Here is a 71,230-nt window from a genome sequence, read left to right on the forward strand (position 1 = left end):
CCCAGGTCTGGAAATGAGCAGGTCAGGCAGGGGGGCGCCTTTCAGCTTCTCCCTTCCATGTCCCGCCTCCTCCTTTCCTCGTGCCCTTCCTACGTGACACTGCCCCGCCAACCTCAGCTTTGACCCTTGCTTTTCTTCTGCACACCAATCACGTTGCTGGCTGTAGGTGTATTGAGTGAGAAGGGGCTGTCCTCGGTGTCCCCGTTACAGCCCCTTTGTCTCTTTGCTGCTAGACACGGGCTCTGTTTCGGACTGTGTTTGACATGCTTGAGAACTGTCCTTCGTGACAGGTGTTGGCCGTCCGGCGGCATCGGCGCACGAGTCGCAGTGTTGGTTCTTGCACAGGGGTGCCCCTAACCCTACTAACGGGACTGTGTAAGGAGTAAGGCGCGTGTGTCTTGGAAAAGGGTAGGGTCACAAAGTTGTCCTTTTCTTGGTGGGGTGGATTGGTCCGTCGGGAAGGGCCTAAGAGAGGGAGGAAGGCTTTCTTGAGAAGGGGAGACCTCCTCACCGGTTCATTTCCAGACATTTTTCCCTTTGCCATTTCTTTCCCCTTCTTCAAAGGGAGTAAGATTTGGCGGAAGTAAGGCTGACCCCCCCGTAAACGGGCTTTGGGTCTCTCTCCTTTTTGCCCTCTCTGCATGGGCCCAAAGTGAGCTCCCTCTAACTAGGGTTTGCGTCTTCACTTGCCCAGCCTTCCTCCCCCGCGAGGAAGCTAAAACAAAAGGCAGGACTAGGCAGCACTTTAAAGCTAGCTCTAGAAACAAGCCCCTTTTAGTGAACTGGGGGTTGGTCCTGTCGCCCTCCCGTCACCCTGACCTGCACGCACTCTCAACCGCGTCCACGCCGAGCGAAGCCTGCACCCAGCTGGCCACCACTTCTGCCGCTGCCAGGACTCCTGCTCACTGCCGCAGGTAGGCGCGGAAGTCGGGCTGCGGGGATCATTTCAAAGAGGGGCCTCGTGCACTGACTCTGAACGGATGTTGCCGTGCAGCGTAGGGAGTCGGCGCCTCAGTTTCCTTCTCCTCTTTTCTCTCCCTAGCAGCTGAAAGGAGGAAACGGACAAGAAGAAAGCAGCGCTGAAGAAAGAGCGGGAAAAGAGAGCGGAAGCAGAAGCCACGGGAAAAGGACGCCCACGTGACACGCATGGCTCTCCCTGTATCGGGGACGCTGGCCTTCCACTTCAACTTCCTTCCCCTTTGAGGCGGCAGGTCCAGGGACCTCCCTGTAAACAGGGATGAAGGTCCACCCCTTAGAGCAAAACTGCTTCATGAGGAAGCTAGAGCTGAGTGACCCCCCTTTAAGAAGGGGAGCGGTCGCTCTGTAGGTTTCGGCTCTTTAGGAGCTAGCCTTTCAAATAGATCTGGGACGTGACCTGTGCCTGTAACTGGGGTGCAGGTGTCCCTTTTTCGCCTCGCCTCGTCTTGTCCCGCCTGGACTTGCTTGGCAAAAAGACCACCCTCTCCTGAGGGCATGGAGGTCTGGGCTTTTTTCCTCCGCTGCCACCTAAAAGCTTCACGACCACCCTGTAAGGAGGGTTTGGGTCACTTTGCCATGCTGCGTTAGCCACAGGTCGCTTTGACGTGCCAGGCCAAACAGCTGCCCTGTAAGCAGAGGGCAAGGTCTTTCCCCTCTTCAACTAGGGAGGCCTTTCCATGGCTGTGGCTGAAGGACCCCCCCCTTTAAGAAGGGCGGCGGTCTCCTAGGCTTGAAGCTGCCAGGTGCCACTGACCTCTCCCTTTAAGCAGGGGTTCAGGTCTCCCCTTTTTAGCCTGTCTATGGAGGCTGGCACATGCCGGACACAGAGACCGCCCCCTCTACAGAGGGCAGTGGCGGTCTCTCCCATTGCACACTTTTCTCCTCTGACCCGTCATTGTTGTCCGGCTTAAGGGCCACCCTGTACGGAGGGTTTGGTTCTCCTTTGCCACGCTTCTTTCTCCCAGGGGAACTTTGCACGGCCAGGCAAACTTAGCAAGGGAAAATGGCTTCTCCCTCTCCCTCTTCAACTAGTGGGACCTTTTGGGGCTAAGGGACTCCCCCTTTAAGAAGGGTTGAGAGCCTCTCCTTTCCTTAGCCCTAGTAAACTGCCCCCAGCAGGATTTCTACTTGGCTTTTTTGGAATTTCTCGTCCCGTGATGTTAGGGACCTCTCTGAATGAAGCCGGGGTCTCCCGGAACACGGTGTGGCGAAGGGGCGGCTGTAAGGGGCTGGTGGAGGCCGTGATCAATTCGACCCTTTTTCCAAAAAAGCCAAGAAAGACCCACCGGCAGCGATCCCAATGTTCCCAGGTCTGGAAATGAGCAGGTCAGGCAGGGGGGCGCCTTTCAGCTTCTCCCTTCCATGTCCCGCCTCCTCCTTTCCTCGTGCCCTTCCTACGTGACACTGCCCCGCCAACCTCAGCTTTGACCCTTGCTTTTCTTCTGCACACCAATCACGTTGCTGGCTGTAGGTGTATTGAGTGAGAAGGGGCTGTCCTCGGTGTCCCCGTTACAGCCCCTTTGTCTCTTTGCTGCTAGACACGGGCTCTGTTTCGGACTGTGTTTGACATGCTTGAGAACTGTCCTTCGTGACAGGTGCTGGCCGTCCGGCGGCATCGGCGCACGAGTCGCAGTGTTGGTTCTTGCACAGGGGTGCCCCTAACCCTACTAACGGGACTGTGTAAGGAGTAAGGCGCGTGTGTCTTGGAAAAGGGTAGGGTCACAAAGTTGTCCTTTTCTTGGTGGGGTGGATTGGTCCGTCGGGAAGGGCCTAAGAGAGGGAGGAAGGCTTTCTTGAGAAGGGGAGACCTCCTCACCGGTTCATTTCCAGACATTTTTCCCTTTGCCATTTCTTTCCCCTTCTTCAAAGGGAGTAAGATTTGGCGGAAGTAAGGCTGACCCCCCCGTAAACGGGCTTTGGGTCTCTCTCCTTTTTGCCCTCTCTGCATGGGCCCAAAGTGAGCTCCCTCTAACTAGGGTTTGCGTCTTCACTTGCCCAGCCTTCCTCCCCCGCGAGGAAGCTAAAACAAAAGGCAGGACTAGGCAGCACTTTAAAGCTAGCTCTAGAAACAAGCCCCTTTTAGGGAATTGGGGGTTGGTCCTGTCGCCCTCCCGTCACCCTGACCTGCACGCACTCTCAACCGCGTCCACGCCGAGCGAAGCCTGCACCCAGCTGGCCACCACTTCTGCCGCTGCCAGGACTCCTGCTCACTGCCGCAGGTAGGCGCGGAAGTCGGGCTGCGGGGATCATTTCAAAGAGGGGCCTCGTGCACTGACTCTGAACGGATGTTGCCGTGCAGCGTAGGGAGTCGGCGCCTCACTTTCCTTCTCCTCTTTTCTCTCCCTAGCAGCTGAAAGGAGGAAACGGACAAGAAGACAGCAGCGCTGAAGAAAGAGCGGGAAAAGAGAGCGGAAGCAGAAGCCACGGGAAAAGGACGCCCACGTGACACGCATGGCTCTCCCTGTATCGGGGACGCTGGCCTTCCACTTCAACTTCCTTCCCCTTTGAGGCGGCAGGTCCAGGGACCTCCCTGTAAACAGGGATGAAGGTCCACCCCTTAGAGCAAAACTGCTTCATGAGGAAGCTAGAGCTGACTGACCCCCCTTTAAGAAGGGGAGCGGTCCCTCTGTAGGTTTCGGCTCTTTAGGAGCTAGCCTTTCAAATAGATCTGGGACGTGACCTGTGCCTGTAACTGGGGTGCAGGTGTCCCTTTTTCGCCTCGCCTCGTCTTGTCCCGCCTGGACTTGCTTGGCAAAAAGACCACCCTCTCCTGAGGGCATGGAGGTCTGGGCTTTTTTCCTCCGCTGCCACCTAAAAGCTTCACGACCACCCTGTAAGGAGGGTTTGGGTCACTTTGCCACGCTGCGTTAGCCACAGGTCGCTTTGACGTGCCAGGCCAAACAGCTGCCCTGTAAGCAGAGGGCAAGGTCTTTCCCCTCTTCAACTAGGGAGGCCTTTCCATGGCTGTGGCTGAAGGACCCCCCCCTTTAAGAAGGGCGGCGGTCTCCTAGGCTTGAAGCTGCCAGGTGCCACTGACCTCTCCCTTTAAGCAGGGGTTCAGGTCTCCCCTTTTTAGCCTGTCTATGGAGGCTGGCACATGCCGGACACAGAGACCGCCCCCTCTACAGAGGGCAGTGGCGGTCTCTCCCATTGCACACTTTTCTCCTCTGACCCGTCATTGTTGTCCGGCTTAAGGGCCACCCTGTACGGAGGGTTTGGTTCTCCTTTGCCACGCTTCTTTCTCCCAGGGGAGCTTTGCATGGCCAGGCAAACTTAGCAAGGGAAAATGGCTTCTCCCTCTCCCTCTTCAACTAGTGGGACCTTTTGGGGCTAAGGGACTCCCCCTTTAAGAAGGGTTGAGAGCCTCTCCTTTCCTTAGCCCTAGTAAACTGCCCCCAGCAGGATTTCTCCTTGGCTTTTTTGGAATTTCTCGTCCCGTGATGTTAGGGACTTCTCTGAATGAAGCCGGGGTCTCCCGGAACACGGTGTGGCGAAGGGGCGGCTGGAAGGGGCTGGTGGAGGCCGTGATCAATTCGACCCTTTTTCCAAAAAAGCCAAGAAAGACCCACCGGCAGCGATCCCAATGTTCCCAGGTCTGGAAATGAGCAGGTCAGGCAGGGGGGCGCCTTTCAGCTTCTCCCTTCCATGTCCCGCCTCCTCCTTTCCTCGTGCCCTTCCTACGTGACACTGCCCCGCCAACCTCAGCTTTGACCCTTGCTTTTCTTCTGCACACCAATCACGTTGCTGGCTGTAGGTGTATTGAGTGAGAAGGGGCTGTCCTCGGTGTCCCCGTTACAGCCCCTTTGTCTCTTTGCTGCTAGACACGGGCTCTGTTTCGGACTGTGTTTGACATGCTTGAGAACTGTCCTTCGTGACAGGTGTTGGCCGTCCGGCGGCATCGGCGCACGAGTCGCAGTGTTGGTTCTTGCACAGGGGTGCCCCTAACCCTACTAACGGGACTGTGTAAGGAGTAAGGCGCGTGTGTCTTGGAAAAGGGTAGGGTCACAAAGTTGTCCTTTTCTTGGTGGGGTGGATTGGTCCGTCGGGAAGGGCCTAAGAGAGGGAGGAAGGCTTTCTTGAGAAGGGGAGACCTCCTCACCGGTTCATTTCCAGACATTTTTCCCTTTGCCATTTCTTTCCCCTTCTTCAAAGGGAGTAAGATTTGGCGGAAGTAAGGCTGACCCCCCCGTAAACGGGCTTTGGGTCTCTCTCCTTTTTGCCCTCTCTGCATGGGCCCAAAGTGAGCTCCCTCTAACTAGGGTTTGCGTCTTCACTTGCCCAGCCTTCCTCCCCCGCGAGGAAGCTAAAACAAAAGGCAGGACTAGGCAGCACTTTAAAGCTAGCTCTAGAAACAAGCCCCTTTTAGTGAACTGGGGGTTGGTCCTGTCGCCCTCCCGTCACCCTGACCTGCACGCACTCTCAACCGCGTCCACGCCGAGCGACGCCTGCACCCAGCTGGCCACCACTTCTGCCGCTGCCAGGACTCCTGCTCACTGCCGCAGGTAGGCGCGGAAGTCGGGCTGCGGGGATCATTTCAAAGAGGGGCCTCGTGCACTGACTCTGAACGGATGTTGCCGTGCAGCGTAGGGAGTCGGCGCCTCACTTTCCTTCTCCTCTTTTCTCTCCCTAGCAGCTGAAAGGAGGAAACGGACAAGAAGACAGCAGCGCTGAAGAAAGAGCGGGAAAAGAGAGCGGAAGCAGAAGCCACGGGAAAAGGACGCCCACGTGACACGCATGGCTCTCCCTGTATCGGGGACGCTGGCCTTCCACTTCAACTTCCTTCCCCTTTGAGGCGGCAGGTCCAGGGACCTCCCTGTAAACAGGGATGAAGGTCCACCCCTTAGAGCAAAACTGCTTCATGAGGAAGCTAGAGCTGAGTGACCCCCCTTTAAGAAGGGGAGCGGTCGCTCTGTAGGTTTCGGCTCTTTAGGAGCTAGCCTTTCAAATAGATCTGGGACGTGACCTGTGCCTGTAACTGGGGTGCAGGTGTCCCTTTTTCGCCTCGCCTCGTCTTGTCCCGCCTGGACTTGCTTGGCAAAAAGACCACCCTCTCCTGAGGGCATGGAGGTCTGGGCTTTTTTCCTCCGCTGCCACCTAAAAGCTTCACGACCACCCTGTAAGGAGGGTTTGGGTCACTTTGCCATGCTGCGTTAGCCACAGGTCGCTTTGACGTGCCAGGCCAAACAGCTGCCCTGTAAGCAGAGGGCAAGGTCTTTCCCCTCTTCAACTAGGGAGGCCTTTCCATGGCTGTGGCTGAAGGACCCCCCCCTTTAAGAAGGGCGGCGGTCTCCTAGGCTTGAAGCTGCCAGGTGCCACTGACCTCTCCCTTTAAGCAGGGGTTCAGGTCTCCCCTTTTTAGCCTGTCTATGGAGGCTGGCACATGCCGGACACAGAGACCGCCCCCTCTACAGAGGGCAGTGGCGGTCTCTCCCATTGCACACTTTTCTCCTCTGACCCGTCATTGTTGTCCGGCTTAAGGGCCACCCTGTACGGAGGGTTTGGTTCTCCTTTGCCACGCTTCTTTCTCCCAGGGGAACTTTGCACGGCCAGGCAAACTTAGCAAGGGAAAATGGCTTCTCCCTCTCCCTCTTCAACTAGTGGGACCTTTTGGGGCTAAGGGACTCCCCCTTTAAGAAGGGTTGAGAGCCTCTCCTTTCCTTAGCCCTAGTAAACTGCCCCCAGCAGGATTTCTACTTGGCTTTTTTGGAATTTCTCGTCCCGTGATGTTAGGGACCTCTCTGAATGAAGCCGGGGTCTCCCGGAACACGGTGTGGCGAAGGGGCGGCTGTAAGGGGCTGGTGGAGGCCGTGATCAATTCGACCCTTTTTCCAAAAAAGCCAAGAAAGACCCACCGGCAGCGATCCCAATGTTCCCAGGTCTGGAAATGAGCAGGTCAGGCAGGGGGGCGCCTTTCAGCTTCTCCCTTCCATGTCCCGCCTCCTCCTTTCCTCGTGCCCTTCCTACGTGACACTGCCCCGCCAACCTCAGCTTTGACCCTTGCTTTTCTTCTGCACACCAATCACGTTGCTGGCTGTAGGTGTATTGAGTGAGAAGGGGCTGTCCTCGGTGTCCCCGTTACAGCCCCTTTGTCTCTTTGCTGCTAGACACGGGCTCTGTTTCGGACTGTGTTTGACATGCTTGAGAACTGTCCTTCGTGACAGGTGTTGGCCGTCCGGCGGCATCGGCGCACGAGTCGCAGTGTTGGTTCTTGCACAGGGGTGCCCCTAACCCTACTAACGGGACTGTGTAAGGAGTAAGGCGCGTGTGTCTTGGAAAAGGGTAGGGTCACAAAGTTGTCCTTTTCTTGGTGGGGTGGATTGGTCCGTCGGGAAGGGCCTAAGAGAGGGAGGAAGGCTTTCTTGAGAAGGGGAGACCTCCTCACCGGTTCATTTCCAGACATTTTTCCCTTTGCCATTTCTTTCCCCTTCTTCAAAGGGAGTAAGATTTGGCGGAAGTAAGGCTGACCCCCCCGTAAACGGGCTTTGGGTCTCTCTCCTTTTTGCCCTCTCTGCATGGGCCCAAAGTGAGCTCCCTCTAACTAGGGTTTGCGTCTTCACTTGCCCAGCCTTCCTCCCCCGCGAGGAAGCTAAAACAAAAGGCAGGACTAGGCAGCACTTTAAAGCTAGCTCTAGAAACAAGCCCCTTTTAGTGAACTGGGGGTTGGTCCTGTCACCCTCCCGTCACCCTGACCTGCACGCACTCTCAACCACGTCCACGCCGAGCGACGCCTGCACCCAGCTGGCCACCACTTCTGCCGCTGCCAGGACTCCTGCTCACTGCCGCAGGTAGGCGCGGAAGTCGGGCTGCGGGGATCATTTCAAAGAGGGGCCTCGTGCACTGACTCTGAACGGATGTTGCCGTGCAGCGTAGGGAGTCGGCGCCTCACTTTCCTTCTCCTCTTTTCTCTCCCTAGCAGCTGAAAGGAGGAAACGGACAAGAAGACAGCAGCGCTGAAGAAAGAGCGGGAAAAGAGAGCGGAAGCAGAAGCCACGGGAAAAGGACGCCCACGTGACACGCATGGCTCTCCCTGTATCGGGGACGCTGGCCTTCCACTTCAACTTCCTTCCCCTTTGAGGCGGCAGGTCCAGGGACCTCCCTGTAAACAGGGATGAAGGTCCACCCCTTAGAGCAAAACTGCTTCATGAGGAAGCTAGAGCTGAGTGACCCCCCTTTAAGAAGGGGAGCGGTCGCTCTGTAGGTTTCGGCTCTTTAGGAGCTAGCCTTTCAAATAGATCTGGGACGTGACCTGTGCCTGTAACTGGGGTGCAGGTGTCCCTTTTTCGCCTCGCCTCGTCTTGTCCCGCCTGGACTTGCTTGGCAAAAAGACCACCCTCTCCTGAGGGCATGGAGGTCTGGGCTTTTTTCCTCCGCTGCCACCTAAAAGCTTCACGACCACCCTGTAAGGAGGGTTTGGGTCACTTTGCCATGCTGCGTTAGCCACAGGTCGCTTTGACGTGCCAGGCCAAACAGCTGCCCTGTAAGCAGAGGGCAAGGTCTTTCCCCTCTTCAACTAGGGAGGCCTTTCCATGGCTGTGGCTGAAGGACCCCCCCCTTTAAGAAGGGCGGCGGTCTCCTAGGCTTGAAGCTGCCAGGTGCCACTGACCTCTCCCTTTAAGCAGGGGTTCAGGTCTCCCCTTTTTAGCCTGTCTATGGAGGCTGGCACATGCCGGACACAGAGACCGCCCCCTCTACAGAGGGCAGTGGCGGTCTCTCCCATTGCACACTTTTCTCCTCTGACCCGTCATTGTTGTCCGGCTTAAGGGCCACCCTGTACGGAGGGTTTGGTTCTCCTTTGCCACGCTTCTTTCTCCCAGGGGAACTTTGCACGGCCAGGCAAACTTAGCAAGGGAAAATGGCTTCTCCCTCTCCCTCTTCAACTAGTGGGACCTTTTGGGGCTAAGGGACTCCCCCTTTAAGAAGGGTTGAGAGCCTCTCCTTTCCTTAGCCCTAGTAAACTGCCCCCAGCAGGATTTCTACTTGGCTTTTTTGGAATTTCTCGTCCCGTGATGTTAGGGACCTCTCTGAATGAAGCCGGGGTCTCCCGGAACACGGTGTGGCGAAGGGGCGGCTGTAAGGGGCTGGTGGAGGCCGTGATCAATTCGACCCTTTTTCCAAAAAAGCCAAGAAAGACCCACCGGCAGCGATCCCAATGTTCCCAGGTCTGGAAATGAGCAGGTCAGGCAGGGGGGCGCCTTTCAGCTTCTCCCTTCCATGTCCCGCCTCCTCCTTTCCTCGTGCCCTTCCTACGTGACACTGCCCCGCCAACCTCAGCTTTGACCCTTGCTTTTCTTCTGCACACCAATCACGTTGCTGGCTGTAGGTGTATTGAGTGAGAAGGGGCTGTCCTCGGTGTCCCCGTTACAGCCCCTTTGTCTCTTTGCTGCTAGACACGGGCTCTGTTTCGGACTGTGTTTGACATGCTTGAGAACTGTCCTTCGTGACAGGTGCTGGCCGTCCGGCGGCATCGGCGCACGAGTCGCAGTGTTGGTTCTTGCACAGGGGTGCCCCTAACCCTACTAACGGGACTGTGTAAGGAGTAAGGCGCGTGTGTCTTGGAAAAGGGTAGGGTCACAAAGTTGTCCTTTTCTTGGTGGGGTGGATTGGTCCGTCGGGAAGGGCCTAAGAGAGGGAGGAAGGCTTTCTTGAGAAGGGGAGACCTCCTCACCGGTTCATTTCCAGACATTTTTCCCTTTGCCATTTCTTTCCCCTTCTTCAAAGGGAGTAAGATTTGGCGGAAGTAAGGCTGACCCCCCCGTAAACGGGCTTTGGGTCTCTCTCCTTTTTGCCCTCTCTGCATGGGCCCAAAGTGAGCTCCCTCTAACTAGGGTTTGCGTCTTCACTTGCCCAGCCTTCCTCCCCCGCGAGGAAGCTAAAACAAAAGGCAGGACTAGGCAGCACTTTAAAGCTAGCTCTAGAAACAAGCCCCTTTTAGTGAATTGGGGGTTGGTCCTGTCGCCCTCCCGTCACCCTGACCTGCACGCACTCTCAACCGCGTCCACGCCGAGCGAAGCCTGCACCCAGCTGGCCACCACTTCTGCCGCTGCCAGGACTCCTGCTCACTGCCGCAGGTAGGCGCGGAAGTCGGGCTGCGGGGATCATTTCAAAGAGGGGCCTCGTGCACTGACTCTGAACGGATGTTGCCGTGCAGCGTAGGGAGTCGGCGCCTCACTTTCCTTCTCCTCTTTTCTCTCCCTAGCAGCTGAAAGGAGGAAACGGACAAGAAGACAGCAGCGCTGAAGAAAGAGCGGGAAAAGAGAGCGGAAGCAGAAGCCACGGGAAAAGGACGCCCACGTGACACGCATGGCTCTCCCTGTATCGGGGACGCTGGCCTTCCACTTCAACTTCCTTCCCCTTTGAGGCGGCAGGTCCAGGGACCTCCCTGTAAACAGGGATGAAGGTCCACCCCTTAGAGCAAAACTGCTTCATGAGGAAGCTAGAGCTGACTGACCCCCCTTTAAGAAGGGGAGCGGTCCCTCTGTAGGTTTCGGCTCTTTAGGAGCTAGCCTTTCAAATAGATCTGGGACGTGACCTGTGCCTGTAACTGGGGTGCAGGTGTCCCTTTTTCGCCTCGCCTCGTCTTGTCCCGCCTGGACTTGCTTGGCAAAAAGACCACCCTCTCCTGAGGGCATGGAGGTCTGGGCTTTTTTCCTCCGCTGCCACCTAAAAGCTTCACGACCACCCTGTAAGGAGGGTTTGGGTCACTTTGCCACGCTGCGTTAGCCACAGGTCGCTTTGACGTGCCAGGCCAAACAGCTGCCCTGTAAGCAGAGGGCAAGGTCTTTCCCCTCTTCAACTAGGGAGGCCTTTCCATGGCTGTGGCTGAAGGACCCCCCCCTTTAAGAAGGGCGGCGGTCTCCTAGGCTTGAAGCTGCCAGGTGCCACTGACCTCTCCCTTTAAGCAGGGGTTCAGGTCTCCCCTTTTTAGCCTGTCTATGGAGGCTGGCACATGCCGGACACAGAGACCGCCCCCTCTACAGAGGGCAGTGGCGGTCTCTCCCATTGCACACTTTTCTCCTCTGACCCGTCATTGTTGTCCGGCTTAAGGGCCACCCTGTACGGAGGGTTTGGTTCTCCTTTGCCACGCTTCTTTCTCCCAGGGGAGCTTTGCATGGCCAGGCAAACTTAGCAAGGGAAAATGGCTTCTCCCTCTCCCTCTTCAACTAGTGGGACCTTTTGGGGCTAAGGGACTCCCCCTTTAAGAAGGGTTGAGAGCCTCTCCTTTCCTTAGCCCTAGTAAACTGCCCCCAGCAGGATTTCTCCTTGGCTTTTTTGGAATTTCTCGTCCCGTGATGTTAGGGACTTCTCTGAATGAAGCCGGGGTCTCCCGGAACACGGTGTGGCGAAGGGGCGGCTGGAAGGGGCTGGTGGAGGCCGTGATCAATTCGACCCTTTTTCCAAAAAAGCCAAGAAAGACCCACCGGCAGCGATCCCAATGTTCCCAGGTCTGGAAATGAGCAGGTCAGGCAGGGGGGCGCCTTTCAGCTTCTCCCTTCCATGTCCCGCCTCCTCCTTTCCTCGTGCCCTTCCTACGTGACACTGCCCCGCCAACCTCAGCTTTGACCCTTGCTTTTCTTCTGCACACCAATCACGTTGCTGGCTGTAGGTGTATTGAGTGAGAAGGGGCTGTCCTCGGTGTCCCCGTTACAGCCCCTTTGTCTCTTTGCTGCTAGACACGGGCTCTGTTTCGGACTGTGTTTGACATGCTTGAGAACTGTCCTTCGTGACAGGTGTTGGCCGTCCGGCGGCATCGGCGCACGAGTCGCAGTGTTGGTTCTTGCACAGGGGTGCCCCTAACCCTACTAACGGGACTGTGTAAGGAGTAAGGCGCGTGTGTCTTGGAAAAGGGTAGGGTCACAAAGTTGTCCTTTTCTTGGTGGGGTGGATTGGTCCGTCGGGAAGGGCCTAAGAGAGGGAGGAAGGCTTTCTTGAGAAGGGGAGACCTCCTCACCGGTTCATTTCCAGACATTTTTCCCTTTGCCATTTCTTTCCCCTTCTTCAAAGGGAGTAAGATTTGGCGGAAGTAAGGCTGACCCCCCCGTAAACGGGCTTTGGGTCTCTCTCCTTTTTGCCCTCTCTGCATGGGCCCAAAGTGAGCTCCCTCTAACTAGGGTTTGCGTCTTCACTTGCCCAGCCTTCCTCCCCCGCGAGGAAGCTAAAACAAAAGGCAGGACTAGGCAGCACTTTAAAGCTAGCTCTAGAAACAAGCCCCTTTTAGTGAACTGGGGGTTGGTCCTGTCGCCCTCCCGTCACCCTGACCTGCACGCACTCTCAACCGCGTCCACGCCGAGCGAAGCCTGCACCCAGCTGGCCACCACTTCTGCCGCTGCCAGGACTCCTGCTCACTGCCGCAGGTAGGCGCGGAAGTCGGGCTGCGGGGATCATTTCAAAGAGGGGCCTCGTGCACTGACTCTGAACGGATGTTGCCGTGCAGCGTAGGGAGTCGGCGCCTCACTTTCCTTCTCCTCTTTTCTCTCCCTAGCAGCTGAAAGGAGGAAACGGACAAGAAGACAGCAGCGCTGAAGAAAGAGCGGGAAAAGAGAGCGGAAGCAGAAGCCACGGGAAAAGGACGCCCACGTGACACGCATGGCTCTCCCTGTATCGGGGACGCTGGCCTTCCACTTCAACTTCCTTCCCCTTTGAGGCGGCAGGTCCAGGGACCTCCCTGTAAACAGGGATGAAGGTCCACCCCTTAGAGCAAAACTGCTTCATGAGGAAGCTAGAGCTGAGTGACCCCCCTTTAAGAAGGGGAGCGGTCGCTCTGTAGGTTTCGGCTCTTTAGGAGCTAGCCTTTCAAATAGATCTGGGACGTGACCTGTGCCTGTAACTGGGGTGCAGGTGTCCCTTTTTCGCCTCGCCTCGTCTTGTCCCGCCTGGACTTGCTTGGCAAAAAGACCACCCTCTCCTGAGGGCATGGAGGTCTGGGCTTTTTTCCTCCGCTGCCACCTAAAAGCTTCACGACCACCCTGTAAGGAGGGTTTGGGTCACTTTGCCACGCTGCGTTAGCCACAGGTCGCTTTGACGTGCCAGGCCAAACAGCTGCCCTGTAAGCAGAGGGCAAGGTCTTTCCCCTCTTCAACTAGGGAGGCCTTTCCATGGCTGTGGCTGAAGGACCCCCCCCTTTAAGAAGGGCGGCGGTCTCCTAGGCTTGAAGCTGCCAGGTGCCACTGACCTCTCCCTTTAAGCAGGGGTTCAGGTCTCCCCTTTTTAGCCTGTCTATGGAGGCTGGCACATGCCGGACACAGAGACCGCCCCCTCTACAGAGGGCAGTGGCGGTCTCTCCCATTGCACACTTTTCTCCTCTGACCCGTCATTGTTGTCCGGCTTAAGGGCCACCCTGTACGGAGGGTTTGGTTCTCCTTTGCCACGCTTCTTTCTCCCAGGGGAACTTTGCACGGCCAGGCAAACTTAGCAAGGGAAAATGGCTTCTCCCTCTCCCTCTTCAACTAGTGGGACCTTTTGGGGCTAAGGGACTCCCCCTTTAAGAAGGGTTGAGAGCCTCTCCTTTCCTTAGCCCTAGTAAACTGCCCCCAGCAGGATTTCTACTTGGCTTTTTTGGAATTTCTCGTCCCGTGATGTTAGGGACCTCTCTGAATGAAGCCGGGGTCTCCCGGAACACGGTGTGGCGAAGGGGCGGCTGTAAGGGGCTGGTGGAGGCCGTGATCAATTCGACCCTTTTTCCAAAAAAGCCAAGAAAGACCCACCGGCAGCGATCCCAATGTTCCCAGGTCTGGAAATGAGCAGGTCAGGCAGGGGGGCGCCTTTCAGCTTCTCCCTTCCATGTCCCGCCTCCTCCTTTCCTCGTGCCCTTCCTACGTGACACTGCCCCGCCAACCTCAGCTTTGACCCTTGCTTTTCTTCTGCACACCAATCACGTTGCTGGCTGTAGGTGTATTGAGTGAGAAGGGGCTGTCCTCGGTGTCCCCGTTACAGCCCCTTTGTCTCTTTGCTGCTAGACACGGGCTCTGTTTCGGACTGTGTTTGACATGCTTGAGAACTGTCCTTCGTGACAGGTGTTGGCCGTCCGGCGGCATCGGCGCACGAGTCGCAGTGTTGGTTCTTGCACAGGGGTGCCCCTAACCCTACTAACGGGACTGTGTAAGGAGTAAGGCGCGTGTGTCTTGGAAAAGGGTAGGGTCACAAAGTTGTCCTTTTCTTGGTGGGGTGGATTGGTCCGTCGGGAAGGGCCTAAGAGAGGGAGGAAGGCTTTCTTGAGAAGGGGAGACCTCCTCACCGGTTCATTTCCAGACATTTTCCCCTTTGCCATTTCTTTCCCCTTCTTCAAAGGGAGTAAGATTTGGCAGAAGTAAGGGTGACCCCCCCCCTCCGGTAAACCGGGGTTACACACATGAGGAAGCTAGTTATAGAATGTGAAAATTGGAATTCCTTAAATAGCAATTTTATTTACCACTATCTGTGTCAGTCATGTCCTATATCATCATTTGTCAGTTAAAATCCCTAATTATTTCAGATACTTGTGTGTCCCTGGAAAGCAGAGCCAACTCTGGGACTTGAGTTCTTCTGTGTCTGATATTTTCTCTCATTGTGTATCTGTCAATTTATTGTACTCCATTAAGTTCTGTCTTTCATAGTTGAAGGAAACTCCTCATTCTCTTGTTAAATTTTTCTAATTGGCTATGGTTATACTGTTGTGAATGTGTTTATTGAGTATCATGGAAAATTAAATGTCCTGTAATATTGTGGTTAGTGAAGGAAAATAAGCGGATAACTCAAAAGGCTCTGAAGATATCTGTATAATATACAGTGGATACCGAATCAGTAAAACGGAGTGTAAAACTCCTCAGGAAATCTGTGTCATGTGGTTTCAACATACACATTGTGTATTCCTTTATGCTGTATAATTTCATAATTGTAATGTATCTCACTTTCTGTTCCTTCCTACTTGTCACACTGTTTTCAAGTGTTTAGGGCAATTACCATATCTGACTTTATGCAGCTTGTTCTCTGATCCTTTTTGGTCTATGTGGATGTCACCTAGAATATAGAAATGGAAACATAATGTGTTATGTTTTGTAAACTTTTTTTTCATAAGAGTTGGAATTCATGAATGCCAATACTTTTTCCTGAACTCCAGTATCAGACAGTTTTATGTTTCTAGGAAAAGGTGCGAAATAATATGTATGGCAATTCAAATGCTTCAGATAAATGATCATTTCTGTTTACTAACTAAAAAAGGATAGGAAAAACAACAGGAGAAATACATTCCATTAATCTGAATTTCCAGATTGTTTCTTTTATTTTTGTATGATTGGAACATGTTCAGCCCCAGTTAAAATTATGGAGGATTGCTCAAGGGATTCATGTTTTAACAAGAGATGATCCCAAATCAAACTCCATTATCCATGCAATTACAAAGTTCAGAAAAAAACAACAAAAAAGATTAGGAGTGTGAAATGACTGCCATAGGAGTAGACATTAACAAGACTGAGATTTTTTCAGCTTTGAAAAGAGGCAACTAAGGGGTGATATGTTAGAAGTCTATAAAATCATGACAGCTGTGGAGAAAATAAATAAGGAATAGTTATTCACTTGTTTATATAACCCAAGTACTAGAGGTCACCAACTGAAATTAATTAAATGAAATTAATAGGTAGCATTAAAACAAACAAAAGGAATCATTTCTTCACACAACACACAGTCAAGCTGTGGAACTCCTTGACATAGGATGTTGCCAGAGGACGTTGTAAATGCCAAGACTTTTAACAGGGTTCAAAAAAGAACTATATAAATTTATGGAGGACAGGTCCGTTAATGGCTATTAGCCAGGAAAGGCAGGAGTGGTGTCCCTATTTTCTGTTTGTCAGAATGAGTAACAGTGAATGGATCACTTGACGATTCCCTGTTCTGTTCATTGCCTTTTGGGCAACTGGTATTGGCTACTGTTGGAAGACAGGATACTCAGCTAGATGGATGTTTGGTCTGACCCAGAATGGCTGTTCTTATGTTCTTATCCAGATCTAACAATTAAAGATAGTCCTAGCTATATAGTAGGGTGACTGTGACCTAGATTCGAACACACTGGTATCTGTTAAGCTTGAATTTGAACATTGTAATTCAATTTAATTTCTTATATTATTAAAATAAGTTCATTGCCTTAATACTGAAAACAAGACCTAGCACTTCTATAGAGTTTTTTACTCCTCACTCACAAGTTACTTTGTGAAGGTTAGGGGTGTAAAATCCTTCACAAGGAGTGAAGTGTATGTGTACATATATTTGTAAGATATATGTTACTAGAGCACTATATTGCCTTTTATCACAGCTGTAGAGCTGTGCCAGCTAACGTTTTAAAAATATGTTAAAACAACATACAGGAAGCCTATATATAAAACTTGGATCAAATATCTTTACAACAGATGTTTCCTTCGCAAAAACATTTTCCTGTCCCTCATTACAAATAAAAGCCACTTAAGGTTGTACCTCCTTCGTCTAGCACCCTCGGGACTTAACCAGTCCCAGATAAGGGGTTTTGCCAGCCCAAGAGAGAACATTTTAACCCCCACTGACACCAGTCCCCCACCCCGTCAGCTCTAGCCTGGCTGCTGGTGGCCTGACCAGCTCTCCCCTGCCACTGGCCTGCTGCCCTGCCAGCTCCACTGGGATTCCTGGTCCCATCAAGCAACGCTGTTGCTTCGTGCCATAGATACCTTCCCTCCCAGTCATGATTGTGTTACCACAAACAGTTTGGGAGTGATGCCGTGGGACACATGACTGGGACGGAAGGTATCTGTGAGATTCTCTATTATGAGGTAACCCTTATTTTGAAAAATCAGAGGTCTCCTGCTCTAAGGTTATTTTTTATGGTGAAGGAAAGGAAAAAGAAACAAGCTAAATACAGAAGAATAGATTACATAGAAAATGGGCAGGAAACAGCAACCTGACCTCTTATCTGAATTGAAAGGAGTAAGGAAGTGATTACTTGACTGATGTAGAACATCCTTTTCCCAGTGTGTGTTAAATCATTCTTGGAAGTGTAGGTGACTGGTGCCTGCAAGGGGTAGGGCTACCTAGAGAAACAGGGAGGGGCATGAGGAAGCACCGTATTTAGCAAACAAAATTTTGGCAGGGTATGAGGAGGCATTGCACTTCTGGGGTGCTACCATTAGTTACCTATGCTTTGTATAAATGACTTACTCCTGAGTCTCATCAAGGTACCAGCAAAATCCAAATATTTGGCCTTTAGAATTCACCAATTTACACTTTTACTTGCACCCTCAGGGGTGGGGAATCTTTTTTGGGGATCAGAGGCTGCTGACCCACACAAAAATCAGTCCGGGGCAACACACAAGGGAGAAGCAAAAAAAAATAATCCATCACTAACATGGCTCTCAACTGAGAAGCAAAAAGACACTCTCCACACCAGATCCTAGTGGGGGTCAGGCTAGTAGACTTTGTATGCTCCGGTCCTGTACACAAGTGACAAGGGTTGTGGAGTGCCAGTGTGTGCACCCTAATCCTGGGGAGAGCCCTGAGCCTTGGGGGCTGGATCTGGGCTAGCCAGGGGCCGCATCCAGCCCCATGCCTTAGGTTCCCATCCCTGATCCAAGATATTAAAAATAGTTTTTATCTACACGTTTTCAGTCCAAACACTGGCCCTAAGTTTCAACACCTTTTGCATCAGTGGACCATAATCACTGATGGCCTTAGTGAATTCAGTATATTGAAATAAATGACACTGTTCCTGTTTGTCAATGGTGAGCCCCAAATTAATTATTAATGTAATTACTAAAAAAATCCCAGATTCTAAAAGCCTTCAAACTCTCTGCAGTATTACCATACAGAGTTGGATGTGGGTGGGTGGATGGGTAGGTGATTTCACATTTTATGCTGCTTTTAAGTAGTATTAATTCAGGATAAAAGGGGAGTTTTACTTTTAACTACAGAAACCATATTATCTTCACTTTCAGTGTAATGCAAATTGTATGTCTCTCTTCATTTTCAAAGTAAAAGGAACCAGCTTCCATGAAAGAGTTAAGCATGTGTCATGTTTTAAAAAAAAAGGATATGGGGGAGGGAGGAAAGTTAACAATGTGATAGTGAGATTGCTATAAACTACTTAAGCTAGATCCAGCTTTGGACACACTCCACCTCATAATTTGGAACCACAAGCGTAACCCATGCAAGGGAATTCCACCCCATATGTTACTGGCCTCAAAGACTCAAACTAAAAGGCAGTTTGCACACTACTCAACAGAGCTGTAGCAGGACTTAAAAATCCAAGATTACTAAAGCAATATCCAGTTTTGCTTGAACATAATCAGCAGATATGTTGTTACTGGGAAGTTTAAAAGCAATGAAGAGGAAGCAGCTTTTCTGCACTATGTTCTGTGTTCTGAGCTTGATAGGTGAGTATTAAACATATAAAGGCTCAATTTATGGCTACTATATTCATTAAGCACAAAATAGAGTGGGGGGAGGGGGAGAAATGTGCAGGGCAATACCTCTCTGTATTACTGATCCTACTACCAGTCCTTAGATAGAAGGTAGAGAAAACAGTGTACTGTAAATGTAATGTATGTTCAATAAAATTGGAGCAGACCACAGATTAGATAGAGAGCATTCTATAGAGGACATTTTATGTAGAATAATGACACATCTCCTGATTCTCCAAAAAAAGCCAAAAATGAGTGTTCAGAACAGGAATTATTACTGCTTTAAATGGAGTTGAAAACAAAAATATGAAAGCATTCAATTAGAACCTAGGTTATAAGAAAGATGTAAATGTGTGGAATTCCACTAATGAATTCATATAACTTGTTGCTCTGTACTAGCCGGAAAGGACAGAGGTTTCTAATTTTCAATGATTATTTTATAGGAATTAAACACTTATTTAGTTTAAAAACAAGTGTAACTACAAAACCTGTTCTAAAAATCTGTCACTTCCCAAAAAAACTTTGCTTCCTCGGATGAACTTCTTGTTACCATGGGGAATCCTTCACCCACCCTTAAGTCATCCACAAGCAACAATCAGCACAGGGGGGAAGAGGAGAAGAGAGTAATTTTAAGGATTTTTGGTGCATAGGCCTCTGTTTTGCATAGGGTGCTTTTGTTGGATTTTAGTTTAAGCAATATTTAACACTTTGACATATTTTTGTATATTTGTTCTAATCTACTAAGAATCTTAATACTAATTAAGATTGGCATAATAAATTATTGGGGAACTTTTTTGTCTGAATATTCTATAAGCAGTACTAGAATAACATCCAAAATCCTGAAGTATCCAACCTACTTTGTTTTCACTTTTGTCAATGAAATGTGTGAGAATAGATTCTCTTAAATAGTCAGTTAAATTGTGCTCTTCTGTCTCTTATTTCATTGCTAATATTTCAGAAAGGAACAAATTCACTCCCTTATCAAGCTGGCACACAATATTGCTCACTTGTGCCATTTCATCTCACCTTCTAGTATGCTTTTACAGAAAGCCCAGTACAAAGAAGTCTTTAAAGTGTGTTTCAGCATTGTGTTACTGTCTGAGATGTGTGGTGAGCAAGGATTTGGTACAAGAGCTTTTGTCTGCAATTAGAAATCTGAATCATTTGTGCCATGAAAAAAGGCAAAGGCAAAATTAACAAGTGCTAGGGTTTGAGGGGGTTGTTTTTTGTTTGTTTTTTAAATTTTGTACTTATAATGGACTTTGAGAGAAAATACACATACTGTAAAATGTGTTGCCATTTATTAGCTAAGCCAATACTCTGCTCTGGTATGGGATTTTTAAATGCTTTGTGAATAGTTAATTTGCTCCCCATATGTCTGGCTGATAGATCTTGCCTACATATTGATGGTCATATCTGGGGTCAGGAAGGAATTTTTCCCCAAATCAGGAAGATGAGATTCCAGGGGGCAGTTTCCTTCCTCTGCCACACAGCACGGGTCACTTTTACTGATTTGAACTAGAGTAAATGGTGCACTCTCTGTAACCTGATGTCTTTAAATCAAGATTTGAGGACTTTGGCGACTCAGGCAGTAATTTCTGGCCCATTACTACAGGAATGTGTGTTGTGAGGTTCTATGGCCTGGAATGTGCCAGACATTAAACTAGAACATTATGAGAGTCCTTTTCTCCTTTAGATCTATAAGTCTATGAACACCCCTGTGTGAGGTAAATAAGTTTTAATTCCATTCCATAGGGTAAAATAAAGCAGAGGGGTTCTGAATACCTGCGTTTCTCATTGACTTCTGTTGGAGCTATGAGTGCCTAACACCTGTGAAAATAATTCCCTAAATGACATGTCTCAAGATTCCACAGTGAATCGGGTACACAGGTAACAGGAGTTCTATATCCTTGTTACTTACTTATTCCCTGGACAATGCTGCCTTTTTGGTGGCTTCTAGGACATGAACTTTCAGAACCAAAATATCATGCCTTTTTTCAGGTATCTACATCTTAGATGACTATATAAATTCAGGGGTACAATATCAAAAACTAGTTACTACAAAGAGTGGTCCTGGCCATCAATTTTTGAGCATCCAAGCACAAGCTCTATTGTATATTTGTAAACGTTGTTTTTCATTCTTCCTTTAAGACCTTCTATTTACTTGCTACCAGAATACTGTACTTGCTTTGGGCAGGGGGCTGGACTCGATGACCTCCTGAGGTCTCTTCCAGCCCTAGGATTCTATAAGCTGAAGCCTTTAACAACATTTCCATTTAGGAAAACTTATAGCAGGGACTGTGCAAAATTTGATCATTTGCAAGGATTCATACAAACACACTTTTTTGGTCAAGAGGCGATAAGGGTCTGGGAACCTCTGACAGGTTGTGATGCAGCCTGGGAGCTACTAGAATCTCTGTGCCCCTACCAGTTTAGCTCCAAGTTCAGTTATCACCCAGCATGACAGCAGGTGGCACTGCACACCCAGCTGAGTTACCCGAGTGCCTTACTTAAGCCACTAACTAGTTATTACTGGCTTACTATCTCTTGGTGCGTTGCAGCAAGATCTTTACCAAGGAGAGAGAATTAAGATTTGGTGCCATAGTATCTGTGAAATTAGCAATTGAGAATGAAACAATTCACATATTCTTTAGAATAAAAAAAAAATACTAACTTCAACTGAGCACCCTTTTGTGCCTATTCACATAATGCAGAACTCACGTTGTTCCTGTGGGTCAGGTGTGTTGATAAAAGAGAGACTGAAAGACATACCTATGGTGGGTGCTGTAGTGATATCAAGGTACAGGTTGAATGTCTCTAATCCAGAACTCTCTGGTCTGGCATGATTTCAGTTAGCGGGATGTCCACTTATCAAGGGTGTGGCCAAGTTTCCCATGGTCCCAAAAAGTTTGTTCACAGTCACCAGTCCTGACTCTGTTCTGTTATTTAGCTCTAATTTACCCCTAAATATCTTCTAAGGGCCCAGTAAGCAGTGGAAGCGTTGGTAATGCTGCTAGACAATATTGACGTCCTGTGGTACAGAAAATTGTCAGGTTTGGCTCCAGTGAGGTCCCAAGGATGCTGGACTAGAGAAGTTCAACCTGTACTTACTCCAGTAGATTTTCTGTCACATTGCTTCCTAGTCTGCTATAGTGTTGGAATAGAATTTTCCCCAACTTGTTTAAACATCTTCATTAAAGAAGGAACAATTTGCTACTTCATATATGGCTACGTCTTGACTATATCCCTCTTTCGACAGAGGGATGCAAATAAAGCACTTCGAAAGTGCAAATGAAGCTGGGATTTAAATATCCCGTGCTTCATTTGCATAATCATGTAATGGTGCTCTTTCGAAAAAGCGCTATTTTGAAATTGAAACCACAGTCTAGATGCAGTTCTTTCGAAAACGGGGTGCTCTTTAGAAAGATTTTTTGAGGTTTACAGGATCTTTCGAAAAAGCGCTCCATTTTTGAAAGAATCGTGTCTAGACTGTCGTTTCAATTTCAAAATAGCGCTTTTTCGAAAGAGTGCCATTACGTGATTATGCAAATGAAGCACGGGATATTTAAATCCCGGCTTCATTTGCACTTTCGAAGTGCTTCATTTACATCCCTCTGTCGAAAGAGGGATGTAGTCTAGACACACCCCTAGTTAAAAGTAGGACCCAGCATATTGCTGAAGACCTGCAACTTGTTACTGACCTCTGAGTTGTAGGTGTCAGCACTTCTCAGGGTCACAACCCAACTCAGATGCACAACTTTAACAAAGCAAACATCTCCTGAGCAATTTCCTTGCTGATCTCTCCCCTTGGCTTTTAATCTTATTTTCCCAGCAGCATTTCTCCACTCAAGAGCTAGACAATAGAAGAATGACTCTCAAAAGCTATGTGCATGTTGGCTGAAATAGCAAGCTAAGAATTCCCTCTTCCCCACTGACATATATTAAGTGGAAACAAAACCACTCCATGCTGTTTAAAGGAAAATTTGTTGACACATATTTTCAGACTCCAAAGTAAGATTAGAAAAGGTTCAAGGTAAAAGCAAATTCAGAATTATGAAACACATTACTTGAAGGCTAATTAGGAGTGATTCAGCACTTGTCTAATCTAAATATTAAGCTATAATTCAGATTTATTCATATAATAATTTGTAGTTTTTCCAAGAACTACTTTTCATGTATTTTAGATATGGTACTTAGGGTCTATTCCTGGCTCTGCCATTAACCTGTTTTGTTACATTGAGCAAGTTATTTCAACCTGATGCTTCAAATTCCCCATTTGTAAAATGGGGATAATGATACCTTTTTGCAAAGCATGTGAAGTTTATGTATAAAAAGCATGAAATAAGAGCTAAAAATACTACGGTGAGCTGACAGTCTGCAGCTAGGCTATATTTCATAGCTAAGCTAGTGGGATGCATTCCCAGCACCATGCCAACCTATGAAGTTTTAAAACCTTTGAACCACACTGTCTGAGCACTTTTGAAAATTAATTTTGAAGTAATTCACCCATGGTCTACGAGCAGGCACACAGTGGAGGCAGGATTAGAACCTTTTCTTCCTGAGTTCCCACAACGCTATCTATCCTTGCATGTGAGAAGCTGCCTTAAAATCAGAAGCCAAAATGTCCCATCCTCAAAGGAAGACATGTACGAGAATGCTGTGCATCCCTGGAACTGCTATATTTCAGCGGGTACTGCATGTAATTTGCATTTCATCTGATCCAAATGAAAGTTGCTAAGTGGAAAATAATTGTCTGCAAAATCTACTTGGTCTTTCTGGTTCATTTTTAAGATGAGTGCTTTTTTTAAAGGCTGGGAAAGGGGGGGTTTTACTTCAGTTTGTACATTCCAATTACACCATATAACAGGTAGAACAGGAGATCCCAATACAGTGCTGAGTCACTGGAGATGGGCAAACCTGTTTGTTTAAAATAAAGACTTTTCGCCTTTGACTTGAATCAAATGCTAATCAAAACTATTACATTTAGGAAAGTTTCTGTATGTTCAGATTCAGCTAGTGAGAAAAATAGAAAGGAGCATAAACTTTGTCAAATTAAGTGTAAAAATATAATAAGAAAAGACAAAAAGGAGTTTGAAGAACAGCTAGACAAAAACTCAAAAAGTAATAGCAAAATGTTTTTTAAGTACATCAGAAGCAGAAAGTCTGCTAAACAACCAGTGGGACCCTTGGATGATCGAGATGCTAAAGAAGCACTCAAAGATGATAAATCATTCCAGAGAAGCTAAATAAATTCTTTGCTTCAGTTTTCATAGCTGAGGATATTGGGGATATTCTCAAACCTGAGCCATTCTTTTTAGATGACAAATATGAGGCATTGTCCCAGATTGAGGTGTCATTAGAGAAGGTTTTGGAACAAATTCATAAACTTAACAGTAACAAGTCACCGAGACCAGAATGCATTCACCCAAGAGTTCTAAAAGAACTCAAATGTGAAATTGTGGAAATATTAACTGTGGTTTGTAACTTATCCTTTAAATAAGCTTCTGTACCTAATGACTGGAAGATAGTTAATGTGACGCCAGTATTTAAAAAGGGCTCTAGAGTGATCCTGGCAATTACAGATGGGTAAGTCTAACGTCAGTACTGGGCAAATTAGTTGTAACTATAGTAAAGAATAAAATTGTCAGACATATAGATGAACATAATTTGTTGGGGGAAAATCAACATGGTTTCTGTAAAGGGAAATCATGCCTTACTAATCTACTAGGGTATGTCTACACTTCCCCCTAGTTCTAACTAGGGAGGCAAATGAAGCATACGGAAGTTGCAAATCAAGCACGGATTTTAAATATCCCATGCTTGATTAGCATAATCGCAGCCAGTCGCCATTTTAAAATGCTGGTCGCCCGATTTAACTTGCCACATGTAAACGTGGTAGTTCGATTGGAAACCCTTCCAATGCAATGAGGAGTAACAGTTAATTCGAGGGAAGGGTTTTAAATTGGACTACTGCGTCTACACGTGGCAAGTTAAAGGGTGACCGGCATTTTAAAATGGTGACTGGCCGCAATTATGCTAATCAAGCATGGGATATTTAAATCCCGCACTTGATATGCAACTTTGGTATGCTTCATTTGCCTCCCTTGTTCAAACTAGGGGGCAAGTGTAGACATACCCTTAGAGTTCTTTGAGGGAGTCGACAAACATGTGAATAGAAGGGGTCCAATGGATATAGTATACTTAGATTTCCAGAAAGCCTTTAACAAGGTCCCTCACCAAAAGCTCCTATGTAAATGAAGTTGTCATGGAATAAGAGGGAAGATCATTTCATGGATTGAGAACTGGTTAAAAGACAGGAAACAAAGGGTGGGAATAATGGTAAATTTTCAGAATGGAGAGGGGTAACTAGTGGTGTTCCCCATGGGTCAATCCTAGGACCAATCCTATTCAACTTATTCATAAATGATCTGGAGAAAAGGGTAAACAGTGAGGTGGCAAAGTTTGCAGACAATACTGAACTGTTCAAGATAGTTAAGACCAAAGCAGACTGAGAAGAGCTTCAAAAAGATCTCACTAAACTAAGTGACTGGGCAACAAAATGGCAAATGAAATTTAATATTGATAAATGTAAAGTAATGCACATTGGAAAAAATAATCCCGACTGTACATACAATATGATAGGGACTAATTTAGCTACAACTACTCATGAGAGAGATCTTGGAATCACTGGGGATAGTTCTCTTAAAACATGTATTTAGTGTGCACAAGCAATCAAAAAAAGCAAATAGAATGTTAGGAATCATTAAAAAGGGATAGAGAATAAGACAGAAAATATCTTATTGCCTCTATATAAAACCATAAAACGCCCACATCTTGAATACTATGTACAGATGTGGTCACCTCATCTCAAAAAAAGATACATTGGCATTGGAAAAGGTCAGAAAAGGGCAAAAAAATGATAGGGGTTTGGAACAAGTACCATATGAAGAGAGTGTAAAAAGACTTGGACTTTTTATCTTAGAAAAGAGGAGACAAAGGGGGAATATGATAGAGGTCTATAAAATCATGACTAGTGTGAAAAAAGTGAATAAGGAAAAGTTATTTACTTATTCTCATAATATAAGAACTAGGGGACACCAAATGAAATTAATAGGCAACAGGTTCAAAAACAAAAAAAAGGAAGTTTCTTCACTCGGTACACTGTCAACCTGTGGAACTCCTTGCCAGAGGATGTGGTAAAGACTAGAACTTTAACAGGGTTCAAAAAAGAGCTAGATATATTAATGGAGGTTGTGTCCATCAATGGCTGTTAGCCAGGATGGGTAGGAATGGTGTCCCTAGCCTCTGTCTGGAGGTGGGTGACAGGGGAGGGATCACGTAAGGATTATCTGTTGTGATCTCTCCCTCTGGGGCATCTGGTATTGGCCACTGTCAGCAGACAGGATGCTGAGCTAGATGGAGCTTTGGTCTCACCCAGTATGGCCATTCTTACGTTGTTAATGTGATTTACACATAGTAAAATATTACATGGTGTATATACATTAAAAAAAGGATTAAAAGTGCAGTGAATTGTGCTATTAGAACGTCTATTAAAATGTGTACCTAGTGTACTAGTGCAAGACCCTGTCTGTTTTTGTACCTGATGTAAGCTATATACATTTGTACCTATGAGTGTAGGGCTGCAACCACCTTTTCCTGCATATGATCATCCTCAAGTAGCTCTATTCATCTACCAAGAGCCTTCAAAATAAAGGAGATGATGAGCAGAAAATTGGTGAGGCCAAGGTGGAATGGTAATTCAGGTTCAACTTCTTCTAGAACACTGATTGTCAAGTACGCAAGCCACATGGATCATAGATGCTACCTGAGAAATCAGGTTCCTAAGCTGGCTCTTTAAGTCAGGCTATGCAACAAGGCAAAATCCCTCCTTACTGGCTCTAAGTGTTGATTGGGTGCCTTCTGCTCAAGGCTGACTGCAGTGATGTCATGGTTGGCATTGTCAGCCCTCCTCCTTTCCACATTCTCTTTGGCCTTTTTCCTTTGTGTCATTCGTGACTGCAGATCCCACACCCATATCCTGTCTGGGGCTGTATGGAAAGGGGGGAAAAAGGAGGAGGGAATTTATCAGATATTTCCAGAGCAAATGGAGTTCCAACCACTTGAATTTCTGCCACATGACAGGAGAGGAGTAGAACTAGAGCTTTATGAGTAATGTAGCTCGGCATCCCCAAAGCTGCTGCTTATTAAAGTTGAATAGCTTAATGAAAGGCAAACATTGACATGTGGCTCGTGCAGTTGTAGTTCAGTTCTGCCCTCTTTCTCCACAGCTTCTCCATTCCGATCAACACACTCTGTCTCTAGCTAGTCCACATCAGTTGATTGAGGCATGCAGGGCTCGGGCTAAGGGGCTGCTGAACTGAGGTGAAGACATTTGGGCTTTGGCTGCAGTCCAAGGCCCAGGTTCCAGAGCTCAGCCTGCAGTGTGAAGCCAAATGTCTATATCACAATTAAATAGCCCCTTAGCTCAAGCCCCATGAGCCTAAGCCAGCTGGCATGGGCTAGCCACAGGTGTCTAATTGCAATGTAGATGTACACTTAAAGGACCAGGAGCTCCTAAATGCTCATTTTAGTTCTGCCCTTGTGGCGTTAGTTATGTGTCATTAGAGTCCTTCCTCAGTTTGTCTGTCTGTAAAATTGGGCTAATACATACCCTGCATGGTTTTTGCAAGGATTAATTAGTTGAAGTCAAAGGTATTAAAGCAGAGATGGATGCCAAGTGATTTCAAAAAAATGAGGTGTCCTGTGGCACCTTAGAAAATAACAGGTTTATTAGAGGATAAGCTTTGGTGGGGAAAAACCCACTTCACCAGCATAGGCATGCGCACAGGGTGTGCCTGGGCACACCCTAATGCGGGGTGAACTGGCAGACGGGCTGGCTGGAGGAGGAGGGTTGTAATGGGGCAAGCCCATCCCCCCTGCCTCTGCAAGAAGACACCGGCGGCCACGGCATCAGAAACTGCGCAGCCCGGCATGCCTCGGTGCTGCTGCGCGTGCTCCAGCGGCCCGTGGGCACTTCAAAAGCCGGGGCCGCACACCATGGAGCCGGTGGAGGATGCGGGAGAGCTTCAGGTAAGTATGCCCCCTCCGGCTGGCCACCCCCTCCTGTGTGCAACCACACAACTCCCCCACCCCACCTGTATACCCCCCACTGCCGGCCACCGTCCCCGGTGCGGCTCTAGAGACGGCAGAGTGGAGCCGCTCACAGGGGGAGGGTGCAGCCGGGCTCCCTGCGTCGCCAGGGCCACTCACCCACCTGTGCCCCAAAGGCCCATCGTGTGCCCCAAGCCCGAGAGCTGCCCCCTCAGTGCCGGGACCCCACAGCCCGGGGTTTCGCCACTGACTGGGCCGCGCCGTGCCGGAAGTACTGCCTGGCTGGGTAGGGCTACAGCAGCTGCTCCTTGCACGCTGGGCTCAGCCCGAGCTGGGCTGCTGGTGGCCAGGCTCAGGAGCTGCCCACATGGTGGGGGCCCGCTGCTCAAAGCCCACCCTAGGAAAAAATACCAGCTGGGAGGGAGGCGGGGCTGGCCAGGAGGAGGAAGGGATGGGGCTGGCTGGGGAGATTGGGAGGGGGGCAGCACCAGTAATCCGGGGAGATAAGGGGGTAGCGCGGCTGGCTGGAGGAGATGGGGGGCGGAGCGGGAGCAGGGGCAGCGTGGCTGGCCAGAGGAGATAGGTAGGAGAAGAACTGGCCAGCAGGAAGCAGGGATGGCCGGGAGGGTGCTGCGGGCAGCAGAGCTGGTTGGGAAGGATCGGGGGAAGTTGGCCGGGGGTGGGAGGGGAGACTGATCCGGGCACATGCTGATCCCCGGGCGCTGTCAGTCCCGTGCACGGTCCCGGCAAAGCGCAAGTGAGTCCGGCTGCGGCTCCACAACATGCTCAGGAGATGGGACAGGGCTCCTCCTCCCCACAGCATCAGACTCAACCAGGAATCACCAATTCGGCCCCATGCAGCTTGCTCTGGGGAGCTACATTTCCTGGGCAGGTGGGATGTTGAGCCTGGAGGATAAATGTGGCTTCCGGTGCCTCCATGTGCGGGTCCCTCCCAGAGCATTGAGGCTTCAGGCTCTATGGTTACTATAGTCTCATGTGTCTCTTGGAGACCTTTCGCCTTGGAGACCTTAGCCCTGGGCCAGCAGCTGGAGTGACTCCACAGACTCCAGCCCCGCAAACTGGAAGGCAGAAGGTTGGGGAGGGGAAGGGGGAAAATAGGGGGAAGGGATGGAAGAGGAAGGGGCTCGTGCTGAGGGGAGGGGGGCAAGGCAGGAGAAGAAAGGGGCAGGCACCAACGGACAGGGTGCAGGAGAGACAAGTGCCAGGGGACCAAGTGGAGACAATGAGGAAAAGGGCAGGAGGGAGGAGGTGTCAGTGGGAGGGGGGACAGGGTGATGCTGGGAGAGGAGAGGGTAAGGGCACTGGGGGGCTAGAGGAGGGAGGAGGAGGTGTTGGGAGAAGGCTTGAAAGAAGGGGTGAGTATGAGGAAGGCGGGGATGGAGCAAGTCATGTGTGAGGGCACAGGGGCTTGAGAGGAATGGGGGCAGAGGGTGGTGAAGGGGTGGGCAAAGGGGCAGGGGCAGTGAGTGAAGGGGGAGGCACCAAGAAGGTGCAGGGGTAAGGGAAGGTGCAGGTGCCAGGGGATTCTGGGGGTGAAGCAGACAGGCAGACACCTGCAGGGGAGGGACCAGCACCAGAGGAGAGAGGCAGGGCAGGTGTGTTAGGAGAGGGGATGAGGAGGGATAGCTCACATGATCAGAGTGGGGCTACTGGAGGAGTGGGCACAGTGGGGAGAGAAGGGCTGGTAGAGGGGGGCAAGTATCAGGAAGGCTAAGGGCAGTGAGAAGGGCAGGAGTCAGGACAGCAGAAGAAGGTGATGGGGACTAATTTGGCTACAACAAATCAGGAAAGAGATCTTGGAGTTATCGTGGATAGTTCTCTGAAAACTTCCACACACTGTGCAGCGGCGGTCAAAAAGGCAAATAGGATGCTAGGAATCATTAAGAAAGAGATAGAAAATAAGACACAGAATATCTTACTGCCCCTGTATAAAACTATGGTACACCCACATCTTGAGTATTGTATACAGATGTGGTCTCCCTCACCTCAAAAAATATATTTTGGCCTTGGAAAGGGTTCAGAGAAGGGCAACTAAAATGATTAGGGGTTTGGAACAGGTCTCATATGAGGAGAAGCTAAAGCAATTGTGACTTTTCAGTTTAGAAAAGAGGAGACTGAGGGGGGGATATGATAGAGGCATATAAAATCACGAGTGGTGTGGAGAGGGTGAATAAAGAACAGATATGGGAACTAATGAATAAATGAACTAGAGAACACCAAATGAAATTAAAGGGTAGCAGGCTTAAAACTAATAAGCGAAAGTTCTTCTTCACGCAGCACATAGTCAACCTGTGGAACTCCTTGCCAGAGGAGGCTGTGAAGTCTAGGACTATAACAGAGTTTAAAGAGAATTTCATGGAGGTTAGGTCCATAAAAGGCTATTAGCCAAGGGATAGAAATGGTGTCCCTGGCCTCTGTCTGTCAGGCTGGAGATGGATGGCACAAGACAAATCGCTTGATCATTGTCTTTGGTCCACCCCCTCTGGGGCACCTGGCGCTGGCCACTGTCAGCAGACAGGCTACTGGGCTAGATGGACCTCTGGTCTGACCCAGTACGGCCATTTTTATGTTCTTACATTGGGGGCAGCAGGCACCAGGGGAGCTGATGAAGCAAGGGGAGGAGACATGGCAGCAGAGGGAAAAGGTAGAGGTTTATAAGGTATTTATTAGTAACTTGGGTGCCACAGTGGCACATCCAAACAAGCCACATGAACTCAGTACTGGTGCACAACACAAAAATCATTCTGCTCAATGGAGGAAACTGAGAGGGAACTCTTCCCCCAGCCTCTCCGCTCCGAGTTACTGTCACTGTTGGGTTAATGCAATTACAGGACAGTTGCATGAGGGAGGTTTGGTGAGGGCCAAACTAATCCCTATTGGTAGAAGGATGGTGGGAAAAGTCCTTGGGGGGGGGGGGTCACATGACACCTTTTTTTTCTGGTCATGTGTCCATATTGCCCCGAGAGTGTTACCTCCAGAGGTGTGGCTAATGGGAGTCAGGGGGTGTGGCTAACAGGGGTCAGGGACATGGTTAACAGGGGTCAGGGGTGTGGCTAATGGGGGTCAAAGTACATTTTTTAAAAATTCTTTGGGTGCGCACCCTAATGACATGTGCTTCGCATGCCTATGTTCACCAGATGAATGGTGATTTGAAGATGAGGTGTGCTATACAAAGACTAATTAGTACCGTCATCACAAACAGGCAGCTATTTCCACAGGTTGCACATTAGTCATTGTGAAGATTCAGATGAGAGGAAGAAAACCCTGTATTTAACTGACTTATACACTACATAACAACATACAAACTGCTGAGACTTTGCCTAGTGTTGATCTGAGGCTGTTCCTTTGCTACAGGAGTGGGGAACCTAAGGCCCAGCATTCATCCCACCTCTGAGGCTCCTGGCTTCCCCCCCTCTCCTCCCCTCCCAGCTCTGGGGAGCCTACACTAGTGCTCCAGTCCCCCCTCCAATTCTTTTGCGAGGCTGGAGCACACAAAATCCACTAGCCCAGGCTCCCCTAGGCTCTGGGGGTGTATAGAGAATGTGGGGAGTGTCTTTCTCCTCAGTTGAGGGCCATATCAGTGAAGACTTTTTTGTTTTTGTTTTATTTCTCATGTGTGTGCAGCCTCTGACTGATTTTTCTATGGGTCAGTGGCCCTAGACCCCAAAAGATTCTCCCGTCCCCCTTCGCTTCACCATACGGAGCTGGGTGTTGAGTAGGGCTGGGGAACAATGGTGCAGAACTCCAGTGGGAGTGATGAGAGTCAATTCATTTGTGTTGAGTTTATGTTGTTGCTTGATTATTTGATTTGATCTGGGTTAAGTGACAGGTAGGTTTATTGATTATTTTTATAAAATGGTCAAGGATGTCCAACGCACTGGATGAATATTCTTTTGTCGTAGTATAGTGAAAAGGTCAATTAAATAAATATTTGTGAAATCATGTCCTCCACACAACTAATTTGGAGATGATTCCCTTCTGTGCTAGATTTCCTAAACACTGATTGCTTTATGTTAACAGTTTTATTTGGCTTAAATTCTCATTCCTTTAATACTAATAAATTCACACAAATTTTGCAAAACCAATAAGAATGTCCTATGCGATAAATGATTCACGTTTTTAATGAAGTGCCACTTAGGAGTCATATCCCCATTCCCACCTGCATTGTTAGAGATATCTCGAGTCCTACAGCTGCAAAACCTTTTGATACTTGCAGTATTAAAATGGTTGCTTGTGCTGGGGAGTGGAAGGGAGGAAGGGAGTCTTCTTGTAATAAAATGAAGCAAATCCAAAGGCAACTTAAGGTGGAGGAAGATCCAGTCCTTGTTTTATGATGCACACTGATGCAAAGATTTTGGCCAAACAGCTTTGATATTTTTATAAACATCTGGAAAAGTTCAAAGGTGTTTGTTTGGGTGGTTATGGCACTTTGGGAAGTCAAGTTCAAGGCATGATGTCATTTTAATGAGGTAAAGGTTCCTGCTGATGTCCATGTAAATACAAGGCCTTATGAAACGGGGAGATTTAACATTACGTTAATTATTATTCCGGGCATGGAATCATGTCTTCTGGTTTTAATTTATCAGGAAAACTCAGTGATTTAACTCTTTTGAATTGGCTCTTTCCTGGAAAAGGATATCTCTTTCATCTAAAAAGAAAACCTAGATCCAATACCCTTATACAGTGCAACGATTCAGATTTGGATGTGAGCTTTGCAGCTCAGTCCCACCTCTACTTTTAAATTGTCATAGAAGTGTAGTTCATTGGGGGGGGGGGAGGGAGAGATTAGTTAAAGGCTGGTAATGGGGTACAGGAAAATGAATGTCACAGTTGGATTTTTGGGGCTAGAGACTTTGAGAGGTGATCAGCATCCATGCAGCATGATGACCTTTTCTAAAAATCTTCCTACTTGCTCTGGTAACTAAATAGGAGATGAGCTCTTAGGAAAATCTGGCCCCAGGCTACAAAGAGGACAATCATGGAATGGACCTTGGAGAAGGCCATATGATGGAGTCATAACAGAGCAAGTCTGAGGCATGTTATATAAGAAGAAAAGTTGCAATGCCAATTTCCAGGCTGCATCTGTTCTAAAGTCTTATCAGGAATGGCAGCTTGGCTTATTTCATCAACACTAACCCTCCCAATATTAATAATGTTTTCTAATAAAGATCTTTCACGTTTTTGACATTACTTATTGTCATCTAGGCTTCTTAACTGGAAGACAAGAAAGAATGTAGGATATAAGTTTCCTTGAGAACATCACTGGTTGGGATAAGAGCTATACATAAATCTCTTCCTCTTTATGAAGAAACTTAAATCTGAAGAAGTGGGTTGTACCCATGAAAGCTCGTGATACCATCTACTTTTCTGTTAGTCTCTAAGATGCTGCAAGACTATTCATTATGTTTTAAGTTTCTTCAGTTACAGACTAACATGGCTACTCCACTGAAATCTTTATGAAGAAATTCCCCTTCCTAAGAAGATTTTTAAAATGACACAAACTTTTTCAGGCCTTGTATTGATTAATATTTAAAGACATGATGTTAGCATATTCAAAGCACTTGCAAAAGCACTATGGAAATACAACCCGTTAACTTGCTACAATCTGTGTTTTGGGTACTTTTTGCTGCTCCTGAAGAAAAAAGTAGGTTTTCTCTTCACTGACAGAAAAGGCTTAAGGGTAATTGTGAAGCTATTCTGTGGTCTGCCTTTTAACACTATGTGTATGTGCTCTCTTTTGGGAGTATGGCTGGAGTATAGACTTCACAGTTACCTCATTGTAGCCATTTCCATAAAGTAAGGCTGCCAACATGAAGGAAACTCTGAACACAGGCATTAGGAGGATAAGGTATGAAAAGCATTCAAATGTTGATGCTTAGAAAGACTGTGGCTTGCATGTGAAATATCTGACAGGGTGCACATTCACTGTGAGTTTCCTCTATGATAATGATGCCATGGAAGGTAGCCTGTACATTTTCTTCAATGAGTACGAAGTTGCAGTAAACGCATTGACACTGCAACTTTATTGAACATGAGTTCCAGGGTAGTTCTTTTTGCCAGATGGGGGCTTTGGGTTTTATTGTAGGTCTAACAGATGAGTTTGGCTACATATGTAAGGCCTAATCATGCAGTCACCATATAAACAAAACTGCCTTTAATGCCAATGGGAATTTTGAGCCTATATGGAATTGCAGAACTTTGCCTTTATTGAACTGCAGTTGAACAAAAGGTCTGTGAAGTGCAAAGATGGGGTCTGCACGCTGCTACTTACACAGAATCAATTGTTGGTGTTGAGTGCGGAATGTTACCACATGTCCCTTGGATAGTTAACAGTAGCTATTTGTGTGTTCGACACTGATGGGTTCTTGCTGTTTTGTGGTACTTTTTTATATCAAATGAATTATTCATTTAGTCTCATGTCTTAGGGCAGGTCTATTAGACCCGGAAGGTCGGTTTAAGGTTCACAACTCCAACTATGTAAATAACTTCAGAGGGGTAGCTGAATTAGTCTTTAACTGGAAAAACTTAAAAAACAATTAATAGTCTAGTAGCACCTTAAAGACTAACAAAACATGTAGATGGTATCATGAGCTTTCGTGGGCAAAACCCACTTCTTCAGGGTTTTGCCCACAAAAGCTCATGATACCATCTACATGTTTTGTTAGTCTTTAAGGTGCTACTAGACTATTCGTTGTCTTCTATGTAAATAACGTAGCCAAAGTCGAAATACATTAAGCTGAGTGGGGCACCGTCTTCACAGCAGGACATCAATGGGAGCAAACACTTCCCTCGGCCTCCCTTACTCCTCACAATGGCAAGGAGTATTGGCGCCGACCAGAGGAGCCCTCAGCGTTGGATTTAGCAGGTCTTTACTAAGCCAGCTAAATCAAATGCCAGAATATCTATCCCCAATGCGGCAAGTGGAGACATGGCTTTATATTTATTATACCCATTGTTCTGCAGTAAAATCTTTGTTGTTGCAAGTTGCTTAGTGAGCTTCAAATAGGATTAGACAAATATGGGTAGAAATATCACCTGCTCTGTTAATTGGATAAAAATAAGGGCCCAAAATTACTCCTGTTCCAAGGCATAATTTGATCATCATCATCATCAAAAGTCAGAAGGAAATTTCCCAGTGCTGCATATAATAGCATTGCATAATTAGCTATATTTTAGGGATTTATCCCTTCTCTGAACCACCAAACATTTTCTGAAGACAGGGTAGCAAACTAGATGGACCTTATCTATTCTGACATGGGAGGTGAGTAGTTTATGTTTCAGATACACCAAGAGACTATTAAAATGGAATATTTAATTTATCCCTAGAATGCGTTGCAGGGTGAATTCTGTCTTATTTCGTGTGGCTAATCAGCTGGATGCCGTGGCCAAGAGAGCTCATACAATTGTGGGATGCATAAACAGGGGAGTTTCTAGTAAGAGTAGAGTGTAGAGACATTATTTTACCTCTATATTTGGCACTGATGTGACCATTGCTGGAAAATGAAGTCCACTTTTGGTACCTCCAGTGCAAGAAGGAAGTTGCTAAATTGGGGAAGATTCAGGGAAGAGCCACAAGAATTATTAAAGGATTAGAAAACATGGCTTTACAGTGATAGACTCAGTGAGCTAACCTTAGTTTTAACAAAGAGAAGGTTAAGGGGTGACTTGATGTGAGTCTATAACCATGGTCCCCAACCCGGTGCCCGCGGGCGCCATGGCGCCCGCCGGGCCCTTTACGTGCGCCCACGGAGCAATCTGGGCTGGCCCCGACCCCAGGCGTGCGGCAGGTGCCAGCCTCGGGCGCATGGCCGGCCCCGGATGCGCCACGCGTGCCCTGGCCCTGGCCCCGGCCCCAGGTGCGCCGCGTGGGCCCTGGCCCTGGCCCCGCCCGCATGCGCCCTTGCCGGCCCCGGCCCTGGGGGCACCGCGCATGCCCGCACCGGCCCCGGCCGGGGATTGCAGCACATGCTGCTGCCAGCCTCGGGCGTGCGGCGCATGCTTGGCCCCGCCCCAGTCACGTGGCCGGTGAGCGGCCCCGCCCCCTTACGTACAGCGCGTGAGTGGCCCCGCCCCCAAGCGCCCGGCAGCCCTAAAAGATTGGGGACCACTGGTCTATAAGTACATTCATGGGAAACAAATATACAATAATGGGGTCTTCAGTTTGGCAGAGGAAGATGTAACATGAGCCAATGGCTAGATGAAGCTACACAAATAGACACTGAAAATAAAATGTAAATATTTTAACAGTAAGAGTGGTAAGCCATTGGAACAATATACCCAGGGTCATGGTGGGTTCTTTGAAAATAGACTTTTTTTCCTAAAAGATCTGCTTTGGGAATTATTTTGGAACAAGCCACTGACTTGTGCTATCAGAAGGTCAGACTAGGTGATCCGAGTGGTCCTTTCTGGCCTTGGAATCTATGAATTTATGTAGTAAGCCTATTCGCAGGAGTCTATGGTAAGGCCCTCCTATACTAACTCCCATTTTACAGAATTCTCTCCGGGTTTCCATGTAAAGTTTTGCATTGGCATCAAAATTCTTCTCTGCCCTGTACCTATGACTTAGGCCAGGTCTAAAATAGACCTGGAAGGTCAGTTTAAGGTACACAACTCCAGCCATGTAAATAATGTAGCTGTAGTGGGTATACCTTAAGCTGAGCTTAGCACTATCTTTACAGTGGGAAGACAATGGGAGACAATGCTCCCGTCAGCTTCCCTTCCTCCTCGCATCTGCAAGGAGTACCAGCACTGACAGGAAGTGCCCTCAGCATTCAATTTAGGGTGTCTTAACTAGACCCACTAAATCGAAGGCCAGAAGATTGATCTCCAGCACATAAGTCTAGATGTGACCTGAGTAGTATCAGTTCACCATCCGATAGACTCTCCAGGTGGGAACTGAATCCAGCTTTCTTAGCAAAGCCAGGAACAGAACCCAGCCTTTCCAATCACATATTCTAACCCGTCAACCCCACTCCTTTCTATGATGAAAGGCAAGAATCATTTCATTATTTTATTTATTGTTTTAGCAAGAACTAGCTGAAATATATTTCCTCTCCCTGAGTCCTGTTTCAGAGTGGCTTACTTTCACTGTAAGATGTTTGGGTTACTGCTCTCATTTTTACTGTGTATATACAGTGCCTACCACTAACGAGCCCTTATTGTTGACTGGGGCCCTTGAGTGCTACTATCCGTTAGCATTTTTTTTCTTGTCCATTAAGGTAGGTTTGTTATGTTGCCTCTCAGCATCCCAATATTTCTTCTGTGCATGAAAAGATTAGCAGGAACATTGGTCGTGACCCCATTTTAATGGGCTCAGGGTTGAAGCAGAAGCCCTACGGCTTCAGCCCAGATGGTGGAGTTCAGCTAACAGGGCCCTTGGCTGGGGCCCAGGTGCTTGGACTTTGGCTTTGACCCCTTTCCTGCCCAGGGAAATGGGTCTCAGGCACCCATTCCACCACCCGGGGATGCAAGAATCAGGTAGACTCAGGATTCTGGGGGGGGTGTAGCTTGTGTGTGTGTCAGAAAGGAGTTGTGGTGAAATGACGTTTGAGAACCCTTGGACTAGTTTAACATTTGAGCCCCTTGCAGGGTTAGAAGCGTGTAAATGGTAATGATTCTGTAACCTGAAGTCTTTAAATCATTATTTGAAGACTTTAGTAAACTCAACCAGATGCTATTGGTCTATGTCACGGGGCGCACGCCCCCCAGTAGCCTCAGTGCCCCCGACTGTCTTCACATGGCCCATCTCAGGGCGAGTTACAGTCTGTATGGGTTGCTCATCATCGGCTTCACAGCAGTTTATACTGGCCCTTTAAACAGGCCGAGTCCACACACAGATTCTTGTCATAGCTGGGCACCCCCCCGGTAGGGGGACCCGGGCCCACCCTACTCCACCGGGTCCCGGCCCAGGGCCCTGTGAGCGACCGGGTATAAGGTCACTCCCTCGGTGGGGCTAGCTAGCCAAAACCCACCGAGGCTCTCGGGCCAAGAGGGGCGCCTCCCGCTCCTACCCTGGGCCACTTCCTACCTGGCCTTGCCCAGCTGGCTGCAATCTCCATGCCAGCATCCCCTCGGCAGGTAGTCTCCAGGTGACACCAACTCACCTCTGCCTTCCGCCAGGCCTCTCCTGGGGTCCCCGGCAACTGCTGAGGGAGAGCTTCCCTCTCCAGTCTGTCTCCTGCAGCTGTATCCCTCCCAGGAGCTCTTGCTGCCTCTGCAGTCAGCCCTGCACTCCCCCTTCAAGCAACTGGGCCTCTCCTTTTATAGCTGGCAGCTGGGCTCATTAGCCTAACCATCTCAGCTGGTCTTCCAGCTTCCCTCAGGCTCGGGGCCTGAGCCTGGGGCTTAAAGGCCCAGTGCAGGGCAGGCGCCCTGTCACAGTCTATTACAGGAGTAGGTGAATGTCCATGGCCTGCAATATAGAATCATAGAATACTAGGACTGGAAGGGACCTTGAGAGGTCATTGAGTCCAGTCCCCTGCCCTCATGGCAGGACCCAGTATTGTCTAGATCAGTGTTTCTCAACCTTTTTTTGCTCATGGCCCCCTTCTGAGCCTCATTTACCTCTGTGGCCCCCCTCATAGCTGCTGTTAGTTGGAAAAAAAGGTACATCATTTATGTTCCGTTTTTTCCATGTGGCCCCCTAGAGGTAAGATGTGACCCCTGGGGAGCCATATGGCCCACAGTTGAGAACCACTGGTCTAGATCGACCCTGATAGATGTCTAACTAACCTGTTCTTAAATATCTCCAGAGATGGAGATTCCACAACCTCCCTAGGCAACTTATTCCAGTGTTTAACCACCCTGACAGTTAGGAAGCTTTTCCTAATAGCCAACCTAAACCTCCCTTGCTGCAGTTTAATCCCGTTGCTTCTTGTTCTATCCTCAAAGGCCAAGGAGAACAAATTTTTCCCTCATCTTTGTGACACCCTTTTAGATACCTTAAAAAACTGTCCCCTCTCAATCTTCTCTTTTCCAAACTAAACAAGCCCAACTCTTTCAGTGTTCCTTCATAGGTCATGTTCTCTAGAACTTTAATCATTTTGTTGCTCTTCTCTGGACCTTCTCCAATTTCTCCACATCTTTCTTGAAATGTGGTGCCCAGAACTGGACACAATATTCCAACTGAGGCCTAATCAGCACAGAGTAGAGTGGAAGAATGACTTCTCATGTCTTGCTCACAACACACCTGTTAATGCATCCCAGAATCATGTCATATGCAGGAGGTCAGACTAGAGGATCATGAAGGTCCCTTCCAGCCTTAAAGTCTGAGATCAGGTCTACACTGATGGAGAAAATCAGTGCAAGAGATGCAACTCCAGATATGTGAATTGTGTAGCTGGAGTTGATATACTCTTTATAGATTTTCTGGGGGCGGATCTACAGCGAGAGGTCAATGGGAGAAACACTCCCATTGATTTCCCTCACTCCTTGCGACTGTGAGGAGTACCGCTCTTGATGGGGGAAGGGGCTACCTTCAGCATTCAACTTAGCAGGTCTTTTCTAGACCCAATAAAATGAACCCTGGAAGATTGATCACAATAGGTTGTATCCTTGGGTAAATGGAGACGTAGTTTGAGAATCTGTCACTCTTTCATGAAGGCATGGGGACAGTGTATGTGTGTGGATGGGGAGGGTGCTTATACCTCGCTCCTCTACTGCTCCAAGATGTGAGTGTCAAAAGGACAATCAGTGGCGACAGGAGAGTCCAAGCCTTCAAACAGAAAAGGGGAAGAAGCAGACAAACCTAATCTCTTGGTAAAAAAGCAAGCAACCAAAAAAATATTCCAAAAATCACATTTGTTTCTTCTCAAGGAGAGACTCTTACGTTGCACATCCTAAACTCATAACTCCAGTCATCTGAAGAAGTGGGCTGTGCCCATGAAAGCTCATGATACCATCTATATGTTTTGTTAGTCTATAAAGTGCTAACAGACCATTTGTTGTTTTTTCCTGTAATATCAGAGTTACTCTTAGTCTGCATCTTGTAGAATGGATGCCATGCTGTGCTTTTAAGCCATTAATTACCACTCCTTTCTCCCCCTCCCTCCCCAGACAATAAAGTTTCAGGTGAAAGCACCCCCACCACACCAAATAGTACCTCATTGACAACGATGAATGCTACTCTTACCAGTATAAAACCTACAATGACAACTGACAATCTCACACAACTGACGGCCTCCTCAGAGACTAAAGACATTTCAGGAACATCAGAAGGTATGGGAAATTGATTTGGACTTGCCTATTATTCTCCATGCTCTCTCTGCAGTTTCCATGTACTGATGTGGGTTAGTGATTGACTGTATAATATGTGAAAATGAAACTTGCCTTACACAGCCACCCAAAGGATGAAATACAGGTTGTAAAACAGGTTGCCTGATTAAAACAGGTTGCCTGATTAAAAGGGGCTTTTAATTTGTGGTCAAACTAAAATGGTATTTTAGAAATGTGGCCAGTACAGAACCACAGACGTGAAACCCAATTTGTTCCTGGACTCCTGAAATACTTCAGAATTCCAGACTCCACTTTGAGTTCCAATCTTTATTGGGTGGACCTGAAGAGGGCCCCAAATCCAATCATTTCTATTCTTTTGGGGAGTGTGGATTTACACCCACAATTTTACATCTTGAAGCAATTTCTGCTCTAAAGTGGCTGTTTAAGATAAGCAGACCGATCACTAAAACTGGGATGGTAGGCAAGCTGAGTTATCATAATAAGATGCCCTCGCATGTCTCTGCACTCCTTTTGGTGTTCTGCATATAATATCTTTATGTGTAAGGCCTTTCTGCTCTAGGCCAGGGCTTGAGGGGATTTGAAAAGAAGGACCTTAATAAAAGATGCATTCTCTTTCTTTTTTTTTTTTAATTAACAAATCTATTTTAAGGACTCTGAGTCCAGTGGAAGGGCTAAGGTAGCAGAAGGGAGGTCAGAGTATGCAATAGCAGCTTTACACTGTTGTAGAATACACACACAGAATATTAGCTCACTATCAGCTTATATAAATGCATGTAATAATTAGGTAACCATGAAGAAAATCTAATGCACATGTTTTCTATAGCCAATAATACATTCTGGTACCATTGGTGACAAAGACTCAATATTGCAGATTAGTTACAACAATGACAAGCGTTGATTCAAGAAGCCTTAATCATACACCTATTTTTTTCCCATGTATAAAAAGCAAGTACTGTTGAAATTACCACAACGATGGAAAAGACCACCCCTGCGACTTCCACCGGGGCCACCCAAACACACCTGACGGTGTTAGACCAGTCAGAGTCAGTGAACACATCTCCCAGCGTGCAGCCAAGCTCACCAGTAAAAGTCACAGATTTGGATACGTCAAAGGTTTCAACAGCCACTACAATCAGCTCAAAGCAAACTTCCCACTCAGTGACCATAGGACACATGACAAGCAGCCCAAAGGTAGGAGGAAGTGCCTGAATAGGCTTCTGCTGAACCATGGTGAGCGTGTGGTTCTTGAAGATTGTCTTCAGAAGCTGGTGTGTGTGTGTGTGTGTACTGTGTTGTGTTAAACTCCATCCAGTGCAGTACAGACCCAGGAAATCCTTGTGGCTGGGGCACAGGACTGAGAATGAGAATTAGAATCTGTTCCCAGCCTCCCTCTGTGGGTATGTCTACACTACCCTCCTAGTTCGAACTAGGAGGGTAATGTATGCATACCGCACTTGCTAATGAAGCCCGGGATTTGAATTTCCCGGGCTTCATTAGCATAAGCGGGGAGCCGCCATTTTTAAATCCCCGCTGCTTCGAACCCCGTGTAGCGCGGCTACACGGGACTCGAACTAGGTAGTTCAGACTAGGGTGCCTATTCCGAACTACCAGTACACCTCGTTTCACGAGGAGTAACGGTAGTTCGGAATAGCACCCTAGTCCGAACTACCTAGTTCGAGCCCCGTGTAGCCGCGCTACACGGGGTTCGAAGCAGCGGGGATTTAAAAATGGCGGCTCCCCGCTTATGCTAATGAAGCCCGGGAAATTCAAATCCCGGGCTTCATTAGCAAGTGCGGTATGCATACATTACCCTCCTAGTTCGAACTAGGAGGGTAGTGTAGACATACCCTGTGAAATGGGGATTATGAGACAGCCCTATCCCTTCCTGGTGCTGTGAGGCCAGGCCCGCCGACAGAGGGGCAAATTGGAGTAATGGTCTGAGGTAAATAGGATGAAGTTTAATAAGGACAGATACAAAGGGCTCCACTTAGGAAGGACCCTATCCGGTGCTGGGGGCCAGTAATTCGAAAAAGCGGGGGAGGAGGGGCTCCTGGCCACTGCTACGGCGTTAGTCACCGGTGATGTGTTCTGGATGGCGCCGAAAGTTGGCCCCACCACTTCTGCCTGAGGCCCCACCCCTTCCTGGAGCACGGAGCTGCCCCCTCCTTGCCCCGGGGCCCGGCGAGTCTGTTGGCTTGCCTGTGGGAGGCTATATTCATTAATGGCTCTGAGACCCCTGAAAGCATTAGAGAATTGCCAGTAGGGATGTTAAAGCTTCACCAGTAAGCTTTGCCTTTAATGGGTGAGGCTTACCAGTTACGGTTAACTGGTTGGGGCTGGAGCTGCCCCCTGCCCACCATGGGCAAGGGGCTGCTTCAGCACGGTGGCACCCACTGCAGGCAGAGGGCACTTTAGCCCCGCTGAAGCAGCCATCCTCTGTGGCGGGCCTGGGATGCACCGTGGACACAGGAGCTCCAGCGTGGCCGAAGCAGCCCCTGTCTGCCGCAACGGGCCTGCTCCAGCCGAGCCGTGGGAGGCAGTGGGGGCTGCACCAGCCTAGCCGGGCTGGAATAACCCCTCTGCCCCCCCGATTTAATCAGTTAACTGGTTAAACTTAATGTTTAACTGGTTAACTGATTAAACAGGATTTTACATCCCTAAAGGGGTTTCTGGCTGGTATTGTCTCTCATGGGACCCCTTGCCAGCGTGCCTGGATACAGCACATCCTCAGAACAAAATACACTACGTGGACTGATGAGCACTTTACAAGGGGGTCAGCAAGGAAGACAGCTGTGTTTCTAGTACCGTGGTCCCCAACGCGGTGCCCACGGGCACCATGGTATCCGCCCAGGGCATTTATATGCACCCGCCTAGTGTACATTAGGCACACCCTAATGCAGGGGCAGACAGGCCCGGCGGGACGGAGCCACTGGGCTCCGCACTCCTGCACTGGAGCCGATAGGGGTGCTGCTGGCACTTATGGCCCTGCCAGAAGACCCCACCTGGCCGAGGGACTCTGACGAGGAGGCCAGCAAACTAACCCCGGCTGGGGAAGGTACTGGGCCGGGGGAAGGGAAAGCGGGTACAGCCGCGAGAGGCACGAGCATACACCGTCAACCCGGGCGGAGCTGGGGCTGTGCCGGGGGTGGGGTCATGCGCAGCACGCCGGAGGGGGTGGTGCCACTTCAGCATGGTGTTGCGGCACCGTTTTTTAAAACGGCCAGCCGCGGATCAGGGAAGGAGGAGGAAGGAGATGCTCCGAGCAGGGCGTGGGCGAGCAAGGCCTGGCTAGAGGTGGGACGGCAGTGAGTGCACCTAGCGGAGCAGTCGTGTTGTGATGGGCCGGGGCTGCAAATGCCAAGCAGCCCAGCTCCAGGTACGGCACGTAGTCTGGAGCCTGGACTGCGGGGACTTCTGGGGCCCAATCACAGCAGACTCCAGCCCTGCAAACTGCAAGGCAGAAGGTAGGGAGGGGAGGGGAGGGGAAGGGGCTTGTGCTGATGGGAGGAGGGCAGGTCAGGAGAAGAAAGGGGAAGGCACCAAGGAACAGGGTGGAGGAGAGACAAATGCTGGGTGGCGGGGCAAGTGGAGATAATGAGAAAAAGGGCAGGAGGGGGAGGTGTCAGTGGGAGGGAGGACAGGGTGATGCTGGGAGAGAAGAGGGTAAGGGCGTAGGGGGGAGGTGCTAGGAGAAGACTTGAAAGAAGGGGTGGTCATGAAGAAGGCAGGGATGGAGCAAGTCGTGTGAGGGCACAGGGGCATGAGGGGAACGAGGGCAGAGGGTGGTGAGGGGGTGGGCTTCAGGGAAAAAGAGGGCAAAGGGGGCAGGGGCAGTGAGGGAAGGGGGAGGCACCAGGAGGGTGCAGGACTAAGGGAAGGTTCAGGTGCCAGGAGATTCTGGGGGTGAAGCAGACAGGCAGACACCTGCAGGGGAGGGACCAGCACCAGAGGAGAGAGGCAGGGCAGGTGTGTAGAGGGAGGTGTTAGGAGAGGGGATGAGGAGGGGTAGCTCACATGATCAGAGTGGGGCTACTGGAGGAGTGGGCACAGCGGGGAGAGAAAGGCTGGTGGAGGGGGGCATGGGACGGGAATATCCTCCTTCTCTCCCAACTACGAAAAATTGGCTGAAGAAATGCGGTGCCAAAAATCCCACTGACTATTAGAAAAACTATATGAATTAATGATACCTATTTTCCATTAAGTGCTGATGAGCGCGTATGATTAACTTGTGTTAATGATTAATGATTAACTTTTTTTCATATTTGTTTGTTTATTGAAATCCTGATACAAATAATAATACAAAGAATATCTTTAATTAACCATAACTAGCTATCTATGCTAAAGTAAGAATAATAAATATATTTGAACTAGCAGTTCAACAATGTTTTACTTTTTTAAAATAAATAAGATGAAAACTCTTTATGATATTTATTTTGTAAAAAAACTCCTTAATTTTTCTTACAATTAGATAAAAAAGAGCAAATTCACATAGTAAGGTGAAAGAGTAATTGCCGAATAATTTAATTAATACCTTTTACATGTAAAATTAATATTGAATATGATGTTTTTCATATTATGTAATGTACAAATACAAAATAAGTCTTGAAAAATTGTTGGTGCCCGCCACCCTCTTCTGAAAACATGAATGTGCTATTGGTCACAAAAAGGTTGGGGACCACTGTTCTAGTAGAAAGGCTTCTAGGGCATTGCGCATCCTAGATTGCTTTGGGCTGCCAGGGGCCTCTAGTGGGCTGCCTTTGCCATTGCTGCAGAGTTGTTCTCACTTTCCTCCAACCATCCCCGATAGATGGATTTCTAGCTTAGTCTGAAGCATTTCCAGCCATGGTGATCTCATGTCCTTTGGCTACATCTTCCCTGCTGCAGTTCAGCCTGTTCCCGCTTGCTCTGCCTTGCCTTCTTGATACAGTGAGGTTTGCCATGAAAACAGCTTTTCACGGGGCATGCCTAGTACCACGATGGACGGTTTTCAACCTGAGACAAGTAGGCTCCAGGGGATGGTTCAATAGGCTATTTTGGCAATAGATGTTCTATTGCTAGAAGTGCCAGAGGGGTGGGGTTGGAACCTTTCTCTGCAGAGTTTTAAAGAAAGAACTGCCAGCTGGGGAGCAGAGCAAGCAACTTTTCCGGAAAGACAGGGATGCTAATAGGCTAAGTTCACGTGAAGGCCACAGAGAGTGAAGCTAATGCTGCTATGCTGCACCTAGGGGCCAAGATGCAGGACACACGAATACATGAAGGTCATATAGAGCACAGCTCTGGAGAGACTTCCCACTCCCTCTTCAGCAGTCTGATTAGAACAGTTGGCTTGAAAAACTCTTCTTCAAAATAGAGCGAGGGGGACAGTGGAGCTTGAGGGTCATAATCCCAACTATTCTGAATACAGAAGTAGAAAGACTCTTATCTAGTGGCTTCAATGACTTGCCTAGGGGATGCAGCCATGTGTCCTGACCCATCTCTGCATACTTGTGTGATTTACAAATGTAGCAGTACAGGTTGCACCTCCTTAATCCAGGACTCTCTGGTCTGGCAATGTTTGTTATCTGGGACCATGGATGTTCCTGGGCCAGTGGATCCTGGTGGCCAGGAGTCAGGCAGCAGATGGGCTGGCAACTGAGAGCCCTGCCCAGCAAGGCTGGCAGCTGCCTAGTAGGGGAGCCAGGGTCGGGGCTGCATCAGCCGGGGGAAGCTGGGGCCAGAGAAGCCAGGTGCGGAGGGTTGCACGGCAGCTCAGCAGAGAAAGTGTGACAGTCTGGCAGGCACCAGAGCTCAGGCCAGTGGCTTGCAGCCTACCTGGGGCTGGCACTAGGATAATCAGCCGGGGCTGGAAGCGTAACCAGTCGCGGGCTAGGGGGACAGTGGCAGGGGGCTTCCCTTGGTCTAGCAAATCCCCTCATTCAAGACCAGTCGAGTGCCAGACCAGGGAGGTCCAACTTGTATTTTGTTTTGCATTCTAGTCCGAAGACTTAATTACTTGCCAGGATATTAAACACGTGATGAAGCCCAACGGGATCTGCTTATTTCTCAATGTGTCCGAATCATGTGTAAGTAGCAACTTTGCAAATGGCCTAAAGGGCCACTTGTTTTAAAGCAGCGTGGGAACAGACAGGGTGGGGATGTGCAGGCTTGGGGCAGGTTCTTACCATCTTTTCAAACTTACAGGCACAGGGTGACTGTAAACACAGGTGACATCTAGTGGGCAGTAATCAAACAGCATTGTCAGATGTGAAGCTTTATTTATTTCTATATTCTGGTTAAGATTCACTGTCCAAGAAATTTGGCATATTTTGTTATAGGGAAGTTAGTGAATGAGCCCTGTTCTTTGTGCTCACCCTTGTGAATAAATGAAATGCTGGCATTATAAAAAAAAAGGGGGAAAATAATAAAAATAAATCTTAAAGCAAGGTAGTGAAGTTAAGGTCTCAGGGTTCAATTCCTGTGTTTGCTACAGGCTTCCTATGTGACCTTGGGTAAATCACTTCATATCTTGGACATGTGTCCTGTGCCCTTTGATTCTAGCAAGTCACATCTCACTGCTCATACACTTGGAATCACCAAATATGAAGTGCTTTGAACCACATGAGTTTTCAATGGCTTCGGAGGGAGGGTGGTCCCTCCACCTTAACTAACCATTGCATGGAAAAAACTACTTGGCCTCCAAGCAGGGTTAGCTGCTGAACCTGGGAACCAGATAACTGTGAGGAGAGCAGATAGAGGGGAGGGGAGTCCTTTTTCCTGCTGTGCTGGCCTTTCCCAAGGCCTGCATGCATGTTGGTGTCTGTCTCTGTTAAATGCAAAGGAAACTCTTAACTTTCTCACACATTCTTTCCACGGCAGACAAAACAAAATACACAGGTTTTTCCTCCCATCTCGGTCTCCCACCCCACCCCCGAAAAACTAAATGAAACTAGTTCTGATTGATTATTTGATACCTTCTGTTTTCACCAACGTATAAATGGATTTACTGGTGTGACTGGGAGGTTTTGTTCAGTGCTTTGCTAGGCCAATGTTCTTTTAAAAGTGCCTTGTGCGGCAGTTCCCAAATAGAGAGTTGCAGCCCCAGGTGAAGTTGTTCCATCTGCAATGGGGGGGAGGGGCAGCAAACTGGTGTCACATAGCGTATGTGCATAACAGTGGTGGATTAGCCACTGGGCCAATAGAGCCTGTGCCCAGAAGCCCTGGTTAAATAGAGGGCCCTGGGGAAACGGGCACCCTCACATCCAGCCCAACCCACTATACCCATCCATTCACCACTCATGTGAGGGAAGAAGGTTATTGGGTGGGTGGCAAATCTCTGTGCCCTGACCCTATTTCCCTCGTAAGAACGCCTCTGATGCATGCAAAGTCATGTTGCACAGAAGACCCCATTTTCCAATAACATTCTCCATGCTGTTTGGGGTCACAGGAAGCAATATATCTAAAAATGAGGCCGTGTTTCGGAACCACTAAGCTAGTGATTTTGGGTGCTTCCATTTTCTGGGCTCCCAGCTTGAGACATATTAGAAGGTGTGATTTGTGGGAAGTGCTAAACCACCCCCTTAAGCTGTCCTTCCCTCTCCATGCTGGAGTATTTTAAGAAATGGTGACCCTATTTTAGCAAAGTCCAGCCCTGACCCCAGTCCAGAGTGTGTGTGTACATAGGTTTCAGAAGAGGGTCCATCCTGTTTGCTGTACAAGTTGGCCAAGAGGAGGAAAAGGCTGCAATCCACTCTTCCCTTCCTCCACCCAAGAGTCACTGTTGTTTTTAAGTAGAGGGATCATTTTAATGCTAAAAGTGAGAACTTTATTCTTCGCTCAGCCTTTGATCAACAACCCATCAGAAACAATAAAGGCATTTCCTAAACAGGAAGGCCACATATTTCTTTGTTATTTCCTTCTTCTCCTAGCTGACAATGAGACAGACAGTGCCTGTAATTTCAAAACAATAAAGGCTCCCTTGGCTTCTTTCTCATTCTGAGAGTTAAAGGGACACACCTAAGCACCTCAGGCCCCACATTTACGCTTGATAAAAAAATAACATTTAAAAACGTTCTCATTAGTTGAAATGTATCTAACAAGCATCAAATTGTTCTATGAGGCAAGTATCAAGATTCCCATTTTACAGATGGGAAAACAGGCACAGAGAAGTGAAATTTCTTACCCATGGTCACATAAGTTAGTGGAAGAGGAAAAATCAGTATTTGTGATCACTGGTTCCCAGTCTAGTGCTGAGTCTGTTACATCAGACTGATTCCCAGTTTGAGCTGATGTTAGGCTGGTGTTCGCTATATGTTTGTACAATGCCTTGAACAATGGGACCAGATCTGGCAAGAAAGCCTTAAGCACTATTGCAATATAAATGATAGACTGAGAATAACAATACATCCTAGTGATCTATTTTAGGTATCACTGAAGGAGAGAAAATGTGTGGGTTTGTATGGTTTCTTTTAATAACTCTTTTCTTTTTGGGAATTTTGCAGAGTAAATTTGTAAAATTAAAGGGAGTGCAGTTCGCTGAGGTGATTTGTAACACAATCCCCCGCCCATGCCGCATTGAACTAGCCGAATCCCAGGTGAAGCACTCCTGCTTACTGCTCACTCAGGCTGGCGATAAAGGTTAGTAGAACCAACCAATGTCTCTGGATTTTCTTGTGACCAATGAAGGAGTTCACTGTATATGTGTATGGGGAGGGAAAGACAGAAGTTAACTGTAGGTGTAGGATGGGGATGCATGACTTATTTGTAGAGGCAGGGTTGGGAGTATCTGACCATGTGCTAGAAATCCTGTAATACTCAAGCACAGACTAGAAAGCAGAACTCTCAGCAAACTTATCAGCTCTATCACTATTGTTTTCTTTTCTCTAATGGGTTTTACTAGAGTTTTGATTTACTTTGAGTCACAGCATTTCCTACAGAAATAACAGAGTTCTCAGCTACTCCTTTGTCAATGATGGGCCACTGATGTAAACGGCAAGAATTGAGTTGTTGGCATTTACACTACACATGTCACAACCTTTCTGCTTTGAAAACTACAGATGATGAAGCAATAGAAAAACTTCTCCAAGATCAGAAGACTGAGCTGACCAAGGTAAGTGCTTTAAGCTAGTTAAGTATGTAGGAGACGGGGTGGTTTTGTGGGCTGGGATGAAGGAGTCTTTCAGTTTTAGGCTGATAGTTCAAATCCAGGCTAGGTTGGTGGTAACTGAAAATATCACTATCTCAGAGTTATTTGGCAACTAACTGTAATTAAGATGGTCTCAGTCCATCTGCCAATGCGTGGGTATTCACAGCACCACGCCAATTTAATGGACATTCTGGCTGGCAGTCAAGGTCACAGACACCAATGACCTGTAGAGATCGAATCCCTTTGTTTCTTAAAACTGGTACCTCCAGGTCAGGAGTCAGTCAGTGTGTGGAGGGCATTTGCTAGGCTGTACCTGTTCTGGGGAGAAACAGGGGATCTTTGACTGTCTGTACTAATCAAATTGTTTAAGTGCTCTAAGCATATTTTGATTTAAGCACTAATTCGTGTCCCTAGTATAAGAGCAATAATACACTCCAATGGTGCCTTGTAGGTCCTCCAGTACTAACAAGGTGGCACTTCAAAGAAGACTGCCATATTCACTTGCAACATACAGTTTGGTACAAAAGGGGCTCAAAATGTTGGATGAACCATTCATGTTAGGATTGCCACTTCTGAGGTACAAAACACAGCACAGATCTGGGACTCAATACAACTGAACAGCTAGCAGTGTGTACTGAGCTGCCTTGCAGATTTCCTGTGACAGCTATCTGAAAAAGGGATGATCCTGGGAAAACCAGAACAGGTGGCAGCCCTGCACTTAACCTCTCAAAACCTGACACAGAATTCCTGTGGCTCTGAAGACCTATCCAGAAGCCTTATCTGTCCAGGGATCCTGGCACCTGAATTAATTCAGCACTTTTCCCTTTGGAAAGACTATGCACATAAAGCTTCAGAGGGGTAGCCAAGTGTGACGTAGTGGGGGTACTTGCTGGGCTGTGGTGACCCCTGCTGTCTGGAGCAAGACCCAGCAGGGAAAACCTCGCTAGGCAGAGGTAATGCCAAACTTGTTGAGCCAGGGGCCAGACACCCCCCATGGAGAGGAACAAAGGAAGGTGAATGCTGCCCTGACTGGGGGGCAGGGCTGCAAGGGAATTTAGTTAGTTACTGTGGGAGAGCATGGAGGAGAGCCTAGGAGAAGGGGCTGGAGTTTAGGGGCCCAGTCTCCCCCATCTCAAGGGGGCCTGAGGCATCCTAGCCCAGCTCTGTGACGAGACTACATCTGTGCTGTGCTGTATCCTGGAGAGGCAATAAACTTCCTCTATTCCACCGGCTGGTGAAGTCTGTTTGTGCCATTTCGGGGTGCAGGAGACGGGGAACCCCCAACGCGCCGTCACACCGAGTCATCTGAAGAAATGGGCCATGCCCACAAAAGCTCATGATACTATCTACATACTTTGTTAGTTTTTAAAGGGCTACCAGACTATTTGTTGTCTTTTAAGTTTTTCCATAAACATAAAGTCACTGTCAAGTGTCTTCTAAGCCCAGCAGCAGAATCTTATTACAGTGTACTTTATTTACTTCAGAATATGTATGAAGTACTAATTGCCACTGTATCCCCCCATTTTTTAAAAAAAGCAGGGCTAAGTATTCAAAAGAAATAGTGATTTTTGGGTGCCTAATCTGAGACTCATTAGAGGAGCCTAGTTTTTAGAAGCAGCAGACTACCCGTCCTCTGAAAATCAGGGTCTTTTAATGTATCTCAAGTTGGGCATCCAAAATCACTTGTAACTTCTGAAAATTCAGAGTATGAGTGTGAGTGTGTGCACACTCACTATAGAAATCTACAACCATTAACACTGAGTCCTCCAGAATCACTACTGTATGCTGCGGTGCTTTGGATGATTACTGTAACATACTATAGGTTGTTTTTTTTTTTTTAAAGAATCTGGATCTCAATAATAACTCTTAAAACTTAATTGGCACTTTACATCTTCAAAGTGCCATCCTGACATTAATCTTCCCTGTATACCACTGAGGTTGCCATTGCCTTGTAAAACTGAACTCCAAGTGTCTATAAAAATGACACCCAGCAGCTAAATAAGCAGTAAGTTATTACCTCTGTGCTCTAGGTCTTAAGGACATAACATTCTCATTCTGGATGAAAGCTTTTTTTGGGGAGTTAAACCTGGGGGTACTAGGGTAATGTTTATAATGCAAGATTGTGAGGTCTTTCAGTCCTGGCTCAACAGAGTGCACAACCTGGGCCCAGGAGACGGAGAGAATAATAATACTACAATACCCGATGCTTCTGCATTGCTTCTCATCCAGAAAAGTTGTCAGTCTCAGCAGAGGGGCTAAGAACTCAATGTGCAGTGGATTTTTTACCCCGGCGGTTGGTGTCTGCATGTCAGGGGCAAGGCACAGTGATGGGGCAGTGTGGGGAAAGTTTGCACTGCTTCTGCCTGTAATGTAGGCGTGTGTCTACACTGCACCGTAGGTCGAAAAAAGATACGCAATTTGAGCTATGCAAATTGCATATTTTATTTTGATGTTATTTCAAAATTTGGCGCTGTCTACACAGCACTTATTTTGAAATACATTGCTTTTCTGAAATGTTCCTTCATCCTTGTGGAATGAGGTTTACAGGGATGTCAGAATAGAGAGTCCATTATATTTTGAAATAACAGGAGTGCTCAAAAGATGCAGCATGGCTATTTTAGAATACCTCCCGTATCCCGAAATAGGGCTGCGGTGTAGACGTAGCCTAGCTGACTTGGGGAAGGAGAATCTCAGTTTCAGGGGCTGTCAGCCTGGCTCTATGCTCTGATTCAACTCCCACTGAAGCTAATGAGTCTTTTCACAGTTTCCATGGGAGATGGGTCAAGCTCTATGAGAGAGAAAGTGTGTGTGTAGTAAAAAGAACTGGCATGGAAGATATTTATTTATTGAATGTATTTTTATGTATTTAAAAATGTTTTACCATACCTCTCTATTTAAAATATTTGAGGTGGCTCTTTTTATGTTGTTAAGGTGTCTATATTTGTTTCTTTAAAATATGGAGTGCTCTCAGCAGATGTTGAGCATGCACAAGTTTCCTGTTTATGAGACTCTTGGCTCTCTTTGCTGTATTTCCAGTTAGGAATAAACTCCCATAAATTGGAGAGCATCGGATGCCACCAAGACTTTTCCCGGAGGACACTGATTGCCTTGGTCACATCTGGACTCTTGCTGGCATTTCTGGGTTTGGCTGGATACTTCCTTATGAAGCGACGGAGCTGGAGCCCCATGGGAGAGAGGCTGGTTAGTGCTTATAGCTGGCAAAACAACAAGTAGAGAGAAACCAAAATACAGGAGGAATGCGGAGGAGGGAATGCAATAGAATCACTGCCACAGACAACTAAGTGCTACTAACAGTCTCTGTTTGGGAGGGCGGGGGTGCTAGGCGGGAGCTTATGATCTGTACAAGTTACCTGTAGCGTATGAATGTACCAATAAGCTGTGACAAGATGGCTTGTTGCTCTGCCACTGCAGACAGTCTGACAGGGAAACTGAAAACTTGGTGAGGTGAATGGGGAGATTGAGATGAGAGAGGTATAAACAACTGTGCTCGAGCCCGGATCATGAAGAGTGAAAGGAAACTCTTCTTCTCTAATATTAAATATTCCGTGATTGTTCATTTGGGGAGAATTACCTTTTACTCCCTATCACTGCCAAGTCTAACATTTATTTTTGCCTGGTACTAAGAACTCCTCGGGGAAGACACCTCCTGAGACTCTGAAAGCTTGTGAATTTGCTATTAAAATCGAAATACTTTCCTTCACTCATTGCATTTAAAAGTCAAATTATACATCCAACTTGTATCTATGCTGTAATGAAGGTTGTTTCCCCCCACGTAACAAATGGTGATAATAAAGAATAAGAAGAAAGAAAATATTTCCCTATATACACACACACACACACACACATATATATATGTATTTCCTCTTACAGATTTTGCTGAGTTCTAGGGAGTTCCTTCTTTATCACAGATTTATGGAGACTTGCATCTTTCTATGAAGTGGAGTCAGAACCTTTTCATCTAATTCCAGATGCACATGTACAGTTATACGGCAGGAGACTAAGAGTGTTCAATATTCTGGGGTGGATCCTGCCAAATGCATGAATGCAAATGGCAGTGCATGTGTAGTGGATGGGATGGGTCAGGGGCTTGGCAGCAGGAGACAGAGCTTGTTACCTCTTGGGCGCTGGATCCCACCTCCTGCCCTAGCTTGGCAGTGTGACTGCAAGGCCCTGGTGATATGGTTCCTCAGTGTTACATAAACCTGGTGGTCTTAATCCAGTTTCCAGTGGACGGGTGTCCCCATCGCAATTAGCATCACCAGAGTCGACAGTATCAGCAAAGAAGCAAAAAAGTAAATTGGGCCACTTATATGTAAGAGATGCCTATTCCGGGGCAAGACAGAGGCATATTTGGAGGGGACTGCCTGGATGGGAAGTTTGCCCTCCTTCTGTCTATTCTGTACATGGCTTTGTGAACAGAGGACTTCAGACTCTATCAACCTGGATTTCCTTCCTGGTACACTGTATTGGCAAGTGTACTTCATATACAGACCCATGCTCCTGACTCTTGTTGGCCTTACTGTCAGCTCTGCCGCACTTAAGGCCTCCAGAACGGTTACAGCAGAACAAGAGCAGTGGTCCATCTAGTCTGGTCTACAATACTGTGTCATACCTCCTGCTTCAGAGGCAGGTGAAACCTGTCTCGGTTTCCTAATGCACTTGACTAGTTGGGTAATAATAATTAATGAGAGAGAGAGAGAGAGAGAGTGTGTGTGTGTGTGTGAGAGAGAGAGAGAGGTATGTGTGTGTTATATATATATATATATATTCATATCACCACAGGTAACCAAAAAGTTGGCAAATGTGTGGCTGAAGCTCTGTTTTCTCATTCCTGAAAGCTGCTTATCTGAATTTCAGGTTGAATGTAATAAGAAAGGATATGTCCCAAAAGTTTCCTACCTGACCCATGTGGAAAATAGAGCTGGAGGAAGCTAGGGCTCAGTGTGCAAACTCCCAAAGCAATGCAGAACCTGGGCCTGTGGATCTGAGCAGCACAAAAACCAGGCTGTTCTGCTTTTTAAGAAATCGCTCACTGACTAGGCCTAACTCTTAGTACTTCAGTGCCACGGTCCAGGCCTGTATCCTTCCTCTTGACAGAAGCTGGTATCCGCGTCTGCTGCGATTGCGTGCCATGCAGGTCTCTAAGCTGCTTGCTTGGCATCTAAGCCGCTTGCTGTCCATCCTTTCCTTTTGCTAACTCTGCATTTGTTGTCTGTGTATCCATTTAGGGTGAAGACCCCTATTACACTGACAATGACAGCCAGGGAAACACAGTGATCACCGTGGCCTCCCAAGAGCCATCCGAGCCACAGGAGAAGCCAAATCTCAATGGAGGGGCTCAGAAAAATGGGGCTGGACAGGCATCCTCAAAAAATGGACATTCAGCCAAGCAGCACGTTGTTGCTGACACTGAACTGTGAAATGTGCTAGGGTGACTGACTTATTATCATGATTTGAAGGGGTAGGGGTGGGGAGAATAAACAGTAGCAGGGGTCAGGGAGAGATTATTCCTTGGATGGCTGGGAAATTGTAACCTTTTTTTATGTGAAGCACTTCAAAGTCCCACTCTAAAACACACTAAGGCCCAGAGCTCGCATAGCCCTGTGCTGTAAAATGTTGAACAGTCTTAGTAAGATGCTTCTGAGGGTTAACACAGGGCTAGAATTGTGGACTAGGGTTCTTTGCTTTTCCTTCAGCAGAAGAGAATGGGTTGTGATCAGCAACCAAAACACCCAGGCAACAGATGGAAAAGATATTTGGAACTTCAGAGTGATGTCAGCTTTGTAAGAAATTGGCTTGATGCTGATTTTACTTGGAAGGGATTGGAGCAGGGAGGGAAAAGAATGGAAGCTGTTGACCTTACAATGGTTTAACCCTTCAGAGCCGATGGAGCATTTTAACCTCTCTTATTAAAGATATACACTATTAACCAAGCTTCCAGGGCTGCCAGTGGAGAATCAACGGCTGTTTGCTGGGCACACTTGTATAAAAAGTGGGGAAATGGCTCCCCCTTTATTGTTCTCTACTCTACAAAAGTGAATGCCCCAAAACTGCAAGTCCCACCTGTTTACCACCATGCTGGTTCTCTGCACTCATTCATAGAATCATAGGGCTGGAAGAGACCTCAGGAGGTCATCAAGTCCAGCCCCCTGACCTGTTTTTTTTTTTTTAAGAGTACCATTTAGCAACTGAATTGCTTCTAATGAGACTCATGGGCTCAAGTCAGAAAAGTACAAAGTACAAATAACTCAAATATCTAGATCCAAAGTACAAATAATCCAAATATGTGTAGGGACTTGGGCCCATTACATTTTACAGATCTAGAGTCTGTTTACAATCCCCTCCGAAGCTGTAATGTCTGTCACTATGATGGATTGGTTTAGCCTCAGCTTTGTATTTCAGTGCTGCTTTTTCCTCTCTCAGCAACATTAGTAAACTAATGCTCATTCTTGTGCTTTGTAGCCCCTCAATGTTTAACACTCTCGTGGAATTTCCTGAAGTTGTATGTAAAGCTTTCCAGGTGGAGTCTGGGGCTGAGATGTGAATAAGGCTTTAAACTGAATTACTATCCCTCCTCGTCCCCTGAATATGTGGTGGTGTATTGCAGGGAACTCTCTGGTGTCTTTCTCCCATAAACTGTAAGCACAGGCATAAGGGAGCGGTCGACAAAAGCTTCCCGTCAACTGATCCGCGTCTTGATTTGCGCGCTGTGCCGATGATCAGCTGAGCCGGAACAGCGTGGCGGCCATTTTTATTTTAATGAAGCCGGAGATATTTAAATCCCCGGCTTCATTGACTATGTCAGGTAACCTATTTTACATGCCTCTGTCGGCAGAGGCATGTAGTCTAGATATACCCCCAGTATTTGCAACATTACTGTCAGGTCTCCTGGAAGGAGTTGACATTGTTATCCAATATGAGGCCTCAAAAATATGTCACTACCAAAGAACTGCTAAAAGAACCCAAAAAATTATCACACAGAAAAGAAACCTCAGTCCTTCCCTGGTAACGTGGGGTTGTATTAAAAAACCCTAAACATACAAGGGAAAAATTTTCGCCCTTCAGAACAAAGAAAAAATCTCACGGCAACCACTGATATTTTAAGGCCAGGAGCAATCTCTACTTCGTCACAAGCTGGATATTGTTCTCCTGGAAAAAAAGGGATTTAAGCCAAGCCCATTCTGCACGGGTCAGGAGTCACACGTCATTCAGTAAAGGGTGAAGTCTGTGTTTGGATTCATGGTGCAGGACGGAGCCAGTTCCCATGTCCTCTTGCTGCCTGTAGTGTTTGTGGTTCCTGGTCTCTGGGCAAGCTATAATTTGGCTAGCTGCAGGTGGAAGCCTCTAGAAGTCTGTCACCTGGTGCCACTATGGGTGGCACCAATATTACTGTAGCAGCTACAGCCCTTCCTTGGGCACAGCCTTGTGAGTTGCGGGGCCAAGTATGTGTGAAGGGAAGAGAGATGTTATTGAAGAAAGGGGACAGGCTGGCTCAGGGTGGCATTCAGCTCTAAATCACTGATTCCAATGACACCCTGCTTGATGGCTGACAAAAGACATTGCTATATGATCCATTTATTGGTGGCTCACGTACAATGACTGTGACGATGCAGTCGGGGTTTCCCCGATCCTGCACCCCCATAGCAGCAAGAACAGACTCCGCCAGCCGGTAGAATAGAGGGGGTTTATTGCTTCTCCAGGATACAGCACAGCATAGAAGTGATGTGTTTACAGGAGTCTGGGCCAAGATACCTCCTTGGAATGGGGTCCCTAGGCTCCTGGATTCCAGCCCTCTCCTTAGACTGGTTCCTCCATGATTCCAGCCCAAGACTGACCCTTCCCCCAGCACGCACTTCCTTTGTCTCCTCTCTTTCCTTAACAAGTAGAACCAGTTTGGCCACTGTTCTGAGGCCCCTCTTGCAGGGCTGTGCTTACAGACAACTGCCCACTGCCCGAGCATAGCAACCCGCAAGGTACTGACACTACATCACAACATGTGAGCGAGTCAGTGGGAATCACACATCACAAAACAGGGGGACCCCGAGATACAGAGCAGACAGCACCCCCACTATGCCACAGTGACTAGTGGACCCGTAGTCTTATTGAGTAAAGAAGCCATCACCACCATTCGCAGAAACACACTCCATTCTTGGCAGCTTCAGTATTGGGGATGAGGCCTGGATAAGCCTGGAAGACTGACACACCCTCTTACTACTAAAGATCAATGCCATTCCTTGTTAAGACTGAGACACACAGGTGCCTGGGATGTGGGAAAGCACTGCTTGGTGCCAGACTCATACTATACTTATGTATAAGGATTTCAGTTTCCAGTTCTCTCAGTCAGGCCCTTTCCCCCTGCGCTAAAGTAATGTAAAAAAAAAAACAAATTACAAAAACTGTTGGTTTTCTTTTTTACAAACAGATCTGTAAATAGTGTCAGTAAAAAGGATTGAGAATTGAACCCAGATTTTCAGATGTATTCTTGAAACATTGGACTGTTTATTCCATTGGCAGCTGTGACTCTACCTTAGTTAACTGCTTGGACAAAGAAAAAAAATGTGCTGTCCACTGAGATGTTGCTTTCCAGTAGAAATAGAAGATGTAAAAGATGTTTTTTATTTTTTGCTTGCTTGCACCCTCCCTCTCGCTCTCTTTCTTTCAGCAAACAGGGATTCAGAGCAAGTGAAAAACATGTATCATATGTTCAAAAAATCCTTTCCCTCTGCTTCTCAGAATTAAACTCTCACATGCTCATAATGGCTGATAACCTGCTGTCTACAATGCACATATTATTTCTTGATAAATGTCTTAGGCCTCCACAGAGGCGCCCCTTTGACTTGCAGGACTGGGTGTTTAGATCAGAGTCAGAAGTAATTGCACCTGTGTGTGTTGTACTATGGATTAAGTTCAAGCTGCATAAAGGTAGCTATTTCCATTATTATTATTTGTAATACAGCCCAGCCCAGGGACACCACCAGCTGGGATCAGGGTCCCATTGCTCTTGGCATGATATAATAATGGGGAACAGTCAAAGAGTTTACATTCTATATAGGCAAAACAGATAAAGGGTTGGAGGAGAAACTGAGGCACAGAGAACTGCAATGACGTGTCTGAAAGTCACCCAGCAGGTCAGGGACAGCACTAGGAATCCAGGGCTTCTCACTCCCAGTCCTGTCCCCAAGACCAAGCTGCCCTGATCTTCATGAGAAATACATAGGACAGGTCATCATGTTTCATCATCCAAATGTACGTTCTATCCCAGAGCAAGGGTCGCCTATGTGCCATTTTTCAGTTACAATGAATATGGATGTATTTGTGCTGAGATAACATGTTTGTGAGATAAATGGAATGCCAGTAAAACCCCTTTGAAACCGTACTCCTGAGGCCATGCATGGGTGAGTCAGTCAACTTTGCTGCTTATCCTGCTGGAGGTGGGGGCAGGAGGATAAAAACCATAGCTTCCCACTGAGTTACAATAAACTGCATTTTAGTATGGAACCGTCTGGCTAAAATAAAGACCAAGGCCCCAATCCTGTAACCCTTAAATATCTGCTGACCTGAATCAAATTATTCATGTCCCATTGTCTTTCAGCGGCATAAAGTAATGCCCATGGTTAAGTATTTGAAGGTTTGGGTCCCTAAATAGGTAAGGAGACATCTTTGTTTTTAAAAGTTTTCCCATGCGAAAACACCGTCTTGTGGACTGGTGGAAAGCCTATTTGATGAGGTGTGTTTGTGATTTTGGAAGTATTTTAGGGTACAGAGGCCTGCCCCAGCACTGGCAGGCAAGGAGTTAATCCCTGCTAGGCTGTGCTGCTGACCACTCGGAAACAGGTGCAATAGGTTGTGGTGGTAACGAGGTGAAACTGCTGCCTGAGGGACTTCGGCCAGGGCTCCTAGCCTGAATGAGCTTTTTGGATTTAAAAAATATTCTTCCTCGCTGTTTGTTTCTGAACTGCTTCACCCAAAGGCTCCTGATGACAAAACGCACGGTAGGCTTCCTGCTAGAGGGCTCCGTCAGCTCACACAGGGGGGACATGCCAAAGTGTTAGTATCTAACACCCCCCATGTTGTGTCTGCGCCGGAAGCTTTGTGATGACTGGTTCCAGTTGACCCAGCTTTGACGGGCAGTGAAGGTCGCTTCTGTGTATGGCTGGAGTAAAACAGTAACCCTGAGGATGGAAGAACTGGTGTTGTTGAGCCCCAACACAGTGGCTTGCCCCACGGTTGAAATTCTTTCTCTCGCTGCTGCAAGTCGGGAACCATGCAGAAGGATCGGGGTGTCTGCTCACAAACGGCTTAATCTGAAAGGAAAGGTAAGAACAGGCTACACTCCAGACCCTAGTGTTATACCAGGGAGGCTACCATGGCTGCTGCTGAGCCAACAGGGTAGGAACAAATCACAGATCCGCTTTCCCAATATGACCACATAATACACACATGCCTCAAGTGTGAGCTTAACTTTTGGACTCTTCCCAAAGGGAATGGATCTAATAACACTGTGTAACTCTGCACGGATGAGACACCGTGGCAACTTTCTTTGCCAGGAGCTTTCCCTTTATAGAGCCTTGTTCCTTGGGGTTCATGGAAGATGGGTGGTTAGAGCAAACAACTGGCATTCCACATGCTGGGCTTTTTTCTATATTGTGGCTCTACCTCTAACTTGCTATATACAGTAGCTGCAGAACCTTTTCATTCCTGTTTGCTCCTCACTGATGGGGGTGCTATAATATCTAGAGCAGAAGGAGTCAGGAGAGTGCCTTTAGTCCAGGGGTGGGCAATAATTTTTGGCCAGGGGCCACTTTGAAAATTTCTGAAGGGGCCCCAGAAGGGGGGGGGGCTAAACTAGAAGTGGCAGGGCCAGCATGCTTGTGGGCTACCCCACCCACAGACCATGATTGGTCTGGGGTTGAGGGAACCCCTTTGCTGCCGCTTCCCACTAGACACCCATGCCCCTGGCAGGGTGGGAAGAGGCTTTGCATGCTCTCCCATCCCCAGGTCTCCAGGCCTTTGAGGAGCACATGGCACTTTGAAGTGCCAGGGTTGAGCCTGCTGGCTCCTGATTGGCCTGGGGCAGGGGAGTGTGCAAAACCTCCTCCCACCCTATGAAGAGCACGTGGCACTTCAAAATGCTCGCAGAGTGGGAGGGGCTTTGAGCGCTCTCCCCGCCCCCACGCCAATCAGGAGCCAGCAGGCTCAACCCTGGCATATGCTAGGTCTTGGTAGCTGCCCCTCCTCCCAGGCTGCTATTGCTATCACTCTGCATTAGGAACCGGCTGGCTCCCTGCATGCACTGGCTTTCTGTTGCCAGCCAAGTTTTAAAAAATGCAGGACAGACATGGGGGCAGCCTGGGAGTGGGGGTAGCTGCGGGAACCCAGCACATGCTGGGACTGTGTCAGCCTGCCTGCCAGCTCCAAGTTTGCAGCATGCAGAGTTGCAGCAGGGAGGGGTATGTGTGTGGAGGTTAACTTGCAACATTAACCGATAAGGCAGCTAGCAAGAGCAACCAATACAATATGCTTATTGGTTAACCAGTTGCATTCTAACATCTGTAATGTAGATGCTGGTTGCTGGACAGTTATAAAGCTGCCTTAGGGGACCAAACTTCTGTTACTTAGAGACACTGGGGCTACGTCTAGACTACCCTCAGCTTCCGAAAGAAGATATGTAAATTAGGTGCAAATTTGCATCTCTTCTTCTGATCCCTTTTTCAGAAGAGGTTATTTTTAAAAAAAGCAGCCTAGATGGGTTTTTTTGCGCAAAAACCACTTTTCCAAGAGAACTCTGTAAACATCATTTTTTGAGGAATAAGGGTTCTTTCGAAAAAGGGGTTTTTGCGCGAAAAACCCCATCTAGACTGCTTTTTTTCTTTTTTTTTTCAAAAAAACCTCTTTCGAAAAAGGGATCTGAAGAAGATATGCAAATTCATGACTAATTTGCATATCTTCTTTCAGAAGCGGAGGGTAGTCTAGACCTGCCCTAAGTAACTTTCTTTTTCCAGAATAAATGTTTAAATGTTAAACTGAGGCATTAGCAACCTTATCTAAATAGATTAGGGCTATGGCTCAAAGCAACAAAAGCCAAGCATTTCAGAGTTAAGACATCTCTCAGTCCTTAAGTTGCTTACTGGTGCCTAGCTGTCTGCAGGAGCCTAAGAAAAATGAAACAATCCCTGTAGCCTCCCTGCTGCATTGCTCAGGCTCCGCAAAGGGGAGCTCAGAGCACAGAATGTGCTTTAAGAATAGAAAGTGAATATAAAAATCTTGTTTCTTTTTAGATGTGATGAGACAGGAAAAGTCCCTAGGTAAATGTTAGGGTATTTGTTGTGGAAATGCCAGTGGATCCTCAACTCCAGGGCTACTCAACTTTGGAAGCCCCAGGGGTCACAATGATACTCACAGCACATGCCGAGGTCCGCAACTTAAGTATGGTTGCATATATATATATACACACACAAATATATGCAAATAGCTTCTTTCACACTGACAAGCATGAATACAAAGATTAAAGCAAGAGTACACAACATGAAGGCCCCATTTAAATCAGTTCTACTGATATTAATAGAATGCAATATTTACCCCGTTTCCATCCATATGACAGCACTTTTAATGAGCAATGACAGTCCAGGAATTTAACTACGAAAACACATATCAAGAGAAAACCATTATATTGACTACTTTTTTATTTTGGCTCCCACCTGTGGGCTGTAGGTTGAGCGCCACGTAAATCCAAAGTGCACAATGGGCCGCAAACAAATGGGCCTCGGGCTGCATGCGACCCACGAGCCACATGTTGAGTAGCCTGCTCAACTCTATAGATGCTGCTGCAGTCTCTCAGCAGGAAAGATGTGGCTAGGTAGTGCATCCTAGTGGATAGAGCACGGGGGGCCTAGAATACCTGGACTCTGTTTCCAGCTCTTAGTAGGCCAGCTGGGTGACATTGTGAAAGTCACTTCCTCTACCTGTTCCTCTGTTTCCCCCTTCCTAATGGGGATAACAATATTGATCTGCTTGAGATCTACTGCAAAAAGCACTAAAAGAGGAGTAGGTTGTTATATTTATTATTTCAGTGGCTCCACAATCTTCATTGCCCAAAGCCTTGCCTTTGCTTGAAGACAGTGCTCTCAGAACAACAGAAGGGCAACTCAGACTTCCAAGGGGCTGTCTAGGTCTGCCACAGACTTGAAGGGTGATGGTGGTCAAGAAGCTCACATAATCTGACTTGGACTCATCTCTTTAGCAGCTAACCTGGCTGTTAGAAGGCTAATCAGTTAAACTCTGACCTTCCAACTCTTTGTTTTAGAGTGGGAGTTGCGCACACACACAAGTGGCTCAATTGGAGTTATTTAAGCTCTTTATAGTGTAACCCCCCGTTCACTAGCCCAGTCTGAGGTTATTCAGCATCGGGGAAGCCTTGTGAATTCTTATGCAACTGTGGGAAGCTAGGCCTGAGGCTCCTTGGTGTGCTCTGTGTTGTGTATCACTGTGTGTGCATCTCAGACCAGACCCACTCAGACAAACCACCAAGAACAGGCGTTATTCTGTAAAAAAACAAACAAAAAAACCATTGAACAGAATCACAGTTCAGCAGTCCTTCCTCTCTGCCTGCTGCTTCTAGCTCAGTCCCTGCTGAGGCCCTGCTGGGGGCAGAGGGTACATCCTGGCAGGAACCAGGAAGTTCTCCCAACATGCTGCAGTTTGTAGTTCCCAGGGCTGCTGTTGAAGCATACTGGACCTTGGGCTACAATTAGTGATCTTGTTTCTGCATTTTAAACTCCTTCCCCCAATCCCAATATGGATGTGTTACATTCACAATGTAAAGCAAGGCCGTGGAAAAAAGAAGGACGATGCTGCAGTTGGAACACAGGCAGTTTGGGTTCTATTCTCAGCTCTGCCACAGGCTTCCTATGTGACTTGGACAAGTCACTTATTTTTTCTAGGTTCCATTTCCCTTTGCCTCTCGGACAGGACCCGTCTCTTGCTGTGGGTAAGTAAGCTGCTTAGCATAATGAGCCTCTTATCTTGGCTGGGGCCTCTAGCTGCTACCCTGATTCTAATAATGAATACTGCCAGTACCCGTAGTTGCTGCCTTTTAGCTCCTCTGCAGTTCTTGATTTTTTATCTCCTGCCGTAGTTAGCTGTGCAGATAAAATATGTGCAGGAAAACTGAAAGACTTTCCCAAATCTGGATTCTTTCTTCCACAAGATGCAAGGAAATATCTCCTATAGACACTATAGATGTCATATGATATCAAGTGGCTGATTTTTCAAATGAGTCCGTGCCATGTTCCCCGATGCATCAGACAGCTAATCCTATATAGGGCGCATTTCTCACACACCCAGACACTTTCTGCAGCCACGCTGAGACCACAAAACCACAGAGTAAACTGCACTGGCAAAATAAAAGTTTTCAGAGCACAGGGAAGGTGTGGGTGCAGAACTGCAGTGAGCTCCAGGACGGAAAAGACTATGTGCTTGGAGCTTCAGGAAGTCTTTTTTCTGTGTGAGTAAACACAGGCAGATCCCATTCAGGCCAAACAAAGGCTCTATTATTCCTTCCTTATCAAATGACGTAGGTTCCTTCCTTGCAGATCCCACCTCAAGCTTTTATTTTTGAGAACCTTGTTGCCAGTAACAGTTTTATCACCTGTCTCCTCCAGAAATCCCTTGTTGCCTGAAAGTTAGTGTTGCCAGGCATTGGGTTTTCAACCGGAATGCCCAGTCAAAAAGGGACCCTGGTGGCTCTAGTCAACACTGCTGACTTGGTCACTGAAGTCTGGCTGGCAGAGCATTGGGGCTTACACAAGCTCCCTAGCTGTGCTGGCTGCACACAGCTCCTGGGAGTGACCAGAATTTCCGCATGGCCTCTAGGCACAGGGGTGGCCAGGGAGGCTGTGCACACTGTCTGTGCCCTGGGCACTGACTCTGCAGCTCCTATTGGCCAGGAACCACGGCCTATGGGTGTAGTGATGCTGGTGCCCAGGGCTGCAGGCAGCATGCAGAGCCCTCTGCGCCAAGGAGCCGTAAGTGCTGTCTGGCTGGAGTCTGCACCCCTCTCATGCCCCAATCCCCTGCTGCAGATTGGAATCATCCTGCACCCTGCAGCCCTTAGTTTCTGGGCCTGACCTGGAGCACTCACCTGCACCCGCATCCCAACCCCTTGCACCTGCAGCCCCCTCCTGCACTTCAAACCCCTCATCTCCAGCCCCGCTCCAGAGCCCACACCTCCAGCTGGAGCCCTCACCATCTCTCACGTCCCAAACCCCTGCCCCAGCCCAGTGAAAACAGAGGAGAGTGAGTGACGAGTGACGGGGATGGAATGAGTGGGGGTGGGGCCTTGGAGAAGGGCAGGGCAAAGATGTTTGATATTGTGCAATTAGAAAGTGGGCAGCTCTATGGAAAGTGAATCATGGACACAACCCTGTAGGCCCTTTAATACTAAAGTCATCACCTCCCTCTGTTCAAAATACCAGGGCTAGGTTCTTTCCCTTGATCAAAAGGGAAGCAACATAGTAGGACATTTGTAAATGTGCAAGCTAAGCAACGTTCCCTCTAATTTTTCCATCCATGTGTGGAATAAATTTTATGTGCACTGAAGCATGTGCGGATGTGCACCACCAGTAGATACACCTGCTGCCAGCTGTGGTCACTCTGCTAATCATCTGGGTGGCATTTGACTCTCTCCAGGTTGACCGCCCAAGTGCCCACTGATGCAGGGAACACTGATGCAAGATAAACTGAGTGCCATGTTGCTGGGCAGCACAATGGTGCTGTTTATTACTTATACCTCCCCCACCCCCACAATTTGTGGATATTTTTGCCTTTCCCCTTAAGCGGGAGGATGTTGGCTGACTTTCAAGGCAGGACACAGAGTTAGAGGGAACAATGGGGGGGAGGGGGTGATCCAATATTTGCAAAGCTTAGGTAGTAAGCAGCACTTCCAGTAATAGTTGTCTCTTTACATCACTTAACAATTTAATAATAATAATAACACTTAGCTCTTATATAGGGCTTTTCATCAGCAGATTTCAGAGCACTGTAAACATTGGATCCATGTCATTGGTCTCATTTTACAGATGGGGAAACTTAAATGCACTTTAAGAAATCCCCACCCCTGGTTGTTAGCTGGTGGGAGTCATGGGAGCTCTCACGGGCCAAAGGAGGAATGTCCGCAGGGTTCAAAAAGGGGCTAGATAGATTCATGGAGGGTAGGTGCATCAATGGCAATTAGCCAGGATGGGTAGGAAGGGTGCCCCTAGTCTCTGTTTGTCTGGAGGTGGGTGACGGGAGGGATCACAGGGCTTCTGGCAGCATTGGCGGAGAGGATACCGGGCTGGCTGGACTGTTGGTCTGACCCAGTATGGATGCTCTTATGTCCCTTATCTGGGTATTAATTGCAGTCTTGCCATTTTGGGGTAGTTTTCTCACTTGTCTCAAGGAAACCCTCTCAGGCATTTTCCCTTCTTCAAAATGGCCACCATCGGCCATTACTGGCAACAGGGCTGAAGCCAGCAAGATGGCTGCCATTTCCCTTCAGTTTCGTTGCAGAGGCCGGGCATGCTGCCCTTAATAAAGATGGCTGACCCTGTGCCTGGTTTCAATCTGCTGGAAGGCCAGGAGCCCAGGCTACTGGGTGGTTCTTGGGGCTGGACAGGAGTCAGGGATTGTGAGGAGCAGCAGAGACCCTGTGAAAGGTGGCTGGACAGTGGGGGGAGGCTGGAGAGCACAGGAGGATATGGAGCAGATGGGGTGTGCAGAGGGATGTGAGCACTTGGGGGGTGCAGCAGGCTGTGGGGGCAGCCTGGTGGGGGGGGGGTGCAGCAGGCTGTGGGGGCAGCCTGGGGGGGGGGGGGGGTGCAGCAGGCTGTGGGGGCAGCCTGGTGGGGGGGGGGTGCAGCAGGCTGTGGGGGCAGCCTGGTGGGGGGGGGTGCAGCAGGCTGTGGGGGCAGCCTGGTGGGGGGGGGGTGCAGCAGGCTGTGGGGGCAGCCTGGTGGGGGGGGGGTGCAGCAGGCTGTGGGGGCAGCCTGGTGGGGGGGGGGGTGCAGCAGGCTGTGGGGGCAGCCTGGTGGGGGGGGGGGTGCAGCAGGCTGTGGGGGCAGCCTGGTGGGGGGGGGGGTGCAGCAGGCTGTGGGGGCAGCCTGGTGGGGGGGGGGTGCAGCAGGCTGTGGGGGCAGCCCGGTGGGGGGGGGGTGCAGCAGGCTGTGGGGGCAGCCCGGTGGGGGGGGTGCAGCAGGCTGTGGGGGCAGCCCGGTGGGGGGGGGGGTGCAGCAGGCTGTGGGGGCAGCCCGGTGGGGGGGGTGCAGCAGGCTGTGGGGGCAAGAGGGAGGCTGCAGAATTGGAGCCTGCCTGGCAGGGGTCGATAAGGGGAGTAGGGGAGAGGCCCCAGAGCCAGAGGTGTGGGGTAGTCACATGAGTATTGGGAATGGCTTTTCTCTTCTCTGTGGGGTGAGGAGAACGCACGTGCCCTCTCTTTCTAAGCAGCTGGGAGGAGGCTTTTTTTTTTTTTTAAATAGGGTGACATTTCAACCTGAAATGATCGTACGTACTCACTGTCTGGAAGAGTACAGTGAAAAGCCCAAAAGGCGGCCCAAACAAGAAGGCTTTGATGGTGATTTTAAAATGTCATGGATTGTGGGGCCAATGTCCCAAGTCATATTTTTTGAACTCCTGAAGATTGAGTCTTGCATTCAGCCTGGGCTTTTGTCATCTTGACATTATCCTGTTCTACGTCCCACTGAAATGGTTGGTCTATAGAACTCATAAGTATCACATCCATGTTAACTGGAATGGAGCAAGGGTTTAGTTAAGAAAGCATTACTACTCCCTGTTAACTGTGTCAGTGTTTAAATTATTTGCTTGTTTTTGCAGAGGGCATTGATGGCAGACCTGAGATTAGACGTCCGGGTTCCTGGCACCCATTTTAATCCTTGTGAGATGGCCACAGTCTTAGCTGACCCCCAGGTTTCTCCATAGCTAACAGCATGAGCTGTTGCAGTTTGAGCGAAAGAGCCAACATACTGTGTAGCTGGAACTGTAACAGATTCATGTGCGCTGTGGATCAGGTGAGGAGGGGGCAGTGGTTTTCAAATTTTTTTTTAATCATGGCCCAGTTGAAGAAAATTGTTGATGTCTGTTGTGACCCAACATAATTTGACTAGAGTGTGGGCTCTGGGTGGGGCTGAGGATGAGAGCTTTGGGGTATAGTAGGGGACTCTGGCTTTAGGAGTTTGTGTGTCAGGGCTGGGGCAGGAGGCTCCCAGTCAGCGGTGAAGCAGGGCTGCTAAGGCAGCTTCCTGCCTCTCCTGCCACCTCAGACCATGCTGTGCCCCAGAAGCAGCCAGCAGCAAATTCCCAGCCAATGGGAGTGCAGAGCTAATGCTCTGGGCATAGGTATTGCACAGAAACTTGTGCACTCTCCCCATCTCACACCCACACACCTAGGGACCGGGCAGCACCCCCACTGGTCACCTGATCCCTCTGCAGCAGTGAGACCCAGTACCTGACATTCCTCAACGCTTTCCATTGGCTTCAGTGGTCTTTCCATTGGATCTTCAGTAGCAAAAATAGTACCATTCTTTTGTCTGTTAAGAACAGTGGAGATGATATGCAGAAGGGCTGATAAGAAGTGTATGGGGGAGAGGGGAGAGAGAGAGAGACCGACCGACAAAACAGTGTCTTGTATTCCCTCCAGCATGGAACTCTTTAATGCTGCCAAAACCAACTCTCCTCTGGCTGGTGTGTGTGCGGGGATGTGAGGTTTCCTTTAGGAATTTTTAAATAACAAGATGACTGTAAATGTTTCCATGCATGCCTTGTTCTGGCCTTATCTTAAGGCTCTGTTGAGCTCTGCCCACCCGCAGAGTGAATAGCTGAGATGAGTTGATGTTTTTACTGCCTTTTGGCAAGTAAAGCTGACACCTAATTTCAAAGCACAGTGGATCTTCTCCATGATCCTCAGTTCTTTGGCTTCTCTGTTCCTTCACTTTCCGCTGTTCTTGTGGACTATTTCCCATGCGTCTTAAATTCTTACTTCCCCAGTCCGAGAAGTGGGATGAGATGCAAGGATGGGACGTGTGTTTATGCCCCATCAAATAATAAGATGAAGTGCTCCTCTGTAGCAACATGTGATATAAACTACTGGGTATTGAGTCAGGCTCAGCTGTGAGAATAGGATCAGGTGCTACCCAGATCTGCCTCTCACAACAGAGCTAATCTCTCAGTGCTGGGAAACATCAGAACCTTTGCTTGGCAGCTGAAGGTTATGTGGTAGTATTTGTGTGACTGGTCCCCATTGTTTTTCCTCTTAGATCTTGATTTGACGTGAGATCTCATCCTGCAGCAAATCTTCTGGTGGCCTGCTTCGGTCCTTCGTGAGATGTTCCAACCCAGACTCTTCTGTGAGTGCCCAATTAAAAGCATTTAGGCATTTGGAACCACTAAGACCCTTGGGCTACGTCTAGATTGCATCCCTTTTTCGTAAAAGGGATGCAAATTAGACGTATCGCAATTGCTAATGAAGTGGGGATTTAAATCTCCCCCGCTTCATTAGCATAAAAATGGCTGCCACTTTTTTTGGCACGGAGCTTTGCCGGAAAAAAGTGCCAGTCTAGACGCGGATCTTTCGGAAAATAAAGCCTTTTCTGAAAGATCCCTTATCCCTCTTAAAATAAAGGGATAAGGGATCTTTTGGAAAAGGCTGTATTTTCCGAAAGATCCGCGTCTAGAATGGTGCTTTTTTCCAGCAAAGCTCCGTGCCGAAAAAAAGCGGCGGCCATTTTTATGCTAATGAAGCGGGGGAGATTTAAATCCCCAGTTCATTAGCAATTGCGATACGTCTAATTTGCATCGCTTTTACAAAAAAGGGATGCAATCTAGACGTAGCCTTGGAGTGAATTTCAGGGAGCATGGTATCTGAACCAGTAACATAGTAACTTGAGAGAACTGAAGCTCATTTATAGAAACAATGCCAGTTAGTCTGCTTGGCAATTAAGGTGCTAAAGTGGGGTGCAGTCTTTCAGGGTACAGCCAATGTGTACCAATGTGTACAACTTGCAGAAATAAGAGTTACAAATATGGATTAGAGTTCTGATTCAAAGTTGGTCAGGAATCAGATTGGTTCATCTATTAGAGAGAAAAGATAGGGTTAGTTGCCAAACATTCCTAAATTTGAGGGTGGATTTGCTCCTAAATCACCTTCTGATTATATGCAAAGTGGTTTTGGCCCTTTCTTCCTGAAGGACACTGTATAAATATAGGATTTAGAGAGTCTAGTTCCATTGTCCCCAACACGGTGCATTTGTCGGCGCCTGCCAAGTGCTCAGGGCTGGCCTGGTCCTGGGCACGTGGCGCATGCATGGTGCCGGAGCCGGCCCCGGGTGCGTGGCGCACGGATTGACCCCCCGCGGCGCATGGGGGCGGGGGGGAGAGCGCCAGCGCCTGCCCCGGGCGCTTGGCGCTTGGGGGGGGGGGGAGAAGAGAGCGGCGCGGGGGGGGGAGGGAGGGAGGGGGGGAAGAGAGCGCCGGCCTCGGGCACGCGGCGCTTGAGGGGAGAGCGCCGGCCCCCGGAATGTGGCTATGGGGGGGCCCCGCCCCCCCCGGGTGCCCGGCGGGCAAACGGCCACGCCCCCTGGCGCCCGGCAACCCCAAATGGTTGGGGACCACTGGTCTAGTTTAATAGCAAACTGCTTTTCAGTGGCCTGCAAACAGATGCAATAGAATATCAGCAGGAGCTTCAGTTTGTTGTCTGTTGGGTCATGTTAAAATCTCCATGGCCCATTTAATCCTCAGCATCTCTGATAATACCCATGAATGGTGGCAAGTATGTTGTGGAGACATCTCCTTTAGGCTTTGGACCATCTGGTAATTTCACACTGAGCCATCAGAGAGCATGGATTTTAATTAAATGCCGAATTAATTTGTAAAACCAGAGAAAGAAGAAATAGGGAGTATAAATTCTAACATTTAGATTTTCAAAGCCCTCTAGAGTACAGCTTGCTTAAAATTTCTGCCAAAACATCTTCTTGACCCAGAAAATGTTTTTGACTAAATGGAAAGTTGCATTAGAAAATGCTTGTTTTCATTTTTAACAACTGACAAAAAGTTTTGGTTTTATAACAACAGAAAACTGATGTGTCTTTTTATGTCCAATGTTCTTTGAAAATTTTCAGTGAAAATGGAAAAACTTTTTTGTTCCTTTGAATTTTTTTATGGAAATTTTAGACACCTCATCTTGTTAGTTGTAACAGAAGCTAGGTGTCTGTCTAATGTAAACTGCATTGGACATCTCAACCTAAGTGAATAGATTTTTTTCATCGTATTGTATATATCATAACTTTTGTGCTTAGATTTGCAGTTGAATTAACTTCCTTAAGTAATCAGCTATCTAAAATAAAATGAATGGAGGTTCATATGCACTCCTCTGAAGAAGTGGGTTGTGTTCATAAAAGCTCATGATACTACATATGTATTTTTGTTTGTCTCTAAATTAGAGCTACAGAACCACGTGTTGTTGTTTTTTTTAAGTGATAGACTAACATGGTTACCCCTCTGAGACCTTGAAACATGTAACTCAGAATGGCTCATGTAACATTGCTGCCACCTCCTGGTTTTATTTAGCTAATACAGATTTAAGAGCCTCAAGATACAATATTTATGCAGGGCTGTGACCACCATCAAAAGCAGTTTGAGTGTCATGTGGTAGATTGGGGATATGATGATAAACTTCAGTGACCATGGCAACTGAGCCAACATGTGTGTGTCTAATAATGGAAACATGAAAATATGCATAGGCACTGGGGCCTTAGTGACACACAGGACAGGAATTGGGGAACATTCATTCATCGTCTTGTTTGTTTGTAAAGTTTCTCATTTCCCAGTTTTGATGTGTGTCTTGGGAGTGGGTACAATTTGAAGACTAAAGCTCAAGAGAGCAAATGGTACTCCTGGGGTCATATCCTGGCCTGACTGAAATCAATGGCCATTGAAGAAAGCCTGAATTTCACCCCTTTGTTCTCAGAGACTGATCCTGTGTGATGCTGGGTAAGACATTAAACCTCTGAGGTAGCAGTACCTACCTCAGGTGGCTTCCAGTTTTCCATCGAAGTTTTCCTTTGCTTGTGTCAGCTTGCTATTAAGTTTTATCCTGCCTGGAAAAAATAGTCCTCCTGACTCGTTTGGGTGAAATCCCAGCCCTAGTGAAGACAGAGGAACTTTTCCTGAATATTTCATTAGGACCAGAATATTTCAGTGTATATATCCTTCAATTATAGAATGTTTGCATCTATTTTCAGGAACCCTTGCACCTTTTGATCAAAGTGAAATATAGACTCACGTTAAGGAAGGGTGACATCTTGTA

The 71,230-nt window shown here is 47.8% G+C and overlaps 1 protein-coding gene across 1 annotated transcript; it reads left to right on the forward strand.

Moving 5' to 3' along the window:
* The first annotated feature begins 18,060 nt into the window (after nt 1–18,060).
* On the forward strand, nt 18,061–57,511 carry CD34 (CD34 molecule). Its single transcript, XM_075910580.2, has 8 exons — nt 18,061–18,341; nt 39,555–39,716; nt 40,681–40,925; nt 45,710–45,796; nt 48,212–48,347; nt 48,767–48,819; nt 51,892–52,056; nt 54,105–57,511. The coding sequence occupies exons 1-8, from the start codon at nt 18,263–18,265 to the stop codon at nt 54,294–54,296; spliced, it is 1,119 nt and encodes a 372-aa protein (XP_075766695.2). The 5' UTR covers nt 18,061–18,262; the 3' UTR covers nt 54,297–57,511.
* The last annotated feature ends 13,719 nt before the right edge of the window (nt 57,512–71,230 follow it).

Source organism: Pelodiscus sinensis, chromosome 27, assembly GCF_052426305.1.
Source record: "Pelodiscus sinensis isolate ZL-2025 chromosome 27, ASM5242630v1, whole genome shotgun sequence".
Taxonomy (NCBI): domain Eukaryota; kingdom Metazoa; phylum Chordata; order Testudines; family Trionychidae; genus Pelodiscus; species Pelodiscus sinensis.

Bases quoted from the DNA above. Each gene is read 5' to 3' on its own strand.
- CD34 (XM_075910580.2), top strand. From the start codon at position 18,263: ATGTTGTTACTGGGAAGTTTAAAAGCAATGAAGAGGAAGCAGCTTTTC. The intron at 48,348-48,766 runs GTTAGTAGAACC...TGAAAACTACAG, and splicing joins CACTCAGGCTGGCGATAAAG to ATGATGAAGCAATAGAAAAA. The intron at 52,057-54,104 runs GTTAGTGCTTAT...GTATCCATTTAG, and splicing joins GCCCCATGGGAGAGAGGCTG to GGTGAAGACCCCTATTACAC.